This window comes from Nicotiana sylvestris, chromosome 11 (genome assembly GCF_000393655.2).
Source record: "Nicotiana sylvestris chromosome 11, ASM39365v2, whole genome shotgun sequence".
Classification (NCBI taxonomy): Eukaryota; Viridiplantae; Streptophyta; class Magnoliopsida; order Solanales; family Solanaceae; genus Nicotiana; species Nicotiana sylvestris.
The window spans coordinates 22,489,739-22,561,827 of record NC_091067.1 but is presented as its reverse complement, the minus strand read 5'-3'; the positions used below and the strand labels follow the sequence as shown (position 1 = coordinate 22,561,827).

The following is a 72,089-nucleotide window of genomic DNA, read 5'->3' as shown; positions in this document are numbered from 1 at the left end:
GGGATGATTTTTCTTTTCTCTTCCTTCCCCGCTCTGTGTTGTCCGACCATTACAGAACTTGGTCGAGAATCTGTTGGAGTTGTTCCTATATCTCGCAAATCTGCTGGGGATCCTCATAACCTTTTAACTGTTGCTTTTCCTTTTTTCTCCAACTTCCCCTGGAAATATGGTCCTCTTGGGATCTAGACCCATTCATCATTTGGTCTTGCGACCAACTTCTTTTCGCTTTGTCGCCTTATCTTTGGCCTGTCCTATTCGCATTTTGCTTTGCACCATTTTGGATACTGGTAGTAAGCTCTAAAAATCCTTTTCAAAAGCAAATTGCTAGGGAGGTAAAGTCTTTAAACCAAGAAATGAAAAAATGATGATTTCAAAAAAATAGAAAAAGAAGAAGTCTTTCTGAACAAATACTGGGGAAAAAGAAAGAAAAGAACTTATATGAATGATATAACCGATCCAAACGATCATGTCGTGCATTCCGGATTAATCAACCCAGTCTATTCGCATCAATCAATCTTTCGGACGGCCTCATCTTGCTGGGGATAAACAAGCACTCAACTCTTTGCCAAATGCGAACCCTTTCCGCCAATCTTGCCTTGTCGCCTTATAGTGCCCTTCGAGGGGTTTTCACTAATAAGACTCTCTCATTTCTCTCAACTCCCGTCGTCTTATGGTGCCTGTGAAGGTTTTCACCAATAAGGCTCTCTCATTTTGCTTTATTTTTTTCAGCTGGGGATTGGAGTGCTACCAATATGACTCTCTCTGCTACAGATTCTTTCGGCTATCAATTCATTTCCAATTTATGATCCTCTTCTCTGTTGGGGATCAGAGTGTTATTCCCGACTTCCATTTTCAAGCCTTGTCATTTCTCGGAGACTGATCGGGAGGTCTTTTTTGGACATCAATATGGGTTTTCGTGTATGGCTAAAAGGAAAAGGAGTATCAAAAGGTTCAAAATAATTTTGATGGGTAAAACATTACAACTCTTGGAATCAAACTTTCTTTCCCAAAATTATAAACACAACTTCTGCCCCAGTTTCTTGCTTGGGGATTTTTTTATTACACTATGTTACATTATGACCGAGTCATGAGGCGCCTACGTATCCTTCTTTGAGGAATCAGGTCAAACGTAGTTCCCAATTCCTTTGTTTTTCTTGTGACTTTTCTTTTGTTTTTATTATCATTATTTTTTCTCTTCTCTTTTCCTTTCATTTTCATTACTGATTCCAAAAGAGGGGTATGAAAGAATAAATAAGGCTCAAAAGGGGAAGCAAAGGTTAAAGTGTTTTGGATAGAAGAAAGAATTTCCTCCGTCATTTCATTCTCTAATAAATGCCAAGTACAGACAAACAACAATTACAAACAAAAGAAATCATACATAATATCTCTTAACTACGTCAGAATTGATAGCCATGTCGACGCATTTCCCTTCGATATATGTTAAACATAAAGCACCATTGGACAACACTCTGGTTACAATGAATGGCCCTTGCCAATTCGGGGCGAACTTGCCCTTTGCCTCAGCCTGATGTGGGAGGATGCGTTTCAGCACTTGCTGGCCCACTTCAAACTTCCGGGGACGCACCTTTTTGTTGTATGCTCTTGCCATTCTCTTTTGATATAACTGGCCATGACACACAGCTGCCAATCTCTTTTCATCAATCAAGTTCAATTGCTCCAAACGCGTTTTGACCCACTCGTCATCATCAATCTCAGCTTCAGCGATAATTCGAAGGGATGGAATTTCAACTTCCGCCGGTATTACTACTTCAGTTCCGTATACCAACAAATAAGGAGTTGCCCCTACCGAAGTACAGACAGTAGTGCGATAACCCAATAATGCAAATGGTAATTTTTCATGCCATTGCCTCGAACCTTCTACCATTTTCCGAAGTATCTTTTTTATGTTTTTGTTGGCCGCTTCAACTGCTCCATTCGCCTTGGGACGATATGGGGTGGAATTGCGGTGTGTAATCTTAAACTATTGACATACCTCTTTCATCAAATTGCTGTTAAGATTAGCACCATTATCCGTGATGATCACTTTTGGGATCCCAAATCTACAGATGATATGGGAATGAACAAAATCTATCACTGCCTTCTTAGTTACCGACTTGAAGGTTTTAGCTTCAACCCACTTAGTGAAGTAATCAATGGTCACCAGAATGAACCTATGGCCATTGGTAGCTACCGGCTCAATAGGTCCAATGACATCCATGCCCCAGGCAACAAATGGCCATGGTGCTGACATTGTATGCAATTTTGTCGGCGGAGAATGAATCAGATCTCTGTGTATCTGACACTGATGGCATTTCCGTACGAAACTGATACAATCACGCTCCATAGTAAGCCAATAGTACCCTGCTCGAAGAATCTTCTTCGCCATACATATCCGCTCATATGTGGACCACAAACTCCAGCATGTACCTCTGTCATAACTGTTGTGGCTTGACTAGCATATATGCATCTCAACAATCCCAAATCTAGTGTTCTTTTGTACAACATTCCTCCACTGAGGAAGAAACCATTTGCCAATCGCCGAATGGCTCTCTTTTGATCTCCGGTGGCCTGCTCCGGGTATATCCCCATCCTGAGGTACTCCTTGACATCATAAAACCATGGCTCGCCATCCATTTCTTCCTCTATCATGTTGCAATAAGCATGCTGATCACGAACCTGGATATGCAACGGGTCAACATGAATTTTGTCTGGGTGGTGCAACATCGATGCTAAAGTGGCCAAAGCATCGACAACCTCATTGTGAACTCTTGGGATGTGTCTGAACTCCACTGATCGAAATTGCTTGCTCAGATCGTGCAAACATTGTCGATATGGTATGAGCTTCAAATCCCTTATTTCCCATTCACCCTGAATCTGATGCACCAGGAGGTCCGAGTCTCCCAAGACCAAAACATTCTGGACATCCATGTCCGCGGTTAACCTTAAACCCAAAATTCATGCCTCATATTCAGCCATGTTATTAGTACAATAAAAACGTAGCTGTGCCGTAACAGGATAATGATGTCCTGTTTTAGAGATAAGTACCGCTCCTATTCCAACTCCTTTCGCATTTGCGGCTCCATCAAAGAAGAGTTTCCAACCTGGTTCCTCAGATAATTCCAACTCATCTACATGCATTACTTCTTCATCAGGAAAATACGTCCTCAAGGGCTCGTATTCTTCATCAACTGGATTCTCAGCCAAGTGATCGGCCAGTGCTTGGGCTTTCATTGCCGTCCTTGTCACATAGACGATGTCGAACTCCGTGAGTAATATTTGCCATTTCGCTAACCTCCCTGTGGGCATAGGCTTCTGGAAAATATACTTCAGTGGATTCAACTGTGAAATGAGATAAGTAGTATATGATGACAGATAATGCTTCAATTTCTGGGCCACCCAAGTTAGGGCGCAACATGTCTTCTCGAATTGAGTGTACTTAACCTCATATACTGTAAACTTCTTGCTGAGATAATAGATAGCTTGATCCTTCCTTCCTGTAATGTCGTGTTGTCCCAGTACGGAGCCAAGCGAATTCTCCAGGATCGTTAGATAAAGAATTAACGGTCTTCCTGACTCAAGTGGAACAAACACAGGTGGATTTGATAAGTATCCCTTGATTTTGTCAAATGCTTCCTGACATTCTGCCGTCCATTCTACCGTAGCATCTTTCTTCAGTAGCCGAAAAATGGGCTCACAGGTTGCCGTGAGTTGCGCAATAAACCTGCTGATATAATTCAACCTTCCCAACAGACTCATTACTTCAGTCTTGTTCTTTGGCGGTGCCAAATCTTGGATGGATTTGATCTTTGACGGGTCCAACTCAATGCCTCGCCGACTGACGATGAATCCCAACAACTTTCCAGATGGAACACCAAATGCACATTTGGCTGGGTTGAGCTTAATATCGTACCTTCGAAGTCTTTGAAAAAACTTCCTTAGGTCTGCTACGTGGCTTTCCTGATGCTTGGATTGTATGATCACATCGTCCACGTATACCTCAATCTCTTTGTGTATCATGTCATGAAACACAGTAGTCATTGCTCTCATGTACATTGCCCCAACGTTCTTCAAACCAAATGGCATTACCCGGTAACAATAAGTCCTCATGGCGTAATGAATGCCGTTTTTTCCGCATCTTTTTCATCCATCAGAATCTGATGATACCCAACATAGCAATCTACAAAAGACCCGATCTCACGTCCGACACAATTATCGATCAAGATATGGATGTTGGGTAATGGGAAGTTGTCCTTAGGACTTCAAATTGCGGTAATCGACGCACACTCTGATCTTCCCATCTTTCTTCGGCACTGACACCACATTAGCCAACCAATCAGGATATCGAGTGACCCGAATAACCTTTGCTTGCAGCTGCTTGTTACTTCCTCTTTAATCTTCACACTCATATCTGTCTTGAACTTCCTCAATTTCTGCTTGACGGGAGGGCATGCCGGGTCAGTGGGCAATTTGTGAACCACTAAATCCGTGCTCAAACCTGGCATGTCGTCGTACGACCATGCAAAAATATCTTTGAACTCAATAAGTGCTTTGATTAGTTCTTCCCTGATATTTGGTGTAATGTGGATGCTTATTTTAGTTTCTCGGATATCATCTGAGTCCCCTAAATTGATGGCTTCTGTGTCATTTAAGTTGGGCTTGGATTTCTCTTCAAACTGGCTTAACTCTCTGTTTATCTCTTCGAAGGCTTCATCCTCATCGTATTCTGATTTATCATCATAATCGACCTCTTGTACAATTAGTTCGGAATTAGATTGATTTTTTAGACCGAGTTGAAGATCTGTTGTGCATGCCATGTCATTAGAACCAGTATGAAAAGAACTGTTCAGAAAGAGAAAAGAAGAAAACAGAATTAAAACAAAAAATAAAGAGAGAAAACTCTCACTTTATTAAACTGCGGGATAACAGAGTTTCACACTTTTTGCTGAATACAAAAAAAATAAAACAAAAACTGGATTACAAATCTGGAATAATCCAGCAAACAAGAGAGAAAAATCCAGAACCTACTACCAAGACTCCCTCCGGGTAGGAAGAGGAGTAGCTGTCCAATTGTTGACATTGGCCCTAGGCCCCACAAACTGTATGTCTGCTTTCCTGGAACCCTCTCCAGCTTCTATCATGTTGACATCAGCGAACAACCTTTCAAATCCCTCATTCAAATCTCCATCTGGCCCGATCAGTGGTCCGAGAACTTTCGGGACCAATAACGTTCTGAAACCTACTTTGACAAATGATCTGGATAGGCGCAGGATTGGTTTAGGAAGGACCCAGACTCTTTTCTTCAACTTGCGGGCCCGTTTTACATCCGCTGCGATAGGCTTGAATCCTAGACCAAAAGTATCCAGGTTCTTGGGCAAGGAAACTGGCTGGACAATACCCTGCAGATCAACTCCCAAACCCTTTCCTGGTACAAACCCGCTGTTTAACATTTTCGAGGCTATCATGAAGGTTGCAGCTGCGATTCTGGGAAATGGAAAGCCCCCACCCTCAGGAATTTTGTCTACTAAGACTGCGTCAAAAAGCTGATAGACCCATGGGCCCTTGTCATCATCGGTTTCTATGAAGGGCACAATGGCATCACTAACGGCATGTGTACCGTCATCCCCGTGTACCACAATCTCTTGTCTATCCCATTTAAATTTGACCATCTGATGCAGTGTAGAAGGTACTGCTTTGGCTGCATGGATCTAGGGTCGCCCTAACAGAAGATTATACGACACCGCCACATCTATCACTTGAAATTCCATGGTGAACTCGACCGGACCAATTGTCAATTCTAGTATGATATCGCCCACTACGTCAGTACCACCCCCATCAAAACCTCGGATGCAGACGTTGTTCTTGTGAATCCTATCATCATCGACTTTCAATTTGTTCAGAGTGGCTAAAGGACAGATATTGGCACTGGACCCATTATCAATCAGTACTCGAGTGACCACCGAGTCTTCACATTTCGCAGTCAAATAGAGTGGTTTGTTGTGTTCTGTACCCTCTATTGGCAGCTCATCATCAGAGAATGTCACTCGGTTTACCTCGAAGATTTTGTGCACTATCTTCTCCAAATGGTTCATGAGAGCTTGTCCGGAACATGGGCTTCGTTCAGAATCTTCATTAATGCCCGACAATGATTGCTTAATGGATCAACAAGGATAGCAACAAAATCTGGGCCGGGGTCTTCCTCAACTGCTCTACAATGGAGTAGTCCTGTGCCTTCATCTTCTTCAAAAACTCCTCTGCTTCTTCCTCCGTCACCGGCTTCTTTATTGTTATAGGATGGGTCCTTCTCAATTCTGTAGGAGCAAAACACCTTCCCGAACGAGTTAACCCCTGGGCCTCGCATACTTCTTCCACAACCTCCTTCCCCTTATGCATCACCGTCACTTGACTGTAGCTCCATGGCACAACTTTCTCACTTGTTATCGGCAACTGCATTACTGGTCTGATAACAACTGGTTCTACGCGGGCTGCCTTCACAACTAACACTGGTACTCTTGGTACTCCCTGCAGCACTACCTTGACTGGCTCTGGCTTCTTTTCAACAACAGACGAACCTTTCCCCATTACCACAACTGGCTTGTCATCTACCCTTCCCAACTGTACCACTGCCTTTCCACTGGTCGGCTTTTCGCTTGGACTGGCACAAATTATCATTACCGTTTGTGAGGGTTTCTTGGGCTTCCCTTCTTTGTGCAGTAGTTCGATCATGTGGGCCTCATGGTGCACCGGTAACGGGTTCTCATTGATGTTGGGTGCCTCTGGTGCCTGAACCTCGATCCTATTTGTGTCAATAAGATCTTGTACGGCAGTCTTCAATTTCCAACACTTCTCAGTATCATACCCGGGAGCCCCCGAACAATATTCATAGCTTACTGAGTGGTCCAGATTTTTGGGAAGGGGATTTGGCAATTTGGGCTCAACAAGACTCCATAGGCCTAATTGCCTCAATTTGTGGAACAGAGTAGTATAGGTTTCTCCCAACGGAGTGAATGTTCTATGCCTGTGCACCCTGTCATTCCTAAAAGCCTGATTTCCGCGGAAGCCTGGCCCTGAAGGATTCCTGTAGGCCCTTGGTGGTGGATATGTGCTTTGCGGAGGTGGATATGTATTATGGGGAAACGGCGCATGCCATTGTGGGCGAGCCGGAGGCTGGGTGTAAGTTTGGGCGTGATGGACGGAGAAATGTGGCTCTTGCGGTGGATAATAGGGCTGTGGAGGGTTGTATGGAGTGTGTGGGTAATTTGGGTGATGGGGTCTGGGTTGGTAGCGAGGGGCAGGACCTATGGATCTGGACCAAGTACCTGCTTCGACTGTTGCGACCTCCTCACTCTTCTTTTTCCTGAGCGCACCTCCCGTTCTGCTTTGGATAGCCTGAGTTGTGGCCTTGATTGCTGAATAACTCATTATCTTGTTGGACCTGAGTCCCTTTTTAACCATACCGCCCATTTTTACTACTTCATTGAATGATTTACCAACTGACGTCACCGGGTGACCAAAGTAAGTCGGCTCCAAAGTTTGTAAGAAGTAGTCCACCATTTCACCTTCTCTCATTGGTGGATTGACTCTTGCTGCTTGTTCTCTCCAACGAAATCCGAATTCCCTGAAGCTCTCTCCAGGCGTTTTCTCAAGTTTCAACAGTGTGAGACGATCAGGGACGATCTCAAGGTTATACTGGAAGTGACCTGCAAATGCTTGTGCTAGATCGTCCCAGGTATACCACCTGCTAGGATCCTGCCTCGTGTACCATTCCAGTGCGGACCCGCTTAAGATTTGACCAAAATAAGCTATCAGCAGCTCATCCTTTCCACCTGCCCCTCTCATCTTACTACAGAAACCTCGTAGATGTACCATGGGATCACCATGTCCCTCATATATATCAAACTTTGGCATCTTAAAACCTGCCGGCAACTGAACATCGGGGAATGGACACGGATCTTTATAGGTCACACTAACTTGGCTGCCCAATCCATGCATATTCCTGAAAGATTGCTCCAGGCTTTTCACTTTATGAAGCACTTCGTCTTGCTCCGTATTCTTAGCCGGCCTCTCAGGTTCTGCTGGGAGATGAAGGTGAGGGGTGTAAGTGTATGGCTTGGGTGCTTTGAAGGTGAGTTCGGGAGGATAGTATTGGTTGTCGTGAACCTGAAACACTGGTTCATCGGATGATTTTTGCAATGTGGCGGGTGGAGGTGCTATGAAAACAGGAACAGTTGGTGGAAGAGGGTTTTGTTTAGGTGGTGGAGTTTAGGGATTATAGGAAGTTTCCCCCTGATAGTATTGAGCAATGGGGAAGCTTGTTGATGGACCAGAGGGAGGGTGTTCCGGAGTCCGAGCCGGTGAGAGGGTAGGAGTAGGGGGAAGTATTGGTGATGTTTGTCCCCTAGCCCAGGCTAGGTGCATCCCAGCTATCTCTTGTCTCAACCTGTCTACTTCCTCATTCATCATTTGCATCTCCGTTTTTTCATCCTCAACACTTTTGTCCGAACCAGACATACTTTCCGGACTGGGCCCTTTAGATCTTGTGTGGTAATGGTAATCTGCCAGAACGTTCTAACGAGCTAACTGTTTCGAAATCTCTTTCTCTGAATAAACAACAAACTTGTTACCGTTAGAGTTTAACACATATTGCAATTTCACGTTGGGGATGCAATGTTCCTAAGCAGTATAACCATTTCTATCATGTCTTTGCTTTGACTGCATGCGTCATTCCGACTCCTTTTAAGTGCCTCCAAACTTTCCTTTTTTAGTGGTGGTCGAATCTTATGTGGATTGCCTACGTATCATGTCCCTGCATGAATCAGACCGTGCGTAGTTCTGCCACAAGTGCGGAAAATAAAGACACCATTTTGGAGTTTTCAACCTTTACTAGCAAAACATTTTATTACAAGACAAAATATTTTGAAAGGAAAATGACAGACTTGATACAGGCTACAGACTTTTATGCCAAAAAGGGGAATATAAACTCAGACGGACAACAGGCTATGAATACAAGGAAAATACAGACTCAAACTATGAATGTTTCAGAGTTTTGAATTTTGGCGCCCGCGGGGCGTCGTTCGGCCTTGCCGCGGGTTTTGGTGCAAGGACCCTTTGCAGATCTTTCAAATCTTCCTTGATCTGGTGGACATAAATCATTATTGAAGACAGAAAGGTGGTGCGGGACATATACTCACAAGCTAGGCACTTTACGGTGATGTAGTGCCCGATATCGTCGATTCTTCCCTTAATTCTGTCCCTTTCTATAAGCAATCGTTCTATTTGTTGATTCCGCGTCCCCAGCATCTGAGCGTTGTAAAGGAGTTGATCCTGAAACTCATTCATCTGTTTCTCCATTCGGTCCATTAGATCATAGTGGCGCTTCCTATCTGCTCTGGCATCTCGGGCTTGTCTGAAGATCCGTTCTTCGAGAGTGGATATTGTTTCTCTCAATAGAGCGATGCTCCTTTCGTAGTCCCTCTTCATTTGTTGCATAGACCGCGCTCGCTCTTCTGCCCTCTTTATCCATTTTACCTGGATTCTCGCTAGACCAGCTTTAGATTTTCCCAGGTCTTCTTGATACTCGAGGACTTTCTTCTTCAGACCGTTTACGAGCTTTTCATCAGCCCGACTTCTCTTCGGGTTTCTGGAAGCTATTTTCATTTCCCGGATTTGAGCTTTGAGGATCTTGCTTTCCCGAGCTAATTTGTTCTTCTCTCCTTCATCGACAGCAACTTGCACCTTGTTCTCAAATTTCAGATCCTTAATCTATTGTTTCAGCTTGCCTATTTCGGCCCGGTATTTGCGCTCTTTGGCCAACCAGTCCCATGGTTCTTGTGATGCCTCAACGAACTCTTGAATGTGAGGTTTTTTGGTTGGCCGTTCTGGCTCGTCCCTTACAACGTCTGTCTTCCTGTACCAGGCGATATAAGCAGGTGAGACTTCGCTTCTGGATAGGTCGCGCACTCGAGTGTTTACCGTTAAATACTGGCATTCATTCCATATAGAACGAACGGTTTCTTCAGGGAATTGGCCGTTGGTGCTAACCTCGATTGCATAAGCACTGAGATCTTCATCTGGGTGTACCACATGACACCTCCCTAACTGTCTCATCACCCGGTAAGGCGCATAAGGCTGAATGCCTCGGAGTCCCATTAAGAGGAAGTAAGGACCCGTGGCGGGCATGTACACAATTTCTTCAACAGGAAGCCAACCCAATGTCCACCCTATTTGTGCTGCAGTGATAGCGCGAAGGCAAGATACCCAGTCTTCAGACCCTTCTGGAAGTTCGAACCCTGAAACCCTTGTGTTATATCCTTCAATACAACCTTCGTTTGTAGACCTATAGCTCATATACTGAGGATGATGACACAAGTGCTCGATCATCCACATCTGCAATAACAAATTGCCTCCTTCGAAAAAATTTGCCCCAACTTTACAGGTTGTGAGAGCTCGGTATATCTCGGACACTATCATAGGGGCAAGCGTGCTTTTGTTGTTGGTAATCAGGACCTTGACGACTCCAGCCACCTTCAAATCAATATTTCTGTCTTTCCGAGGAAACACCACAATGCCCAAGAACGTACCATGAAGGCGAACCGCCTATGTTCATCCCATTTTGTCCGATTCCCTCTGCTGCAAACCCCGCTTTCCAGATCGTCGAACCCTCCTATATGCCCATACCTCTGGTATATGAACTGCAAAGTAGAAAAACCCCTATCCAATTCAGAGTACGGGACTCCCTTGCTTATCTTCAGCAGATCCATGAACTTGTGCGAATTGACGGCTCTTGGAGCAATCAGATATTTGTGCCTTAGCCCCTCAGTAATGTCCATATAACCTGCTACCTCTTCTAAGGTTGGGGTGAGTTCAAAATCCGAGAAGTGGAGTTCGTTGTGGGCCAGGTCCCAAAATGTAACCAAAGCTTTTATGATGTCACATCTGGGTCTGACGTTCAACAAACTGGTGAGGCCTCCCAGATGTGATTTGATCTTATCTCGCTCTGACTTTTCCAAATCCTCCCACCACAAGCGCAACTCCAAAGGGATCTTGCTCCTAACTGTTACCGGTAAACTTGGACCCGGGCTCATTTTGCATGTTTGTTTGTGGTGATTGCCACTCATTGGACTCAAAGCAAGAATAAACTAAAATTGACACATATTTAAATAAAACTCCAGTCTTGTCAATACGGCCTTTCAGCACTTTGAAGAAGATTTAAAGGTTGTGTATTACCAACCGGACAAAACCTTGAAAATGACCAAAAGTGGCTATTTTCGCAAAAACAGCCTTCCGATGTCTTTTTAGGGACATTCGGCTATTTTTACAAGAATGAAATTACCCGACTTATTTATAACGAAAAATTAAAATTTTTGACATTTTTTGTCTATTTTTGCAAAAGGGGATGTCGGACCCGATGAGGGTTGCCTACGTATCTCACATCCTGTGAGAATCAAACCGGCGTAGTTTGGGCCACGACAATAAACTAATTCTGACAACAAGACTTGTTTAAACAAATTATCCTAATTTTTTTTTCATTTTCACAAAATTTTGGCAAAGTATGCCGGTAACTCAGAATTATCTCTCTACACCGCTATTTTTCCTTTTTTTCTTTCAATATTCCAGTATTTTTAGAAGCCGGTCAGTTTGCAAGTCTGCGGCAAATAATTGCATAAAACAAACAGGATGCAGCAGGATGGTCTTTTCATTTCAGGTTGCTTGTCCTAGACGGACCCAACTCTTGTGTTGAGACCCCTAAGTTAAGTGCACATGATGCAAATAAGCGTTCCTACTAGGGATCCGACATGAGGTTTTGTTATACTAGGTTTATCCAGGGTGTTTGTTCTAGACCTGGCTTACCCGAGCGGACAACTCGAGCCGAGGATGGGAACTGCGTACCGATAACCAAAAGATCATCCGATTTTGCTACTCCTCCGAATCCTCGTTCTATTTTGGGATATGACACTAACAAAAAGAAGTCACGACCAGTTTGCAATCCTCAAGAAAGAGAAGAGAGGGATTTCGTAGCAGTTTATATATACAGTTCAGATAATATCAAAGCGGTAAGAGCAACATTTTGCACATTTAGGCTAAAACATGTAATAAAATCAGATAATAAATAAAGCCAAATAATAACAATTATTCTAAGCTCAAATTTTTGAACCCTGAACCAAAGATTCTGGGTTAGGTCCCCAGCAAAGTCGCCAGATCTGTCACACCTCCTTTTTCAGCCGCGCTATCGCAAAGGGGCACAGAGGGAGTTTTTCCAATTAAAGGACAATCGAAACGGGATTTTATTTAAAGATTCAGAGTTGCCACTTGGGAGATTTATAGTGTCCCAAGTCACCGGTTGAATCCCGAATCGAGGAAAATATTGACTCTGTATTACAGTCCGCGAACCAAAAATCTGAGTAAGGAATTCTGTTAACCCGGGAGAAGGTGTTAGGCACTCCCGAGTTCCGTGGTTCTAGCACGGTCGTGAAAATACATCTCGAACCACGTCACATCAATGCACCGGTGGTTATTGACACATTTCAACTCTGTTGAGATTTAGATTTGGGTCACATAAATATGCACCCGAGTTTAAGAAGATAACATTATTAAATACGCGCCTAAAGCGACTAGCGTATCATTATTATGGGTAGGGCCGCGAAATTTTGCTAAACGGCCCATCCCGAAGTCTAAGTAATTTTACCAACACGTATAGAGGGCCCCGCAACTTGTGTATTTTTTGTTTGTCGAGACTCGTTTCATTCATTATTTTTAAAAAAAAATTTGAAACATCGTGGAAATACATCTCGAACCACGTCACAATCAATGTACCCGTGATTAGCGACACATTTCGACTTTGTTGAGGTTTGGATTCGGGTCACATAAATGTGCACCCAAGTTTATGAAAATAACTTTATTAAAATATCGCCCTTAAAAGCCACTACGCGTTTATAACTTTGCGCAGCCGTGGAAAATTCACTAAATGGTACACCTTGATTTCTAAAGGATTAAAGTTAATTAAGGGAGGGCCATAATTGTTGGCCTGGCTAATATGGCACATCTCAAACCAATTGAAAGAGTTTGATTAATTAAGGTGAGTTTAAAGGAATTCTAATTATTTTTAGGCTAATGTTCAAACTAACTTAATAACTATTGGGTTTGTGTTAAATTGAAGCTAAGCGTTCAGCTGAAATGGCATTGGGCTGGCAGCTGGCCCAAATGAGTTGCAAGGCTATACAGTCCTTATTTCATAATGGCCTTGTGGCTTAAACAATTATCGAAACGGCTCATTAACAGAATAATTCAGAACCAATATCAGCACAACCAAACAAATATTATATGACATCATTCAAAATCTCAAGTTCGTTCGCCTCTGTTTTCATCGCTTTAGACATAAGCTTTTTTGGTAATAATAATCAACTAGTATTCAAGCATGAAGAAATGGGTTGTTATATTTCCTTTTAATGGATTTTGTTGCCTGGACTCCTGAAAAGAACATGTTATAGACATAAAAAATAATAATAGAGTGTACCCTTTGTCAATTAGCAGTAAACAATAAATCACAAACATATTTCAATCAGTCACCAAGATGGAGCCATAATAGGAATCAAACTTCCAACTAATCCAGAAGGCCAACAAAACCTTATAACAATTGAGTTCTACCTTAAGATCACCAACAAACAGATATGCTAACCAATGGCTGAATACGTTCTAATGCCAACAATCACAAAATCATCCTTTAAGTAAGCTCACTCCTAAAATACCGGTGCAGCAGTTATAACCACAAACTCTAGCTCAAATCATGTTTAGGTAAGGCATACTGACAACCTAGTAGCTCAAAGTTGTAAACTAATAGCATGTCAACATGAGCCTAGCAGTTCAAATTTATAAATTAAAAACATGTCAACATGAACATAGCAGTTTAGTTAGCTCTTAATTACAATCCGTATGTCTCCACTGTTCATATAATACAAAACACATAGCCAATATTGACTAGTTATAAGTGACTAACAATTCATCCAATTATAAACAACAGACAACCTACTAATGAATAGAAATCTGTGAATATTTCCATTTTTTGTGAACTTCAAGGAACTACATCAAAGGAGTTCGAAATATGCACCTGGTATTGACAACACAAGAAGAAGAAGAAGAAGAAGAAGAAGAGAGTTAGCAGTAGCAGTAGTAGCAAACAGAAGTGGCAACAGCAGTGCAGCAACAAATAACCAGCAACTATAAACTTCCCCGAGTATAGAGCATAAGCAAAAGGAAGAAGGTTCTAGCTATTTCAGATTCTAAACCAGGCAATAAAAAATAGCTATTCTTTTTCAACTTTTTCAGCTTTCAGAATTCAATTCCCCCCTTCTACAGACCTCCCTCTGCCTTCTTATACTTATTGCCTTACCCCCCTTTTCTCACTAAAAATCTGAATTTTTCCACTTTAAAACCCACTAAGGAAAACTTTTCCTTATTTTCAGCCCCCATTCCCTTTTGTTCCCCATTACCATATTAATTTAAAGACACTAATATCCCACTAACAAAAACACTAACATTAAAATATTATCCTAACTGTTTCATTCCCAAATCACCCCTGAAACCCCTTAATATTACTGCCCCTAATACAATTATTCAACTGTATTAAAACTTTTAATTTTGAAATCTTTTCAAGCTAACAAAGATTTAAAAACTAAATCTGACTAACAGCTATAACCAAACTTATTGACAGTTAAATGACTAAGGTCGAATCCCAATTGAAACAAAAATGAACTGAATTTAAATTACCATACAGAACTCAACAAAATCATTTAAACTGAAATTGAAAATTGAATCAATATGCACATGAATGCAGGTAACATGAATGCAGGTTCATTGTCAGCCTATTGACAATGCCCTGAAGCTAAGTGTCCATAGATCAAGCATACACAACAACCATTTGACGAGCTTATTGGTTTACAAACAAGAATGAGCTAATCGACGAAACTATTTATAACCTATGTTATTAATCGACAGAACATAAACTGATGGAGAAGAGAGAAAATAACGGACAATAGACGAATTACAATGAACCTAATCTAGGTAAACCAAGAGTTAATTGAACTACTCAAACAACATTGGAATATTTAATTTAACCAAAATCAGAAAAAAAGAAACAAAATATATAGACTGGATTAACTTAAACTAAAAACCCTAAAGAAACGACTAATCACACAGACAAACAAACACATAGAAAAAAGAAAAGAAGTTTAAGAAGAACTCACTGTTCTTTTCTCGGATTTCAACCATATGCGCTTTCGAACTTGATTTCTAGTTAGTATTATACATCTATTTCATCAGAAATAGACTTATAATACTAACCAGAAACCGTTCGACCCTGACAGCTTCGAAACAATCTCGAACTGTTGAGCCCTAGATCCTCCATTCGATGAGTTTTTTACTCGGATTTGAACCAATCTGGTTAGGGATTAGCAACGAGGAGGTCAAGGGGATTATTGGGTGTGATTTTGGGGTTAAGTGGACCAGCTAGGGTTTGGGACGGGGTCTTTGATCGAAGATTCGAGAAGCTGGGATATGATTCGAGGACAACAGAGTGGGGATTCAAGTTGAGGGTAGTTAGAAGGCTCAAGGGTGTTAATTTCATGGCCATCGGAGCTGGCGCCGCCGGGTTTACGATGAAGGGATAAGGTGGCGGCTACTAGGGTTCCTCGTCTCTGAAAGAGACGAGGTTTGGGAGAGAATGAGGGGGGGGCTTGGTTTGGGGGGCGGGGTTCGTTTTGAGGTCTTATATACGTACGTGGGGATTGGATCCAAGCCATTCGATCAGATGAGATCAACGACTTGGATTGCTTCATTTAAGAGGAACGACGTCGCTTCGTCTACCCTTGAGACCGGATCGGTCTTGGATGGGAACGGGTCGGGTGACGGAGGAATTGATCTGGACCGTCAATCAGCTAAGATCAACGACCCCGATTTTTCATGCCCAAACGGCGTCGTTCCATTCGTTCCCTAGGCTGGCTGGGTTGGACCGGACACGAGGGTGTTTGGACTGGTCCTGGACTCTCTTTTACAATTGGCCCAGTCCGATTTTCTCTTATTTTCCTCTTTTTCTTCTATTTTCTTAATTCAAAATTCCTAAATTGAATTGAAAAACCAAGATTATTTAAAAAGATATTAATTAACCCTTAATAACAATTAACACACAAGATCGAAAAAAATAAAATCGCACAATTAAACAATAAAATGACAAACTACCGGAATTCATATTTTTTCACGATTTTCATTCTTTAAAATAGGACGTGGTTTAATTAATTCCAAAATACATAATTAAACCCTAAATGCACATGCAACACATATTTTTTGTACTTTTTCATTTAAAGTAGAAACAAACATGTGCAGACAAAATACAAATAAATCGCAAACAACACAAAACCATTTTATTTTGAATTTTAAGGAGTAGTTCTCATAGAGCAAAAATCGCGTGCTCACAGTGATGATCACCTTCGGGATTCCAAATCGACAGATGATATGTGAGTGAACAAAATCGACCACTGCTTTCTTGGTCACATATTTGAAGGTTTTGGCCTCAACCCATTTGGTGAAATAATCAATGGCTACCAGACCTATGCCCGTTGGATGCCGCTGCTCAATTGGTCCAATAATATCCATGCCCCAAGCAACAAATGGCCATGGTGCTGACATTGTATGCAATTCTGTCGGCGGAGAATGAATCAGATCTCTGTGTATCTGACACTGATGGCACTTCCGTACGAAACTGATACAATCACGCTCCATAGTGAGCCAATAGTACCCTGCTCGAAGAATCTTCTTTGCCAATACATATCCGCTCATATGTGGCCCACAAACTCCAGCATGTACCTCTGTCATAACTGTCATGGCTTGACCAGCATCTATACATCTCAGCAATCCTAAATCTGGTGTTCTTTTGTACAACACTCCTCCACTGAGGAAAAATCCATTTGCCAATCGCCGAATGACTCTCTTTTGATATCTGGTGGCCTGCTACGGGTATATCCCCATCCTGATGTATTCCTTGACATCATAAAACCATGGCTCGCCATCCATTTCTTCCTCTATCATGTTGCAATAAGCATGCTGATCATGAACCTGGATATGCAATGGGTCAACATAAATTTTGTCTGGGTGGTGCAACATCGATGCTAAAGTGGCCAAAGCATCAGCGACCTCATTATGAACTCTTGGGATGTGTCTGAACTCCACTGATAGAAATAGTTTACTCAGATCAAGCAAGCATTATCGATATGGTATGAGCTTCAAATCCCTTGTTTCCCATTCACCCTAAATCTGATGCACCAGGAGGTCCGAGTCTCCCAAGACCAAGACGTCCTAGACATCCATGTCCGCAGCTAACCTTAAACCCAAAATGCATACTTCGTACTCAGCCATATTGTTGGTACAATAAAAACAAAGCTGAGCCGTAACAGGATAGTGATGCCCTATTTCAGAAATAAGCACAGCTCCTATTCCGACTCCTTTCATTTTAGCAGCCCCATCAAAGAAAAGTTTCCAGCTTGGTTTTTTGGCTTGTTCTAGTTCATCAATATGTATCACCTCTTCATCAGGAAAATAAGTCCTCAGTGGCTCATACTCTTCATCGACCGAGTTCTCGGCCAAATGATCGGTCAATGCCTGGGCCTTCATCGCAGTCCGAGTCACATAGATTATGTCAAACTATGTGAGCAGAATCTGCCATTTTGCAAGTCTTCCTGTCGGCATAGGCTTTTGAAAGATATACTTCAATGGATCCAAGCGTGAAATAAGGTAAGTAGTGTAGGATGACAAATAATGTTTCAACTTCTGTGCCACCCAAGTTAAGGCGCAATATATCCTTTCCAGGTGAGTGTACTTAACCTCATAGGCTGTGAACTTCTTGCTAAGATAATAGATGGCTTGCTCCTTCCTGCCGGTGACATCATGCTGCCCCAGTACACATCCAAATGAATTTTCCAAGACTATCAAGTAAAGAATCAAAGGTCTCCCCGGTTCTGGCGGAACCAGCACAAGTGGGTTTGTCAAGTAACCTTTTATCTTGTCAAACGCTTCTTGACACTCATTAGTCCACTTGATTGCAGCGTCCTTCCTCAACAACTTGAAAATAGGCTCACAAGTCGTCGTGAGCTGAGTGATAAACCTGCTGATATAGTTCAACCTTCCTAACAGACTCATCACTTCAGTCTTGCTCCTTGGAGGGGGCAATTCTTGTATGTCTTTGATCTTTGATGGGTCCAACTCGATGCCTCGCCAACTGACTATGAATCCCAACAGTTTTTCGGATGGAACACCAAATGCACACTTGGCGAGGTTTAGCTTGAGGTTGTACCTGCGAAGCCTCTGGAAGAATTTCCTCAAATCCCTAACGTGGTCGGCCTGATGCTTTGATTTTATGATCACATCATCTACATATACCTCAATCTCCTTGTGTATCATGTCATGAAACACAGTAGTCATTGCCATCATATAGGTTGCCCTAGCATTCTTTAAACCAAATGGCATTACCCGGTAGCAATAAGTTCCCCAGGGTGTGATGAATGCCGTCTTTTCTACATCTTCTTCATCCATTAGAATTTGATGATACCCGGCATAGCAATCCACAAAAGATCCGATCTCACGCTTGGCACAATTATCGATCAAAATGTGGATATTGGGCAGTGGGAAGTTATCCTTCGAACTTGCTTTGTTGATATTGCGGTAATCGACGCATACTCTGATCTTGCCATCCTTCTTCGGAATAGGCACGACATTAGCCAACCAAACAGGATATCGGGTGACCCGGATAACCTTTGCATCCAACTGTTTGGTAACTTCTTCTTTAATCTTCACACTCATATCAGTTTTGAATTTCCTCAACTTTTGCTTGACGGGAGGGAACGTTGGATCAGTGGGCAATTTGTGGACCACTAAATCAGTGCTTAACCTTGGCATGTCGTCATATGACCACACAAAAACATCTTTGTACTCAATGAGTGCTTTGATTAGTTCTTCTCTAATATTTGGTACAATGTGGATACTTATTTTAGTTTCCCTGATATCATCTGCATCCCCTAAATTGATGTCTTCTGTGTCATTTAAGTTGGGCTTGGATTTCTCTTCAAACTGGCTTAACTCTCTGTTTATCTCTTCGAAGGCTTCATCCTCATCGTATTCCAATTCATTATCATAATCGACCTCCCGTACAATTAGTTAGGAATCAGATTGATTTTTTAGACTGGGTTGAAGATCCGTTGTGCATGCCATGTCATTAGAACCAATATAAAGAGAACAAGACTCCCTCCGGGTAGGAAGGGGAGTAGCCGTCCAATTGTTGATATTGGCCCTAGGCCCCACAAACTGTATATCTAACCTACTGGACCCTTCTCCAGTTTCTATCATGTTGACATCACTGAACAGCCTTTCCAAGCCCTCATTCAAATCTCCATCTGGCCCAATCAGTGGTCCGAGAATTTTCGGGACCGACAACTTTCTGATACCTACTCTGACAAATGATCTGGATAGGCGCGGGATTGGCTTGGGAAGGACCCAGACTCTTTTCTTCAACTTGCGGGCCCGCCTTACGTCTGCTACCATAGGCTTGAACGCCAACCCAAAGGTATCCAGATTTTTGGGCAAAGAAACCGGCTGAACAATACCCTGAAGATCAGCCCCTAAACCTTTGCCTAGCACAAACCCGTTCTTCAACATCTCCGAGGCTACCATGACAGCTGCAGCTGCGATCCTGTGAAGTGGAAGGTCCTCGCCTTCAGAAATTTTATCCACTGAAACCGTATCGAAAACCTGGTAAACCCACGGTCCCTTATCATCATCAGTCTCTATGAAGGGCACGATGGCATCACTTACGGCGCTTGCATTGTCTTCCCCATGTACTACGGTCTCTTGACTATCCCACTCGAATTTGACCATCTGATGTAAGGTATAAGGCACTGCTTTGGTGGTGTGGATCCAGGGTCGCCCCAACAGAAGATTATATGACTCTGCCATGTCTAACACTTGAAACTCCATGGTGAACTCGACTGGACCAATTGTTAATTCAAGTATGATGTCACCCACTGTGTCTGTACCACCACCATCAAACCCTCGAACATAGATGTTGTTCTTGTGAATCCTGTCACCATCGACCTTCAGTTTGTTCAATGTGGCCAAAGGACAGATATTGGCACTGGACCCATTATCAATCAGTACTCGAGTGACTACCGAGTCTTCGCACTTCACGGTCAAATAAAGGGCTCTATTATGTTCTGTCCCCTCCATAGGCAACTCATCGTCTGAAAAAGTGGCCCTGTTGACCTCGAAAATCTTGTTTGCTACTTTCTCCAGATGGTTCACAGAGATCTTATCCGGAACATGGGCTTCGTTCAGAATTTTCATCAATACCTGGCGATGATCATCTGAATGGATCAACAAGGATAACAATGAGATCTGTGTCGAGGTCTTCCTCAACTGCTCCACAATGGAGTAATCTTGCGCCTTCATTTTCTTTAAAAATTCTTCCGCCTCTTCCTCGGTAACTGAATTCTTTGTTGCTATAGGATTGGCCCTTCTTAACTCTGAGGGAGCAAAACACCTTCCCGAATGAGTTAGACCCTAGGCTTTACACACTTCTCATTTGACTTCTTTCCCTTTGTAAATCACCGTCACCCGTTCATAATTCCAAGGAACAGCCTTGTTGTTGATCACTGGAAGCTGAGTTACCGGTTTTATAATGACCGGCTCTGTGCGAGCACCCTTCACGATCATAACAGGTTTACTTGCAACCCATGGCACTACCACTTTAGCTTTCTCGGTTTTCACTGCAACAATGCTTGACGACCCTCTCTCGGCTACCACAGCTAACTTATCATCTACCCCTCTCAACTGGGCCACTGATTTCCCACAGGTTACTTTTTCCTTTGAGTTGGTTTCGCTGGAACGGATCATCATTACCGTTTGTGAGGGCTTCATGGGCTCCCCCTCTTTGTGTATCAACTCAATCATGTGTGTCTCATGGTGAGCTGGCAGTGGATTCTGATTAATATTTGGTGCTTCTGGCGCTTGAACCTCGATCCGATGAGTATCGATAAGCTCTTGCACAGCTGTTTTCAGCTTCCAACATTTCTCTGTATCGTGCCCTGGTCCCCCTGAACAATACTCACAACTCACCGAATGGTCAAGATTTCTAGGGGGAGGATTTGGCATTTTAGGCTCAATTGGATTCAACATGCCCAACTGTCTTACTCTGTGAAAAAGACTGGTGTATAATTCCCCCAGTGGAGTGAAAGTCTTTTGCTTCTGTGACCTCTCATTCTTGAGGGCTGGGTTTGGTCGGAAACCTATCCCGGGGGGATTTCTGTAGGCCCTTGGGGGTGAATATGTGTTTTGTGGAGCTGGGTAGGGATTTTGTGGAGATGGTGCACGCCATTGTGCGTGTGCCGGAGTTTGGGTATAGGTTTGTGCGTGATGGACGGAAAAATGGGGATCTGGCGGTGGGTGGTATGGTTGTGGATGGATATATGGAGTATGGGGGTAATTTTGGTGGTAGGGTCGTGGTTGGCTATAGTAGGGCGACGGGCCTCTAGATCCGAACCAGGCTTCGGACTCAACAGTCGTGACATCTTCTTTCTTCTTCTTCCCAAGTATACCCCCAGTGTTGCTTTGGATGGCCTGAGTGGTCGCCTTGATCGCTGAATAGCTCATGATTTTGTTGGACTTAAGCCCCTCCTCGACCATGTCCCCCATTTTTACAACCTCGTTAAAAGACTTGCCAATTGCGGATACCAAATGACCAAAGTAAGTTGGCTCCAAAGCCTGCAAAAAGTAATCAACGATCTCGCTTTCCTTCATTGGGGGATCTACCCTTGCTGCTTGCTCCCTCCACCGAAACCCATACTCTCTAAAACTTTCACTATGCTTCTTTTCCAGTTTGGTCAGGGACAGTCGGTCTGGAATAATCTCAAGATTATATTGAAAGTGACAAGCGAATACTTGGGCAAAATCGTCCCAGGTGTACCACCTGTTATGATCTTGCCTGGTGTACCATTCTAGCGCCGATCCACTCAAACTTTGGCTGAAATATGCCATTAGTAATTCATCTCTTCCGCCCGCTCCCCTCATCTTGCTACAAAAACCTCTCAGATGAGCCACCGGATCGCCGTGTCCATTGTACAAGTCGAACTTGGGCATTTTGAACCCTGCGGGTAGTTGTACATTTGGGAATAAACACAGGTCTTTGTAAGCCACGCTTACTTGACCTCCTAGACCTCTCATATCCCTGAAGGATTGCTCTATGCTTTTCATTTTTCTGAACATCTCTTCCTGTTCAGGATTTTTGGTAAGTTTTTCTGCTTCTCCGGTAGGTCAGGATGTGGATCATATGGATAGGCTTCGGGTGCTTTGAAGGTGAGCTCCGGGGGACAATACTGGTTGTCCTGAGCTTGGAACACAGGTTCACTCGGGGATTTATGGAGTGCAGCTGGTGGAGATGCCACAAAAACAGGGGTGATTGGCGAAGGAAGGTATGGAATTGATTTTGATGGTGGAGCTTGCGGCGTATGAGAAGTAGTGCCATGGTAGTGTTGATAAATGGGAAAACCCGGATCGGTGGCGGGATGATCCTGAGACTGAGCTAATGGTGGGTAAAAGCAGGGTTAGCAGGGTAAGCTGGCAATAATTGCCCTTTGGACCAGGCTTGGTACATTTCGGCCATCTGTTGCTTAAGCTTGAGCATCTCCTCTTTCATTTTGTAGACGTCCAACTCTTCTACCTCAACACTAGTGTCGACATCTGGAATAGACATGATTTCCGGTATTGGTCCCTTCGATCTGGTTTGGTAATGGTAATGTGCCAGTATCCTCTAAATAAACTAACTGCTTGAATTCTCTGGAAATCAACAAACTTGTTAGTTTTTAGAGTTCAACATATATGCAATTACATGTTGGGATGCAATGCACCTAGGCAATTAACCATTTCTATCATGCATTTGCTTCGGTTGCGTGCGTCATTTCGACCTCTCATAATTGTGCCCCTTTTTTAAGCTTCCTTTATTCTATCCTTCTTTATTTATTTTTCATTTTCCCTTATTTTTCTTTTTAGTGGTGGTCGAATCCTATAGAGATTGCCTACGTATCATGTCTCCGCATGAATCAGACCAGGCGTAGTTCTGTCCTATAAGTGTGAAAAGCAAAGAGATAAATTTTTGGAAATTTTCGATTTTTCTTTAATAAACATTCTATTACAAACCATACGCTTTTTGGAAAGGAAAATAATAGACTCGAAACCAAACCAAGTACGAATTCGATAACTACTGACAGACTCTGATGGGAAAGAAAGACAGACTCTAATAGACAACAGACTCTAGGAAAGAAAGAAAAATGCAGATTCAAACTATGAACACATTAAAGTCTTAAATTTGGGTTCCCGCGGGGCGTCATTCGGCCTCGCTGCGGGTTTAGGTGTGAGGTTCCTTTCCAGCCGTTCCAATTCACACATGATTTGCTTCACAAATATCATCACCGCCGAGAAGAAGCTAGTGCGCTTCATGTTTTCACACTCCCGACATCTCCTGGTAATAGCACGAGCAATAGTCAGAATCTTGTTCCTGGTTCGGTCTTTCTCTAGGAGTAAGCGTCCTATCTGATCTCCTCTAGCCTTCAAAACCCGAGAATCATGTAGACGTTGTTTCCGTAACTGCTGTATTTCTTCTTCCATTGAGGCCATCAGATTATGGCAGTGTTTACTCTTGGTTTCAAAATCCTTGGCTTGTTTAGCCGCCTCGCTCTCTAGGGTGGTCACCTTCCATTTTAGACTGACAAGGGTCTTTTCATGATCTTTCCTTGCCTGCTATAAGTACTGTGCGCACTCTGTCGTTCTTTTTGCCCATTGTGTTCGGAGTTGAGCTATGGTATCCTTATATCTCTTCAAATCATCCCGGCACTCACCGATTTCCTTTTTCAAACCTTTTAGTAACCGCTCATCCAACCGACTTCTTTGTTGTTCGCCAGCATCTCTTCTCATCTGTCGGATTTGGGCTTTCAGCACCTTGTTTTCTTGGGCCAATTTGCTCTTTTCTCCCCAGTCAGCATCGACCTGCAGACTATTTTCAAATTCCAGGTCTCTAATCTGTTGCCTCAGCTTGCGTATTTCTGCCCTGTAACTCTCTTCTTTAGCCAACCAATCCCACTGTTCTTGCGAAGCCTGAACAAACTCCTGGAGATGGGGCCTTTTGGCCGGTCTCCCAAACTCGATTTCTTTCATAAACCAAGCAAGGTATCTCAGCGAAACTTCACCCTTGGACTGATCGCGTACACATGTATTGGCTGTTAAGTATTGACACTCGCTCCAAATTTATCGGACTGCCGCTTCAGGAAACTATCCGTTGGGCCCGATCTCGACTACTTGACCACTAAGATCTTCATCTTTCGGAACTATTTGGCATCTCCCCAACTGTCTCAAGACTCGATACGGGGCATAGGGCTGAATACTCCGGAGTCCCATCAAAAGGAAATGGGGTCCAGTGGCTGGCATATATATGATTTCATCCACGGGCAACCATCCTAGTGTCCACTGCATTTGGCTGGCGGTGAGGGTTCGAAAGAATGATGTCCACGCCGTAACTCCCTCGGGCAGACTGACCCCCTTGATTTTTGTGTAGAACTCTTCTATGCAAGTTTTCTTCGAGGAACCATAACTCAAGAGCTGGGAACGGTGGCAGAGATGCTCAGTCATCCATATTTGTAGCAACAAGTTACACCCCTCGAAAAAGTTCTCTCCGGCTTTGCAGGCTGTGAGAGCTCAGAAGATATCAAATACTATCATAGGCGCAAGAGTGCTTTTATCTTGAGTGAGCAATGTACTAAGACCCCGACTATTTTCAGATCAATGTTTCCGTCTTTCCTTGGAAATACCAAAAGGCCCAAAAAGGTTATCATAAAAGCCACTCGTCTATGCTCGTCCTATTTCTGACGGTTACTTTTGCTGCATAACTTGTTACCCGGGTTGTTGAATCCTCCGACATGACCGTATCTGTCGTATATGAAGCGCGGATTACAAAAACCTGCGGCCAAATCTGGGTTATGGATCGTCCTGGGTATCTTTAACGAATCTAAAAACCGATACACAGTGACAGCTCTTAGAGCAACCAGGTACTTTTGCCTCAACGGAACTTCAGCATTTCCGATGTACCCGGCTATTTCCTCCAAAGTCGGAGTGAGTTCGAAATCGGAGAAGTGGAAGACATTGTGTGTCGGGTCCTAGCAGGTGATCAAAGCTCTTATGATATCCCCCCGAGGCTGGATTTCCAATAAACCCGTAAGACCTTTTAGATATTTCTTGACCTCATATTGCCCTTCGCCACCTAAATCATCCCACCATAGCCGCAACTTGGAAGGGATTTTAGTCATTATTGAAAAAGGTTCATTTTGCATCGTGCTCATCCTGCACATTTATTAAGGTGATTTAAGAATTAAAATTTATTTGACTCAACAAATTGACTATTTTTAATTTTCACAGCTTAAAAGGAAGATCCGGTTTTGCACACGGCTTTTCAGCACTTCGGGAACGAAGATTTTAAAGCTGGGTGAGTCAACCGGTCAAAAAATCAAAAAATGACTAAAAGTGGCCGTTTATGCAAAGTCAGCTTTCCGGCGTCCCTTTCGAGAACATTCGAATATTCTTGCCAAAAACGGTATCACCCGACTTATTTATGCTGCCAATTAAAATTTGACATTTTTTGGCTATTTTTGTAAAAGGGGAGGTTGGACCCGATGAGGGTTGCCTACGTATCCCGCACCTTGTGAGAATCAAACCGGCGTAGTTTGGGCAGATAAAACGAACTTCTTTTGAAAACAAGACTCTTTTTAACGGCAAATAAAACCATTTTCATAAACAAAACCCCCTTTCTTTTCTTTTTTCATTTTCTCAAAAATTCGACAGAGTTTCGACACTATTGATTTTTCAAAATAGGCGATTAACCATCTCTATCTCTCTTTCCTCAAAGTATTCAAAAGCCTGTCAGCATGCAAGTCCGAAGCAAATAAATGCACAGGTAGAAGCAAGTAAGATGCATCAGGATGGTCATTTTCATTTTTTGGTACACCTGTCCTAGACAGACCCAACCCCTGTGTTGAGCCTCCAAAGTCAAATGCACGTGATGCAAACAAACGTTCCTACTAGGGATCCGGCATGAAGCTGAGTTATTCTAAGTGAAAAAAAACCTGAGGCATATTGTTCTAGCCCTGGCTTACCCAAGTGGACAGCTTGAGCCGAAATGGGGGCAACGTACCGGGAGCACGAAAGTCTGCCCGGCCTAGTTACTTGTCCCAACTTCGTCTTATTTGGTATGACTTCTAACAGAAAGGTGGGTCACGCGCACGTGTACACCATAAATTTAGAAGACTCAGAAAGAAGAAGAGTTTCGTAGCAGTTTTATACACAATTCAGATAATATTAAAGCGGTAAAAGCATCATTTAGCATATTAAGCATAAACATGTAAAAATCAGATAATAAATAAAGCCAACTATAACAGTTATTTTAAGCTCGAATTTCTAACCCTGAACCAGTGGTTCTGGGCCAAGTCCCCCCCAGCAGAGTCGCCAGAGCTGTCACACCTCCTTTTTCCCGCGCCCCCGCAAAGGGGCGTAGAGGGAGTTTTTCCAATTAAGGGACAATCGAAACGAGATTTATTATTTAATTCTGAGTCGCCACTTAGGAGATTTATGGTGTCCCAAGTCACCGGTTGAATCCCGAATCGAGGAAAAGATTGACTCTGTATTACAGTCCGCAAACCAGAAATCCGGATAAGGAATTCTGTTAACCCGGGAGAAGGTGTTAGGCATTCCCAAGTTCCGTGGTTCTAGCACGGTCGCACAACTGTCATATTCGGCTTAATTATCTGATTTTTATACAATTATGAACCTATGTGCAAATTTTAACTTTTAACCGCTTTTATTATTATCATCATTACTTTAACAGAGAATTGCAACGTTGTGAAAACGTATCTCGAACCACGTCACATCAATGTACCCGTGGTTATCGACACATTTCGACTCCGTTGAGATTTGGATTTGGGTCACATAAATGTGCACCCGAGTTTAAGAAAGTAAATTATTAAAGGCGCGCCTAAAGCGACTAGCGTATTATCATTTTGGGAAAGGCCGTGAACTTTTGCTAAACGGCCCCACCCAAAGTCTAAGGAATTTTGCAAACTCTTATAGAGGGCCCCGCAGCTTATGTATTTTGTTTGTCGAGGCTCGTCTCATTCATTATTAAAAGGAATTGCAACGTCATGGAAATGCATCTCGAACCACGTCACAATCAATGTACCCGTGATTATCGACAGATTTCGACTTCGTTGGGATTTGTATTTGGGTCACATAAATGTACACCCAGGTTTAAGAAGGTAATATTATTTAAAGTACGCGCCTAAAGAGACTAACGCGTTTTTATTTTGGGAAATAGCCGTGAAACTCGCTAAACGGCCTGTCCCGAAGTCTAAGTATTTTAATATATACAATTGTCGAGGGCCCCGCAATCTAGGTGCTTTATTTGGCGAGGCTCGTCTCATTTCATTTATAGGTCATCCTCAAGCGAACTAAGATTTTCTAATTAATTTGTCTCTAAAACATGGAAAAATCCTAATCGATTTTGTCAAGGGCCTAAAACAGTACTTGCAAACCAAAATGTCTCAGGGCTCAAGGATAAGCCCGAAGAAATGTTAATTGGCACACCCAAAAGCTGGCCTGACGTAGTCTTCAGCCGAGGCCCATGCGAGTATACAAATAAGGTAAAACCCGGGCCATTTATTAAAGCACTAAGCTCAGGTGGCCTGGAATTAGGCTGACCACTAGACCGACGCAGCTTCAGCGGAATCAAATCGAGTACCCATCGGAATTACTGCGTCCTTTTACTCGAATGAACAGAACATGGTTTGAAGATTAAATTATTTCAACTACTTAACTACTGGTCCGTTTTTTACTAAAGGTGAAAGAGCAAATTAAGAGGTAGCTTTGAGTTCGACAACAAGATTGCGTATCAAGCCTTCAAGAATTAGCCTATTGGTCATACACTTCTACCAACGCTAGTTAACACCTATATAGTATGAACTAATTTGCATGATATGAGTTACTGCAATACAATACATGCTCAACTGGACATCAAACTCGATTTCAAATCCAACTGTTTCCAACTTTTCTTTTTGAACATAAATGAACACTAAACTACACATACACCAATTGTACTGAATTGCAGTAGATAATCACAAATTTGAATGGGTTCGAAGCAGTTCAAAGGCAGTTTATTACAAGCTGTAGATTCAGCCGTTCCAAATTACTTAAACAAACAGTCCTAATTACAATGCAAACCATTACATTCAATTATAAGGAAGATATAGTAGCTACTGAAGTTTTCCAATGAAGTTAGGTTTCCATTTCATTTTTATTTCAACCAAACTTTACATGATGTGGAGATTCAGCATGTACCTGGATTAGAAAACAGGACAAGAAGAAGGAGAAGTTAGCAGCAGGCAAGCAGCAGACAATACAACAGCAATGGGATTCAGAACAACTCCAAAACTAGTTTTTAAAAAAAAAACAGAACAACACTCAACCACAACCCAGAATGAGTTTGTCAACCAACAGCAATACAAACACCCAAGACAGAACAAACTGAGCTCAGATAAGTTCAGAAGCAGAATCAATAGACTGCCAAATAGATTCAACAATCAAAAGGGGCAAGAACCAGTGCTTGGAATCTGAATTCTGCCTAGAACTCAATGGAACAGTATCTTTTTCTTAAACTCTCTCTTAGAACTAATTCAAGACTCAAAAATATTCCTCTCAGATTCACTTTTTCCTCTCTTCAAGTCCCTCTCCAGATTTTCCAAAGATCCCCCTCCCTTCAGATTTTCAGCCCCCTTTCTTTGTCTAAAAATGACTCTATATATATCCAAAAACTGACCCCCAGCCCTCAAGGGCACTTAGGCAGAATTTTTTAAGCTAATTCTGCCCATGATCTCTTTTCAATTCCACTAGAATATGTTTTGTTCCCCACTAAACTTCTTTTTATTTGTTAATCTCACGCGGGTATGGGCAGCCTATTTTTCTATTCAAATTCCTTAAACCTTGTGAAATGGTGCCCATGCTCCCTTACACAGCCTTCAACCCCCCCACTAATGTTTTAAACTATTTCATTAGTTTAATGGTATTTTAGTACCCTACTGTTAGCCCATTTATCTTAAACCTTTTCCAAACCTCTTCATTCCCAAAATACCCCCTTAACCCTTGTGTATTATCCTACCTCAGCCCCTTTCAATTAAATTCATCAGCTATAACCAATTCAACTAAGTTAGAAATCCTAACAATTGACTAATTAAACAAATGAAACTAACTCCTAATCAACAACAATAGAACAGTTCAACAACCAGATTCATATCAGAATACACTTAACAAAACTAAAGAGTAGATCCGAGTCATTGAACTTAATCAGCATTTTAAGCTTGAAACTCAATTCAGACCAAATGCGATAAAAATAAAGATTCAGTGATTAAACTAACACACTTCTAGATTAAACCTAAACAACAATAAATGAACATTGTCAACATACTGAATGAACCAAAAATTAAACTATTATCATGCTAATCTAACACTCAAGCATACCAGACTAATCGACGACACTTATTCAAATCGATTATATAGTTTTATCACACTCATTAACCATGCCAGAAATAGTTTGACCAAATAAAGGGTCATTGAAGACGGGCAGAATCAATCAACAAAAGAAAATGAAAAATCAATAAAAGTAAACTAAAGTAAACAGAATAAACAAACACAAACTGGAACAAACAGGAAGGGAAAATACCTCAAGAACTCGGGACCTGGACGACCCTGATTCGAACTCAAACTCGAACTATTCGAGGTCGAACGGACCTTAATCGAGTGTTCTCAACTGAGAACGCTTCGACTAAAGTTGATTAGACCCCAAATCATCCTTTAGTTGGCACGGATTTCAACCTCTCGCTTTCTAGGGTTCTTGGGGGTTTGATTTGGGGTTCGAGTGGTTCTGGTCTGATTCGAATGGAACCAAGCGTGTTTTGGGCATGAGGGAGGTCAGGGGGTGCCAAGGTGTGAGTTCAGTGCGGATTGGGGTAGGTCCAGGTTTTGCTCGAATCTTCGAATGAAGATTCGAGAAGTTTGAGGATGATTCGAAGCAAACGGGTATTGGATTTGGATTGGGGGTGGTTAGATGTTCTAGGGGTCTTAATTTGGGGATCATTGGACGAACTAGGGTTCTAGACTGATTCTTCGATCTGATATTCGAAGTAGACGGTGATGATTCGAGGACAACGGAGGGTAGATTTGGAAAAGGGAGGGTGTGGTGGTTCAGGGGTGTGAATATGGGGGTCATTGGACCACCGGAACCCCCGTGAGGCGATTTCCGGTAGGCGATGCACGGTGGCAAGAGGCGGGGGGTATGTTTGGTCTCTGAAACTCAGAGACGAAGAGGTGAGGGGGGTTGGTTTAGGGGCGTGGGGGTAAGGAATCAAGGTTATATACAGGGGGAGGGGTGTTTTAATCCTAGCCGTTGGATCAAGCACGACCAACGGCTAGGATCAAGAAGCTAATCAAATACGGTGTCGTTTGGTTTAGTGTTGGGGTCGGGGTCGATCCGGGTAACGGGTCAGGTAATGGGGTTACGGGTTAGGGCGGAGTGATCTGGACCGTTGATCCCGTGAGATCAACGGCCCTGATCAGGGCTTCCCCAAAACGATGCCGTTTGGGTGTCTTTGAAACGGGCTGGTCCGGGTAAAAGGATATTTGGACTGGGCCTGAACTTTCTTTTAAAATTGGCCCAGTCCGATTTTTCTCTTGTTTTCTTCTTTTTCTTCTATTTTCTTTTTAATTCCTAAAACCAAAATTCCTAAATTGAATTGTAAAACCAAGATTATTTTAAAAAGATATTAATTAACCCTTAACAACAATTAACACACAAGATCGAAAAAAAATCGCACAATTAAACAATAAAAATGACAAAACTACCAAAATTCAAATTTTTTGTGATTTTCATTCTTTAAAATAGGACATGGTTCAATTAATTCCAAAATGCATAATTAAATCCTAAATGCACATGCGACACATATTTTTGTATTTTTCTCATTTAAAACATGCGCAGATAAAATACACATAAATTACAAACAACACAAAACTATTTTATTTTGAATTTTTAGGAGTAGTTCTCATAGGGCAAAAATCACGTGCTCACATATAGTGCCAACTTTTTGGGCGCTATATATATATAAAAAAAATCCCGGCTAGCCATTCCCTATATAAAGAGGTTAGGATTGTATAGAAATTCATTCAAAAAAAATTTTAACTCTTGTTGAAACGTTTATTGTTGTTAAATTCTCCATTTTTTTCATTATGTTTGAAGAGCGTAGAATAAAAGTTTCATTATATTGGGGAGGGGTGAGGTTGTGATGGAGAATAACTACGTGGGCTACAGTTTACCTCCTCAGTGTCATGTTAAATTGCCACTTACAATGGAGTACGATAAATTGATATCTTTGTTATGCAAAAAAATGAGTGTGAGGAAACGTTCAGTGATACTTAAAGTAACCGGAAGATATCCGTATTCCGTCACTCCACAAGGGGTTGCTTTTTACTCGGAGTTTAACATCGACGATGATGAAACTTTGAGTAATTTTCTGAGGACTCCGGATGAATGCCGGGAATTTCTTGTAATCACAATATTGGAGATGTACGCGAAGGTCGAAGACGTTCCAAAAAACGAGGTTGTGCATAGTAGAGATAACTCCCAGTCATCGGGTGGTTATTTTGGAGCAGTTTTTGCTAGACAGGTTCTGGATGAAAGAGTTTTCCTTGATTTAAACTTATCACCGCTGGCAAATGAGCAGCGAGAAAATAATTTATACCCTGCTTTCCATAATTCACAAGACGAGTGGTAAACTTCAATTTTTATTTGTGTTAATTATGTATATTTTTGGCCTATTGAATTTGTATTAACGCTCATATATTTAATAGGGGATACCGGCCGGATATGAATTTTACAAGTGCCCCATCCGGTAGTCATCACCTAATTGAAAACGTCCATCATGGAATTTCATCACATTACGACTTGTAAGTGAAGCGATATAGCCATATGGAAAGCATTTATTAATTCAGTAGCTTATATTTTTGTTGGTTGTGTAGTGAAAACGAGCAAGTTGAACCACCCGTACTCACTCAATTGACCGAAAATGACGCATTACATCGGGATTTGGAAGATGCACAGAATGAGGAACAGAACAGTGATTACGATAACAATGCCTATGAATCCGGAGACGAGACACCCTTTCCTCGTGAGGATGGTGATGAGCAGGATGAGGAGGAAGGACCTGATTTGAAGAGAGACCCCCCTAGACGAAGAGTGTACGAGTCTGAAGTGCCGTTTCATTCAAAGGAGATTCCTTACATTGATAACTTGCCAACCGTGCCGGATGTGGAAGCTCTCACAAGGGATTTTGATGAAATCCGGACAGCAATGTGGGATGAGTCTAGACCAACGGTGCTTGCAAAGTGGATGCTTTTTCCTGATAAAGCGCGCTTAAGTAGGGCTTGTAAAATGCACAATGTAAAAGAGTGTCGTGAAATGCAAGTATGGGAGTCAAGTCCGATGGTATACAAGGTTGTTTGCCGCAAGTGGTTTTGGCCATGTAATTGGATGTTGCGTGCGACCAAGAAGAAGACAAGTATGTGGAACGTGGGTAAATACATTCCCACCCACACATGCGAAATGGACACATTCAACGGGAATCACTTCAACTTGGATATTTACTTGATTTCTCTTGTACTTATTCCGCACCTCGAAGCATCCACAAGGTATGCAATCAAAGAGTTCATTACATCAGTCTACCAGGAATATGGACATACCATTACGAAAAAGGCATTTCTCGGGCGCAAACGAGCGTTTGAAATTGTCTACGGTAATTGGGATAAGTCATTTGCATCTCTGCCAAAGTACATGGCTGCACTGCAACACTTTAACCCCGGGACAGTTGTTGAATAGAAGCTTGAGCAGAGTCCGGGAACACCAGAATACATATTCAATTACGTGTTCTGGGCGTTTAAGCCAGCAATTGATGGTTTTTCGCATTGCCGGCCCGTAATATCCATAGGCGGAACTCATGTCTATAGAAAGTACGATATCAAGCTATTGATAGCCGTGGCAGTGGATGCTAATGGACAGATATTTCCTCTAGCTTTTGCTGTTTGTGCCAATGAAAGCACAGAGACGTGGACGCTATTTTTGAACCACATGAAAGAGCACGTTGTCAAATAGTGTTCAGTTATTTGTCTAATATCTGATCGGCACGGTGGTATATTAAGTTCTGTGGAGAACTTGCCTACATGGCAAGAACCTTATGCATACCACCGTTACTGTGTGAGGCACTTGAAGGCCAATTTCTAGAAGGAACATCCCAATAAGGATCTACATGATTTGATGTGGATGGCAGCAATAGACCACCAACAACATAAATTCCCGAGGCATATGGATTCTATCAGGCAAGAAGACAAGGCAGCCTATCATTGGTTAATGCGACACGACCCTGAAAAGTGGACGTTGCATGCAGATGGCGGCAGACGATGAGGAATTCTTACTACAAACGTGTCAGAGTCCTTCAACGGGTTATTGAAGTTGGCAAGAGGATTGTCCGTTATAGCCATGGTGCGGATGTCGTTCAAGCAGATGGCGGAAAGGTTTGTTGAACGGTCTGCAACTGCAACAGAATTGATGGAGAGGGGTGTTGAATTTATGTCAGTGCCTATAAAGAGATTTGAGAAATACAGACGGCGAGCACATTGACATTCATTTTTGCAGTATGATAACGAAAGAGGTGTTTTTGAAGTTCGCACTGCTATCCATAATAATCGGGGTAATAATGTACATACTGTATATGAATTTGCAAGGTTATGCTCCTGTGGGAAATGGTCCATCTACCACATGCCTTGTTCGCATGCCATCAAGTGTTTTCAACGTGTTGGTTATGCGGAGACCAACTATGTTGATCAACAATATAGTGTTTCCAAGTACCTAAACACATATAGTGGTCAGTTGCAGCCAGTGGGTGCTGAGCATTATTGACCTTCGAAACCATTTAAAATGGTGTGTAACAAGTCCTATTTGCGTAAAAGACAGTTGCAGAAGAGAACGCGTATACGAAACCAAATGGATGTTAGTGACACCGTTTATGCACGCAAATGTGGTATGTGCTCGCAAACAGGACACGACCATAGAAAATGTCCTTTGGGTGGCAACAGTAATCAAGCTCGGGGTGGGTGTTCTTCTAGTGTACCTAACTACCCATGAGTTGATGTTGTAATAATTAGTTGTTATGTCTATGTTGCAAGATTTATGAAATAAAATTATGCTTGTTAATTATGATTTGTACTTTCCCATTTTACCTATTTAAATAATAATTTAATAAAATTATCTGTATTATTATGTGTGTGTTGTCTTGTCGAACTGAAAAAGCTGACCAGCTGACATAAAGTTGTCTTGTCAACATCATGATATTTAACACGCAAAACATAGCGCCATTAGATAGTACGTTATGTGTATGTTGTCTTGTCGAACTGAAAAAGTTGACCAGCTGGCATAAAGTTGTCTTGTCAATATCATGATATTTAACACGCAAAATATAGCGCCATTAGATAGTACATTATATGTGTGTTGTCTCACCTATAAATAACGGGCTCATTGTAGTTATTTTGTGTGCTCAAAATTTACTAAAAACCAATATTTCATTAAAAGTAAGGTTTTTTTTTACTAAAAGCAAATATTTCACAAATGGCTCAACCTCTTCGTCCACCAAAGTGCAACTGTGGAAAAGCATGCTTGATGCAAAATTGTTGGGACGGTGGTGAAGTTGGACGCCGCTACTGGCACTGTATGAACCAGTTTTACAAGGTTCCCGGCGAACCTATTTGTGATTTTGAGGAATGGGTTGATGAACCATGTTATCAGGAATGTTACAGAGAACAACTGCAGATTCTTCATAATATGTGTTTAAGACAACAGGAACATGAAAAAGAAAGCAATAGAATTATTGCAGACTTGAGGGCGAAACTGAAGGAGGTGGGAGAAGAAAAATGAAAAACACAATGGAATTGTGAAGCACAAAAGGAACGTAAAAAAAATATAAACTGGAACTTGCGGAGGTGAAGGCGAAACTGAAAGAGGTAGAAGAAGAAAAAGAACAACTGGAAGAACGATTTAAGTGGTTGGAGCGGAGATTAAATGGCAACCGGGGCTAAACATTGGCATGTATGTGTTTAGTGTATTTTTCATATTTCATGTATTTTTATTATGTTGGCCTGCTATGTTTGTGTTTGTGCTTGTGTTTGTGTTGTAGTAATGTTTTCCTTGTTTGTTGTACTAAATTTTATTTTAATTGAAGTGAAAGTTAAGTTTAAGTGCTTGTGTTAAGTTTAAGTTTAAGTGCTTGTGTTGTACTAAATTTTATTTTAATTGAAGTGGAAGTTAAGTTTAAGTGCTTGTGTTGTTATATGAAACTATCAAACGAATGGAGAACTAAATAAAGTAATGGGCATATTCGATTAAATATTATTTTTAATGTATACAAAAATATTATTTACAACAAATAAAAAAAAGGAAGGCCGAATCAATGTGTCCCGCATCCGGTGTGTCTCAATGCAGCCGCTGGCCTGAGGCACATCCCCTCCCGCCCAGGTACGCTATCAGGATCATCATCATTAAGTCGTCTCTTTATCGCCGGATGCGGCGCAGGATGACATGCATTGGTGGCGCTGTCAGGTCCAGTAGAAGGCTACATAATAATATGAAACTTAGTATAGAAAAATAGATAACAATTCACAACAATTTATATTGTCTTACCATAATCGGTTTGGATCCTGAATGTAGTCATCTGTTGCAGCATCGCATGAAGCCTTAAAAAGGAAATTAATAAAGTTAAAAAAAATAAATAAGTTACAGTTAAAACAAATTCAAATTCAATACTAATAAACTTATATCTGCGCATGTGATGAGGAGCCATAACTCAATCGGCGCCCACCGGTAAAATCTCGGGTCGGTCGATCCTCATCAGTGGTATACGAGCCTGGGAAGTATCTACCCAATGCGCTCCTTGAATATCCGAGCCCGTGATCAATAATTGACCCGATAGGGTCACCTGCGAAGGCACTGGAGGAGGATAAATTCCAAGGCTGTAAGACGGCATGTTGGTCTCATGCATGCCACCTGCCATATCAGCAGCAACATCATCAGCAGGAGCCTCAACGTCCCGTTGCTGGGGACCACCTCCTCTCCGCCCACAACTACGTCGTCCGGCAGTACCAGCTCGTCGGGCACCGCCAGCTCGTCGGGCACCACCAGCTCGTGGGATACCACGACCTCGCTGGTACGTGGTTGGGTCCATATAATCAGCCTCGTGTGCCAAACACTGATCCGATCGGGCTCGCTGCAGTGTCTGGGCAGCCACATCCATGAATCGACGACTATACTCCTGCATGACCACAGGATCGTGGACATAACTCTGCATCTGCTGCCCCATACGATAGATAGTATGCAATCCAATCGCCTGCACAAAGTAAAAAATATAAACTACGTATTTGGCACTAAATTACAGGTATATAATTAATAATAACAGAAAATATACCAGGGCCTCGTGTCTCCCGACGTATGGTACGTATCAACCGTGTGCCTAATGAACTGGGTTCTCGATAAAAAGTTGGGAAACAGTGCAGTACCATGCCATATAGAGTTCAATAGGAAAGTGTTGCGGAGGTGGGGTCAAGTCCCCTCGCCTGTCCCAAATACCCAACTGGTCATTAAGCCATGTCATAAATGTGTCGTCCGCCTTGGACTGGTCATCCCTCTCATAATGTAAAGCATGCCATGCAGGCGGATCAGGTATAAGGGTAGGCCAAACTGACGAAATACCTGCTCGAAGGCATGATGCTCGACAATATTGAGGCATGTGAGCGGGACAGAAGCTCTCCAAATATGTCGGCCGAACGTGCAGTACGCTGGCAGGGTACCTATCACCTCATCGTTGTACGACGTCCAGATGAACTATCAAATAAGAACACAAACCGTTAGAATGCGCAACACTAAGTTAATCAACAACAGGTAAGTTTAGTTAGATATTCACTTGTGCGTCCTCCAGCAAATCCAACACATCCCTGCAGAGGGGGAGATTATGATGGGCATCATACTCTCGTGCAAGTCTACGACGCATAACCCACCTATGTGCTAGAGGGAGATTCGGAATTTCTACATTAGCCGGTAGCTGTGGTAGAGGTGGTCGAAACTGTAGAAATCGCTCCCAGACCCAAATCTAACATATAAAGTTGACATAAAGTATAAGATTAACTATAACTTGGTAGAATTGTAACTAATGGACATATTATTTGAATATGTTGTCAGTGTAGAAGCGGCAGAAAGCCACCAACGTCTCTCTGTGTGCCGATGCAAGCCCGACACATCTGCTTGTACAAAAATGAGATGACAGCACCACCCCAGCTGTAGCTGGCTGTATCCTCGAACCGGGTAATATGATGCAGAAAACGGAGGCTCACTAGGTTCCCCGAAGTGTTCGGGAAAAAGACTCCCCCAAATAGAAGGAGCAACAGCATCCTCGTATATTGTTGTACATCCACCTTCGCTGACTCGTCGGTGATAGTATGGTGGATCTGCACCAGGTGGTCTCTAGTGGGGACCAACTGCATACGACTGGCCCCAGATGCTACCTCCTCGTCCTCCGGCATGAAATCCGTGAGCATGTGCAGCATACTCCAATATGCCTGGCACGAATAATATCTCATCGTCGCAGGCAATAAAACTGACAAGCCATCAGCGGACAGGCCGTATAAAATCTCAGCGTCCTGGAGTGTGATGGTGGCCTCGCCGATGGGCAGATGGAAAGTGTGCGTCTCCGGTCGCCACCGCTCAATCAAGGTCGTGATCAAAACATAGTCGAGTTGTATGCGGCCAATCCTAATAATCTTGTATAATCTCATCTCCTCCAGGTAATGGACCACGCGGGGAGGACTCAAAAACTCCCACAATAGATCCACTCTCCTACCCTGGAAAGTCTGCAGAAGCAACTGTCCGTCCCATATATACTCGGATATATGTTGGGGCTGTAGGGCTAATAAATTCGACGTCCGAGGGCCGGGATGTATAGTAGCGTCCATATTTGTCAACTGTAAATTCATATTTTTAATAACTTAATTGTATAAATTATATATATATATATATACCTATGGGTTCCGGGCTCGATATTTTGATGCCCAATGACACCAAACTATCATTAATAATTATGTGTTTTTTTATAATTTAAATTCATATTTTTAATAACTTAATTGTATAAATTATATATATATACCTATAGGTTCCGGGCTCGATATTTTGAGGCCCAATGGCACCAAACTATCATTAATAATTATGTGTCTTTTTATAGTTTAAATTCATATTTTTAATAACTTAATTGTACAAAGTTTGCATTTTCAACAACCAGTATAAGATACTTAAACAAAAGGAATTCTAAGCTAAAATACTACACATTACTACGCTAAAAGGCTCTAAATTTTACTACGCTAAAAGGGTCTACGTTTTACTACGCTAAAAAGGTCTAGATTTTACTACGCTAAAAAATAATCTAAACTAAACATAAACAACAAATAAATTTAATTGCAAATAAAACACAAAACGGCATGAAAACACATATATATAAATCAGGATATTAACAGACAAATTTATTTTACAAATTTATATTTTTTTAGAAAACACTAATATTAAATCCAGATAAATTGAACATGCTAGTTTCGAAAAAAAAACACAAACTGAAATAGAACACATACAAATCAAATAATATGCATTATTATAAATATTTCAACTTAAAATAAATCGAAATACCTTGATTTAGAATTTTCGGAAAGCAAAAAGATTGAAATTTTGACTCCGAAAGTGTGAATCAACAATAACACGAAGCTCTACTCGAATGTGGGACCTACGTTCTTCAAATTTTATGTGCCGGGAGGACCCAAAATTTTATTTTTAATTTAAATGGAGGGCAGCAACGGGTGTAAGGGGGACCAAAAAAAGAAGAGGGGTTAAATAATGGAGGAAGAAACGATGAAGAAGATGGATGAAATTTTAAAAAAGGGGTATAGCGCCAGTTATTGTGGCGCTATACCTGCGCCATGTCAGCTTTTGCAGTATAGCGCCACAATATCTGGCACTATACATTAACGGTGCGGTTACCGTTAATGTATAGCGCTAGGTATTGTGACACTATACATAAAAATGTAACATTTTTTTTTTACCACCTATTTGTGTACTTTGAGCCCAAAAGAACCACATTTTGGTTTCCTACTCAAAAATACCAGCAGTCATTAAGATTGTACGACATACATTATCCATCATGGAAAACGATGTTGTACTTAAACGTGTCTCGGTTTTGAACGTCAATTAGAAAATATTCTGACATATAAATCTTACTAATTAATAGATTATAGATGAATTTAATTCATCATGTGTGGAAGAAGAGAGGATTTTGTAGATTTACCTTGTCGTTGTCTCATGGATTACGTAGTACAAAAATCGTTCACCATTTGAATTCCAATTTCCGTAACCCTAACACGAAAACGATGATGATGATCAAACAAAGAAGAAAGCGGGTGGAAGTAATATTTTTTCTTATAATTGTGGCGACAGGATCACCTTGTGCCCATATGGATTATTTACTAAGTACTAACTTTCACTAGCACATGTGTCAAGTAATTTTTTTCACCAAAATTTAGGCATATGATAATAAATCACGCATTGTTTTTTGTCCTTAGTTGATGTTGCCCCTTAATTTTTCACGTTTACCCATGTTATTAGCACAGTCTGTTATGCCATGCCCTTGAACGTGGGAGCAACAACAATAACAACAACATACCCAATATGATTCACAAGTAGGGTTTAGGGAGAGTTGAGACTTGAGTGTAAGCAGATCTTATCCCAACTTTGTGGGATATTGAAAGACTGTTTTCAATAGAGCACCGACTCACAAAAAAAAAAAGAAAAAATAAATAAATAAATAAATATATATATATAGAGAGAGAGAGAGTAAAACAAGGCTATTATGAAAATACTAAAGAAAAGAAAGGTATTGACAACAAAAAAAATAAAAATAACCAAAGTAAAAGAAACAACAGTAGTAATAAAACTGAATGATGATGATGAGGAGGAGGAGTTGGAGGAAAGGGAGGTAACAACTACGATGCTCTAAACTAGAATCATGCTCACCCACAGAAAAGAAAAAACACTCGACTATAATCCTCGACCTTCATACTCTCCTATCTATGGTTATGTCCTCGGTGAGCTGGAGATGTGTCATGTCATGTCTAATCAGCTCTCCCTAATTCTTCCTCGGTCTACCTCTACCTCTCCTTAGACCTATTACTACCAACCTCTCGCACCTCCTCACTAGTATATGTGCTCATCCTCTTTATAGGCCCGAACCATCTCAGCCTCGCTTGCCGCATCTTGTCCACCATGAAGGTACTTCCACCTTGCCCCGTATATCTTTGTTTCTAATCATATCTCTCCTAAATGCAGGACTAAAATAATAACATCACATACTAGTTCGAAAGTGCCTTGGACGGAAGTCTCATTCTCAAATGAGACATCAATCCAAATTTGTGGAATGATACCCGAGAGGCAGCTAAGAGTTCAATCGACAACAGTGTTCAAGGCGCTTTAAGTTTCATGATTGGCGCATTATGCTCTGATATGTTGGATCATTTTCACTTTTGGCAGTCACCTTTTAAAATTGTCCTATGACCCATGCCTGTGTTCTTCCATGTGTTTTTCCCTTCTTCCAAGATCATTATACCACGGATAAATCTTTAGTTCGTATTGTGGGAAGCAGTACTCTTCAAGATTTTGAGCTGGCATCTAAGAATTATTTGTATCTGCCAGAGAAGAACTATGACCTACATGTGTGCTTGTGGGACTAAATATTTGAACATCCTTCATCAATAATGAGGAGCGACACGTATACTTTGATATTTTTTATTACCGTGGTATGATCAGCTTGCATGTACCGCAACTAATTCCACGAAATACTTGTTATCTCCCACCAGCACAAATACTGAATAATTCTATACTAAGGCTTGGATAGATGGAAAGAACCTAGTGTTTTTGCCTCAGCTGAAATTTGAACCTACGACCTCCTAATACTCTGTGCGATCTCTTTGCATAGTTGGGGAAAAACACTTTTCCTGCTGAACGTTCCATCAACTCAACTTTTCTGGTGGAATAATCGCAAATATAAGTTGGACCATTAAAGTAGCAAGGTATCTATCTTCTCTTGTATCAAGTATTTACATCAAAAATAAAAATATTCTGTTAACTAAGAGAGAAAATACACCTACAATACTTGTAATTAAATTGGTGTTATTCCCCGAATATATTTTTGAGTGTTATGCCTGGACACCCTTTAACTATTTTTTACACGTGTTTTTGCGACTTGTTATAGAATTAGAAAAAACTAATAATCGATGACATGAGTCACTGCTAGTCACAGTTTTCAAATGTACATGATCCTTACTGTTCACAGTTTTCAGATTACATTCCTAGCACGTCTTAATTGCTAGAATGTCACATTGTTTCCTCACCTTCCAACAATGGTAGTAGGCATTGTAGTTGAGTTTTCTTGTTTCGTGACAAGTCTTAAAAGTGGAAGGTCTTAAAAACAATTAGTAGGATATTGGAGACTAGGAATAGGATAAGAAACTAAAGCAAATACTCAAAATGCTCCATGACTATTTAGCGCTCGCATTTGGTGCCATATTATCCTTAAAATGTGGGAACGAAAACCCCAAATTTATCCAGCAAAAAGGAATTATCATATAACATTGAAAGTCATTTACCTTTTCTTTATGATTCTATGCTTGAATGAGTAATGCACGTCATTAAAGTAATGAGAATAGACAGTTCTAAGTCTATTATCTTTCCATTTACAGAACAAAATATAAAATTAGGAAGGGTTTATGCAATGCACCAAAAAAATTGAACATCAAAATAAAGTAATGAAAGTAAAAAGTTCCCCCTCCTCCCACGGAGGGCTTGCGAAAAGGTAATACCCAGACGAGCTAGCATTTTTTTGAATGGCTTTTAGTGGGGTGAAAGTGGAGCACACAGAAGGGCTTTCAATGTCAGGTAGTACAAAAGAAAGCAAAATATGAATCCACATTGAGGGCCCTCAATTCAATTATCTGATAACATCCAACACACAGTAATCCAAAAGTGAACAATTTTAAATTCCATCATCATTGTTTTAGGAGTAAGACACATGTCTAACCCCACACCCCCAATCTCAACTTTTAAACTATATATTTGAGTACCACTCATTTCCTATTTTATTATACAAAAAATTAACAGAGAGAGGAAGACGAAAAAGTGCAATGATGGATAAAGAATTTAAAACAAGAATGAAGAGAGGATTTTGGAAACCTGAAGAGGACTTGATATTGAAAAATTGTGTGGAGATTCATGGAGAGGGAAACTGGGCCACCATTTCTGAGAAGTCAGGTATACTTGTAATCACTTAGCCTATAGCTAGTTGTAACATTGTAATATTTGGGCAATAGTCTACAAGAATTCCGACATCAAAGAGTTTAACGTTTCGATATCTGTCTTAGGCTTAATGAGGAGTGGTAAGAGCTGCAGACTAAGGTGGAAAAATTACCTGAGGCCAAACATCAAGCGAGGAATGATGTCTGAAGATGAAAAGGACCTCATCATCAGACTCCATAAGCTCCTTGGAAACCGGTCACTGTTTTCCCCTCTGCACCTGATTTCCTGTGATACAATAAGAATGGTGAATTGATTCTTCTAGCTACGCTTACTTACCTCAAATCTTCTTTGGTACAGATGGTCGCTCATTGCAGGTAGGCTTCCTGGAAGAACAGACAATGAAGTAAAGAACTTCTGGAACACACATTTGAGCAAGAGGTCTTGTAGAGGCAAAAAGAAACATGTCAAGTCCAAGGAGGCGAACAGTCGCAGCCCACTGGGGAAAGAGAGTCAAGAATTTCCTGCTGAGACAGTAAGCAATAAAGAAGTGGCGGCCAATTCAGTTTTAGATTCATGGATAGAAGAAATGCAGGATTTCAACTGCAGCTTACTATCACCTCTGTCAATGAATAACGTGCCATTCCTTGAAGACGAGCCTTTTATCCCCATACTGGATGACATTGTCTTGCTTGATACATTTACAAGCACTGGCAAAGAAGTGTGGAATGAGATTCAGCCATTCCTTTAGAAATTTGTGGTAGTTACTCTATTGCATCCTTCACATAAGAGCACAATTTCCAGTAGTGCCAAAACAAGGTAACAACTCCCATGCTAGGGGTTTCGGATCTGAGCTTGTGCTTCATCCTCTAGGAGAAGTGCATGAGCTTGCTTGCGAAACCAATTTATGCATGTATCAAGAGTTCAAAACGATAAATCTCCCTTTTTCTAGGTATCAGCTTCCTCTAGTACTGGCAATTCCAACAAGTGAAAGAAAAGTAATGAACTAGCTATCAGCATTCCTAATTCAAAAGATAGCTATCTGGTTTACAATTCTTATTCGCATTGGTGAAGCAACAAAACTTTTTACAAAAAAATCAATTTAAAAAAACCATGAAATAAGATTTCAATGTAAGGGTCTAAACATGGTGAAAATGTGAGAGGAGCTAGTGAGTGCTAGCAAAAGAAATTTAATTCTGATTATCTGAATCCATATATACTCTGGAAAGAATATCACACTGATAACCAAGGTCATATGTCAATCTAAGAAATTTGAATCCATAAGAAGCGGTTACAATACATCATCATCGTCCTGTTGGTAACACATTGAAGTACCCTCAAATGGAAATGAAGGTGGAGTTCCAGGAGGAATGCAAGCTTCACCATTTTCACCGGCACATATAAACAAAGCCTCAGCTTCCCTGAGGGTAGCATCCAGGTCAATATGACCACTTAACTCATTGATGAATTTCAGCAGTGTGTCGAAATCCATCTCTTCTCCTATTATTTTACTGCGATATCTTCTCAGAATTGCAACACAGACATACAGATGTAGATGCTCACTCAAATAATGTGTCCATAAGACTTCCCACAACCGCATTGTCTTCTCCAAGTCAAATTCCCTGCAAAAGACAAGGTATCAACTAAAATGAAATCGAAGTGTCCGTTTAGTGCAATTTGAAGTAAGACGGTCTAAACAGAAAGTAACACAAGAATTGAGAAAGGATAGCTGCATCAACGACATTCAAATTACTAAAACATGCTAAAACTATAACATTTTTGCCAATGTGCAATCAAGCATTCTTTTCTCTCTGTCTTCTCTTTTCTCCCCATCCACAGAGAGAGGGATGCTGGGAAGAAACGGTGCACATCCATAAAGATTAATGCTTTATGGGACCATATATCGTGCTTTCTTCAGAGAGAAATGTAAATATGGATTTATACAAGTCAACAAAGGAACCTAGCGATGCCATTGTCTTGTAGTTCTGAGAAATATTCACAAATGGAGGCCTTCTTTTTGGGAGGCTTTAAATGAACGGACGATATCTAATAAAGTTAACTTAGTTGAACCTCTAGACATGTTTCTTTAATAATCGTGAAATCCCGGGTCACTAGCGCACGGTTCACAGCTCCGTGGATAATGAGTCTGGCCATCTACCCTTCTTCACTTAAATACCATGGCATTGGCTGCAACAGAGTTTGAACCCATGACGTGAACCTAACATCACATGTTACGCTCTTACCACTAGATCAAAGCTCTAGATAATAATAGGTGCAATAGAACATTCATATGTATGATTAAGGTCCAAGAAGAAGTGATTATCCAGGTGAACAAGAGAAGGGATATTTCACTTCAGCTCCCTAGGTGTCAAGTGGATGGTTGAAGGATCAATGGACAAAAAGAACAAGCGGTCATGTACACACATAAGTTGCTCCGACATGGCAATTTAGGTGCCGCACCCGTGTCGACAAGCCATTAGTATGGGTGTGGGTATGGGATCCGTACCGAATCCGATCAAACAATTTTGGGTACATTAACCATGACGGATAGAAAAATTTGAGATGAGATACAATTTGATTCCCGAAAACAGAACCAAAACTAGGGTAAATTTGAAGAAAAGAGCATACCTTATCTAGGAAATCAATCATTTACTTATTTACAACTTGAGAATAAAAAAAAAATCTACACTTTACAAGCTATACGTAAGCATTCCACAAAATTTCTCATAATTTAGAGATATTTTTCTTATTTTGAATTATTTTTAGCCGGATTCCTGCACCCGTATCCGTACTAGGATCCGTATCCCCGAATCTTAGAATTTATATCTCGAAGGATCCGACCTCTAGATCCGCACCCGTGTCCGAGCAACTTAGGTATACGCTACACCAACACCATAATATACTAGCATGGGAGTAAGCACTCAACAGGGAGACGAGAGCTCATACTTCCCAGCATGAAATAAAAGAGAATTAAGTTGGATTTGGCTTTTATTCCACGTATCTCAAAATATTTCACCAGTATTAATCATATTCATCAGCAAAATCTAACTCTTTTTTTCTTATAAGTGCATTAGCATAGTCTAACAGAAAAATGAAAATAGTACAAGTTTGTTTATAAGTAGGACGCAGAGAAAATCTTTCATACACAAGCGCATCATATGCTGGATGCAATCAGGGCACAAAATTTTCAGGAGTAGAACTGCTTGCCTTTTGAATTGTATAAGAACCCAGCGAAAGCAAAAGAAATAATTCAAGCAGTCCTTCTGTTTGAAGTAATCATGCAAAGGGTTGTCCAATAACTCCACCAACTGCATAGCCCAGTAATTTTGCATTAGACTTTTGACAGCAGACATATGCTTATCAACCAGATACTGTGAAATTTACAAATAAAAAATCTCTTACAACAGAAAAAAGGGTATGAAGGGATGGAAACATCAGAGGTTTTAAGGAAAACATTATGCAGCACTGTCACACATTAGCCATAAAATGATTCATTTCTTAAATAGTCAGGCATGTTTAGGTGGTCACTGGAAGGATAGTATTTGTCCGACACCTAATTCTTCAATACCGAAATTTTTCCTGCCCCAAAAGGAGTCTTACATTGCTTCATGGCCTACCATAGAGGTTATAGCAACAGTATGGATTTCATCAGCAGTTAACGGTGGATCATTTGATGTTCTATTCGCAACAAGAAAGAGCTTTTTCTGTTTAGCATGTATCATGGCATGCTATAGTTGTGTTAATAACCTCAGAATAAGGAAGGAAACAAAAACTAGGATACTTTTATGCAGAAACAACGTCCTCTCTTGCATTGTCCCATTACAAGTGAGTTGTGGTCATGTATTCAATTGAATTCTTATTCTGCATATTTTTGGTGTTCATTTTTTAATTGACTTCTTCGAGCATTTTAAGCCTTGTGTAGCTTTTATTTTTTGAGCACCTTAAGGTAGCTACTAATAGACGGTTTTATCCATGAAACAATAATAAAAGAAAAATATTGAAGAAAGGCAGTGTATTCTATACCCAAGAAGGCAAGAACGAAGCATTGCTGAGGTACACAAAGTACAAAACTGAATAGTGAATACACAAAAGCTGGGGATGCGATGGGAGTTGAGAAAATGGCAAGGGAAACGATGGAACCACACACACACACACACACACAGAGAGAGAACCTTTGACAATGCAAAAAGCTGAGAATGCACTCCGTTCTGGTCACGGTTAAAATTTGGTCCAAGCCGCTCCATCAATACCACAAAGCACCAAAATGATTCTGGTTCATTTTCCATCACATACAATATTGGTGAAAGAAAATCACTCATACCCTACAAGTCAATTGAAAAAAGGTTCATCTAAAGTGAGAAACCAAGAAAGGAAAGGAACTGACACTAAGTTATAAAGAGAACAATGGAGCATAAAGGTAACAAGAACATGGATCAAAAGCGTGTTTCCACCAATATCATCCACCAAAATTTGAATTCTCCATAGAGATATGACAGTCAAATGGGAAACTGAGTAATCTCAGGCTGGTAATATTAGATATTGTGATTTATACTAAATGAGATCATTTGTTCACTGATAGTGTGACAATCCCTTCCAAAAAGATCCAATTGAAGGTAAACTATCAGGACATTGGATAGTAATAACGTTAGGTACCAAAAACGACATGCATAAAAGCAGCATTATTACGTTGCTACCTTTTTTTAAAAATAACTGTGGTGCCCCGACCAACTCTCACGCGCCTCAACTTATCTAGCGGGTATCTACTACCTCCCACCAACATATGTACTGGGTAACTCTGTGCAACATGGCTTAGGCAGATGAGGTGAGATAACCTAGAGTAGAGTTTTTTTTGTCTCTACTGGGATTTGAAGCCTGGTCTTCTAGGGCCTTTCCACTTCCATGACCGCTAGATCACAACCTTGAATGCTTTTATTATCTTGCTACTTTATTATGCCAAAACTCTATCCTGGTTATAGTAAAAGCTTCAGATTGGAGAAAGGTTAAATCTTGAAGCAGATTTTTGCAATGAAGAAAAAAAAGTTTCTCAGTAAGAATGAAGAATCTGTTAAAATATTCAAGCTTCTGAATCTTATTTTTTTATTTCACAAAATTACACTACCAAAAAGTTGGGATTTATTTCTGCAGAAAAGTAACATTAATATTGAACACAGTGCTGCCTAGATATACATTGTTTCAAGTTCAAGTCTCTCTATGGTGAAACAACAGATAATAATTTCAATGTTTAGAAATCTGGAAATCATGCATTTAGCAGATTTGCACGAGCGTATTATTAGAAAAAACACACCAATTAACTTATTGCAGTTACCTGGCAGTAACCCAGGTCAAAGTTGTAGAATGAGTAAGTGAGCAGTATGTCACGCAAACACTTCACATTAGAATTATCATCCCCCTCGTAGAATGGAATCGACCTATCAGTCCTGACCTTCAAGATCAATTCAAAAAAGAATAAGGAAAGAAGAACAATATGAAGAACCAAAATAATACTATGTTATAGCAGTAACACTGGTAGTTAATGGCTCGGATGTGAAGAACTGCATATTGCCTCTCAACCTCTCATATACAAATCATTTGTAGGCCAAAAAGGCTGGACTAATAAAATACTTACCACATCTTTTTCAATAAGACCCTTTCTTTCTCGAAATTTTGTAAATCTTTTAGCCTGCTCTTTAGAGATGCTCTGCATAAAAAGATCCAATATGAACATTAAATTTGAAAGCTTAATTTTACCAAAAAGGATCTCAAAGCCATTGTCTCATCATTGGTCCTCTCTGGAGGAAAGAAATATAGGGGAGTTGATTTCCCTCATAGAACATGAAAAGCATAACGCCCCATCAAAAATGCTTAATTCTTTTAACCCTGAAAATGCTTTTGTCCTCTTTGGAGGAAAGAAAAATAGGAGGTTGACTTCCCTAGTTCATCACAAGTCAAAGTCCCAAAGAGATGTGAATATTTCCTAGCTCCTCAGTGTCCTATTTCATGAAAACAAAAGGAAACACATAAAAAATGACTATTACTATCTCTATGAATATGCATTCCTCCTTTCAATATTTAATTTACCATTGGCATCATTTAATCTAGTAGAGAGAGAGGAATGGAGTAATGACATGAAAATCTGAGATGATATCATACTGGGTCAATTGAAACACAAAGCGTGAGATACTCAAAGAGAAAACAGAGACATCGCAATCCAGCAGCATCATAATGATGGTCACAAGAATCTCACCAGATTGCAAGTGAATTGAACATAAGACGCAGCTTATTCAACGATACTAGTCATGAAAGACATTTTAGCAATTAAACGAAATATACTAACAGGGTTTTAGAAAGAATCAGAAACTCCTCCCCCCCCCCCCCACACACACCCCACACACACACACAAGAAAGGGTCTAGAGAGAGCTAGACAAACCTTCCACTGGTTCTTTAATGTTTCATACTCCGACTTTTTTATAGATGCAATGTATTTCCTCTCAGCATACGTTGAATCATACGAATGATATCCCAGTAGAAATCTCCAGACCTGGAAGCACAATGACCAATGGAAGTACATTATGCCCGCTTAGACAGACAGTGAGAAGGACAAATCTCCACAAGAACATACCTCTTTCCTCAGACCTTTCTCCACTCCTCCATAAAAGATCCTCTTTCTTAGTGCCTGCGAGTCTATGATCCTCCCTTCAGAGTCCAAAAAGGTGGACCACTGAGGAAAAACTTAATGAAGTAAGGAATGAGGAACTTAACTGCGAATGCCAGACACAACATTACACTATATAACCCTAGAATGTTAAATTGGGATAATTATGTACACACACACACGTATGTTACGTGCATGTATTTATGTATGTATACACACACAGACACACTCATAATGTAGGAATTTCTCATCCAAGGCCAACCAGATGTGCAGTATTTTGACAAATAACTTTTTGAACTAAAGTTGTTAAATCTACAAGTTGGATTATGTGGCATACTCAGAATGTCATGCTAATCAAATTACCTTAAACATAATAACAAAATCATATTGGGGCATATAAATGATCTAATAAAAAAAATCTTGGCCATTATAGTCTTCATGGAAATGGTATTTGGTCTTCAGAAACTAATTTAACTCAAAAAAGTAACAATGCGTGAACTATTTGGAAGGATCACAAATCATAGAAAAGAAGACATTGACTCGCCACTAGGCGCTAATTAATTATCTTACTCAACTTTAGTCAAGTACTCCTTATCTACATTTGAAACACAAATGTTGAATATGGAAAACGTTGCCTCATCAGATTTCATCAAGTATAACAGATTACAAACTCACTATTCACTCCACTTATGTTCAAGAGCACAGCCAGTTTTGTGTCTAAATGTGGGAATCACTGTAGGTTGATAAAGAGCGTAAAAATAGTAAAATTATGATAAATCCTTTTAGTAACAATTTCTTGATGCTCTCTCAGGTACATGCTACAATATCACCTCGCTGTAGTATTAAATAGGTAACGGTTTCCCCCATAAAGGAACTTGGGTGAGAGGGACCCTAATAAAGCTGAATGGTACAGAAGATTAATATAGCCAACCCTAATAGACATCATGGTATAGAGGACTCATTAACCAACCCAACTAATCTAGGATTGAGATGCAGTTGGTTGATTAATTTATTGATAAATATTAGGCACTAATGAAACAACAATATTAGGGCTTCCAATGTAGGAATACATTCTCTCAAGAGAAATTTAACTTGAAGAAGTTAATATTCAAATGCAGAGTATTTAACGCCAATTACTTACTAACTCTCACAAAAACAAAATTGAAGTGGTATGCAAAAGCGAGCAAGTCTATGATAATTGGGACAGACAATGTCCCTGAACCTATTCGTGAGACGTTTTATGTTGGGAACTGCAACATTCTTTCTTTCAATTAAATGTCCCTCAAAGAAGTTCCAAAAAGCAACATTTAGTTAAGTTATAGAGCACCTTAAATAAAAATTTCTGGGACATCCATAAACATAGTTGACTTCCACTTAACAAATAATTTCTGATCTGAGACACTTTCACTGCGATAAATAGAAAAAGCTAAACATGGAGTAGCTTGCAACTGATTCAGCAAACCAAATAAAACCTCTTCTAATACAATGATAACAACAACGATGTAGAACTGGAGAATGAGTGGCCTTGAGATTTATTGTATGTTTTGACATGTGCATCAATACTCTTTGACTAAACAAATGAACCCAATGACACATTTAACGAAGTGTACGAAGCCTCTGCTTACCCCTAAACGATTTAGTTGTTTTGACAACAGATACAAATGATAATTATCACAATTACAACTATGAATCATCGGAAAGTTTAAATTTTTTACAGAATGGACATTTTATTTGTATTTAGGTCTGCAATACACCTCCACATGTACAGCCTAATTCTTTTCTTGAGTCAAGTGCGTGGTAATTTGATAATAGGTTGCGGTGAAACTCAAAATCAGGACCCCTGCCTACTATGTTGCCGTGTTGGAATTATGTGACAACCTCATTTCCAAACATAAGTTTTTAAAAAGGAGGCAATTTTATTTAGTTATTTACGTCTGCAACAACAATCGAATGAGACGGACCTGAGCTTCTGGCCGAAAAAACTTACTCTTGACCTAGAACTTGCATGATGCCAATTGCCAAAGTTCAAAAAATGCTACCTTACAATTACACAGATAGACAAGCCTTATACCTCTTTTGATCCCAACGGAGGCTGGCGTGGTTTTCCCCATACTAATGACAATTTGTCATACTGCATCATAAAGAAAAGACGTAGATGAATCACAGAAAAACCACTACATGCACTTATTAACTTCAAGGAGGCGGTAAAGAGAGAGGGGGGGGGGGGTTCCAGAATAACTCATGCTACCAAGCTAGGTATGAATAAGTAGCCTAGATAATAAGTGGTAATTTGAAAAACTTTTCTCAAGCATACTAGTTCATTGATTTTCCTCTAAATTTCAACTGTTAATGAGGACATCTGTCATTACAGCTGCTGAAGGGAAAGTAGCTCTGCAATAAAGATCATTAATCAGTAACCATGTCAAATACTTCATCCACCCATACAATCTGAACTGGGTTTCAATAAAAATTAATTTCTCCGCTTTTACCTTTAAGTAAAAATAAATTAATGTGCAGCTGAAATAATAAGGAAGTGTACTTTGAACTTTATAACAATATAAAGAAAAGATGATACAGTCCAGGTCCAGTCTCCATCTATAGGTAGGATTTGGATAGTGCAACTTTATTCATTGTTTCTCAAATTGATTTGTCTCCAAAAATTTAGTCTTCAGTTGCATGGAGTAACCCCTTTATCTCCTTTCCAACAAAAGAAAAAAATTAACTTTTTGACCAACAAAAAGGGAAAAGAAAAGGTAAAAACTTCAGTTTATCCATGAACTGGAGCAACTAGATAACTATAATCATATTATTGGAGGGATTATTTTATATCACCAGAAAGCTGAAAACTAAAACAGGTTTTTATTTACTAGTAGGTTTTTATTTACATGCTCAGCAAGTCAAACGGCTCCTCAAGTATGTACATACCTCAAAAGTTTCATCACGCAATGCCGCTTCTTCATTGTGACTATGTTTCTCATTAGAACGTTTCTGTTCAAGGATAAAGAAATACATCAGAACAGTCCTGTTTATGGAGTTGATATTATATCTGCCATTTTGCAGGATCATTCTTATAGTTTTCAGTACAGTAGATAATAAACTGAAGCGGTACATTCATTCTTCGGACCCCAGGATAAATCATGTTTACAGCCTTGCCACTTCTCCATCGGAGCATCAGCAGTATTAAACCAAGAAATTGTCCGACTTCTTATTAACTTGTCGTTTTTCGTATATTACTAAATCTTCTTAAGCATAAGTGCAGAATTCTCGTTGTTGACTAACCAAATCAAATTCCCAGTTCCAAAAAAATTAAAAGCACAAATAACAACGGAAGTCATGAACAGCATTCTTGTAAGCAAGGAGCTGTAAAGGCAATGAAACTAAGAAGAGAAGTGGAGTACATGAGAGGTCATGAACAGCATTCTTGTAAGCCAGGAGCTGTAAAGGCAATGAAACTAAGAAGAGAAGTGGAGTACATGAGAGGTTCTTACCTCCAAAGAATCTGCAGGCACAGGAACATCTTCAAGCGGCTCATGAACATCACTAGATTCAACAACAAAAGAATAATTATTTGGCTTTTTGTCATGCTTCCTCCTTGCATTAGAAATGAAACCATCACCATGAGCTTCACGAAGAAGTTGAGATTTTGTTTCACGAGCAAATCTGGTGACAAGAGAAAATTTCTCCAGTACTTGAATAGAAAAATGTCGAGGATCATTATGTTTTTGTCTTTGACTGCCATTTTGCTGAACATATGTGGAGCTCATATCAGGGGCTCCTCCATCTGTCCAACTGGGAGAAGATTCACTGGGTGCAACGGATGAAAGTGGACTGTTTGCAACAGAAACAGCCCCCGGAAGCTCCAAGGAAGAGAGAGTTCTCTTAAAAAATCATATCAAAGTATGAAGTGGAAGTGTGAATTTGTGAAAGAGCAATAGATGAATTGTTAAAAAGTTAAAAAGAACTTTAAATGACATTAGCCGCACCTGGAGCGGATCTTGGAAGTCATTGACAAGAAATATATTTGCATCTTCAGCAGACCTGAAAATACCCTTGACTAGTGAGTGACAGGAAATCCTCCAGTAATCTAGTTACTCTGTCAGTACTAGGTCAATGCACGACAAATTAGATACCAAGATCAACCAATATCCCAACTTTCCAGTACTACAAGTATCTTTGCCTTCTGAAACGTGAAAAAATAGTTCGTAGCTATCCATAAAGAAGGTGAACCAGCCACAACTTCCAGTACAATTAGTTACTATACCAGAATTTCAGCTAGCAAAAACATCATATATCAATTGATAGGTGGAACTCAAACTAGTATTTGCTAGTAACTTACACTCATATCTGCCACTTCCAGAGATCATGTTCTTTCAAATTATCTCCCATCCACCAAAGAACCTCCCTATGTTTTCAAATAATATTACTGATAATTTGTTTATCGTTATTTGTATGTTACACTAGTATCAAACAGCAATCTATGTGTGAGCTGTCTTGTTCTAATTTCTACTTTCTCATTCTTTCCATCTCAAAATAAAAGGTAAAACGGAAACATAAAGGGATTTTGGTCCCAAACTGCAACGAAGAATCAAGAAGAAAGAAAAAGAAAAGGAAAACACATAAATCTGTGATTTTTTTTTTAATATTCCATTTAGCTAGTTATAGAGGAAACAGCCTCTCTACCTCTCCAGGTAGGGGTAAGGTCTGCGTACTCACTACCCTCCCCAAACCCTACCCGTGGAATTATACTGGGTATGTTGTTGTTGTTAGCTAGTTATAGAATCATAAAAAGCCGATGCCCAAAAGAAGATTAAGTAACCAATTTACCTCACAAGAAAGGCATGTTGCTTAATCGTTGCAAGAAATTCCTTGAGACCACCATTGTAAAAATAAAGTGGAGGAAATGCTAGTCCTGCATAAGACATGACAGTTGCACAATCAACAAATTGGTACTGTGGGAAGTATGAAAAAGACCTACCAAAAATGGCACGGAAAATGAAGCCAGAATGTAACTTATCAAAAAAATATACAAACTTTTGATAAGGAGGGATAATTTAGTAAATACAAATTTTTGACAAGGATGTTTTCTTAATAACAAATTTTATGTTTCGGATTCTACTTCTGAGGAGATGCTACAAATTTCTACTTTCTTTCACAGTAGAAAACTGCTTCTCATGATGCTCAATCACGTTTTTCCCCACAGGCTCAGCCAAATAACTTAACTCTCCAAAATAAGAAAAAAGAAAAAGAGCTTTCCAAACAGTTGACCAAATAGGCTATTGATCATGCCAAATGAAGAACATAGATAGATTATCTCAGAAAACAATAGCATTGGACTTTCTACTTCCTAAATTCTCAAGAAATTATATCAAGTGACATCTGAGAAATTGAGTACTGAAGCCACACCAGGCATGCAAGGAATAATAACACTGATAATTTAGAAAGTAAATGTGATCTATTTCCAACAGAGACAAATAGAGTAGCAAGTAAACTAACTTCTCACAACAGAAAAGGTTAAACCATTCTATGGAAACAACAGTTAAAAAATCACTGGTATAGAACAGAAAGGTTTGGGAAACTATAGTACATGACCACGTACCTGACGACAAAACTATAATAGCATACTGCCAACCCAATGTAGGAGTGTGTCTACGGATTGACCTAATATCCGAGAAAGGCACTGCTCTTAGTGTATAGAGACACTTGTCTGAACCAAGATATAGAAAAGATAACATTATGGAACAGCTAACAGAACTTTTTATGTGCATAAAATCACTAATCTTTTTTGAGTCACAATACAGATAACCTAAGTCCAACCTTTTTCAGACAGCCTTGCACTTGAGCTTTGCCCTTTATATGGAATCCAAGTCTGTCACAAAAGCACTTCGATGGCTCAGTTAAATAGGCAGAACCAATTGATATTTGCAACAAAGTGACCCCCCCCCCCCAAAAAAAAAATAAACACACACACACACAACATAAGCATCATCCTTGTTTAATGGGAAGGATAGGGAGAAAACCAAATTTAAGTTAGAAAGAGGAAGGCAAAGGGGGTACTTGGTTAATGTACTAGACTGTGTTAGTTTGAACTTTGAAAGGAAAACTCGTTCACCCATTACTCCAAGAGGTAATCGGTATATACTACAAGCCAAAAATTAAGGGACGCCTCATATATTTAACCCTTATATTTATTGTTTTAATAAATTATATTAAGCCTGTTATGCATACTCGTCTTTCACTCTTTGAACCAACTGTTATATAAAGAAATTTCCAAACAGTAGGAGCTTTTGCAGATCCAGTTACATTTGAACTTTAACACCACCTCACACCTATACTTTGGTACGAAAATTATGGGAGGCAGGGATGTAGCAAACTTCAAAAATCATGTATGCCACAAAAGAGCAAATGATCCAATAGCAATTATGAAAGACTATATTTGAAATTGGTCATACATAAAAATGAGTCTAACGAAGCATGAAATCAACTTACCATTAACAGAGAACTTCCTTGCTTGATCAGCTTCAGCCGACCTCTGATCCTCTCCCATGCATGTTGAGTCGGGTGTATTGCCACATTATCTTTCAAATACACTATTTCAACACCAACTTGTTCACTGGATGAACTCGGTTTACTGCCCCCACTCGTAGTCATGCTTGTCGAACCCTAGTACACGCCACAAACATAAAAAACTTTAAATCCATTTTACCAAATCACAACAAAGCAGGACAATAATCAGCTTCATATACTTCTGGAGAAGTAACTAAAATACTCCCTCTGTCACAATTAATATGACACTTTCCTCTTCAGTCTATCCCAAAAAGAATGATCATTTCTATATTTAAAAACTATTTAACTTTAAACTTCTCATTTTAACCATAATGAGATTATTTATACCCACAGAAATGTCTATGACTGATTTTAGACCACAAACGTCAAACTTCATTCTTCCTTAAGCTCCTTGCTCAGTCAAGCACTTCCACATAAATTGGGAGAAACTCCAAATCGAGTATATTAACAAAATCAACAAGCTCAATGGCTAGAATCAAGCTCCGTAGTAAATCACACATCATAAGCACAAATTAACTTCATCAAAATATACAGTAAATTCTTCTATTTAAGCTCGAGATAATTACGTATAATTCCGAAATTTATAAAAATAAATAGATAATTACTCAATATAGTAGCTATATTTGTGTGTGTGTGTGTTTGTCGTAATTTGTGTATGCTGATAAGATAATTCGCGATAAAATTTGCTCAACAATATACATAAATTCGCGAATCAATAATTAGCATATACTATTAAATAAAAGCAAGGATCACAAAAATTATAATCAAGCATCGAAAAATCATAAAATCAAAAGCACAAATTAAGCTAACCTAATATACATTAACACTCCGCTTTCAAGAGATGAATCAATAAATAAACGGAGAAAATAGGAGCAATTGAATCAAAATGCGAAGAAACGGTGATCATAAAAAATTGTGAAAATGACAAAGAGGTAAATGTGGAGAGGAAATTAATGCTGACTTGATGCATAGAAGCAGCGTAATCGGCGTCGTCGGAGAGATCGTGGAGGTCTATTTCGTGCATCTATGGCGAATGACTGCTGCTGAAGTAGACAAGCTGCTAGTCTTGGTGACTAAGGAAGAAGAAGATTCAATAGACGGAGCAAGTAACGGTCTACGTGTTTCCGTGTGTATTTTGACCCTTTTTGAAACAAATCGTTTGCTCTTTATATTTTTTTTCTTTTTTTATAAATAAAAATATTTACGCCTTGTTTGACTTCGGATGGTTGTTACCTATTGTATTGTATTATTTTAAATGTTAGATTTGTTTGGTATAACGGAAAATATTTTGCGTGGAAAATATTTTCTTGAAAAATAAGTAGTAATTTTATTCATTTTCTGATGTTTGGTACGCAAATTAAGGAAAACAACTTCTCAAGAGAATTCATAAATAATTTAGATACAATAAAAATGAAGCCATAAACTTTCGAATCAACAACCTTCCGAACTCACAAATTTCACAAACTTTCGAACCGCTAAACTTTCAAAACCGCGAACTTTTGAACCCGTAAATTTCCAAACACATAAACCTCTGAACTCATAACTTTGGAACTTGTAAAATTTTGAACCTGTAAACCGAAAGATGAAAAAACTAAAACTGAAAATATATAAAAAAAAATATTTTTTCTCGGAGTAGGGGAGTGTGAGGGGGTTGGGGGGTACAGAAAAACTAAAAAAAAATAGAAATTTGAAATTATAAAAAAAAAAAAAAACGATGCGGGGGGGGGGGGGGGTGGGTGGGGGGCGGTGCAGAAAAACGAAAAAATAAAAATTTGATATTACAGAAAAAAAGTAAAAAAAGATAATTTTTTTTTGTTTGGTGAGGGGTTAGCAGGGTGGGTGGTGATGGAAAAAATTGAAATTGAAGAAAAAAAAACCTTTTTGGAGAAAGGGTGGGGTGGGTAGGTGTGGGGTTGGGTGGGTGGGGGTGGAGGAGGGTTGGTAAGGTTGAGAAGAAGTTTTGGAAAATGTTTTTTCCCTACTCTTGATAAGGAAAATATTTTCCTCCAATTGGAGGAAAATGAGTTCATAAGGAAAATATTTTCCAAAACTTTTACGCCAACCAAACATGGAAAAATTGAAAAATATTTTCCTTCATACCAAAAACACCCATAATCTTTATTTTGATTGTTACTTAAATTTTATTGTATCGTATCGTTAAATCTATCCTTACGTAGCGACGAAAAATGTCACTTTATGGAACGACCGATTTCGTGTGGTCACACTATTACCTTATTTTTTTCTCTCATCTTGTCCATCCTTATAATTAAATAATTCTATTTTATCTTTTACCCTACCTTTTTATATAATAATTTAACTTTGTATTTTACTTTTTTCTTTATAATATTGCAAATTCTTTATATTATTGGTGCATGACGTTATGAAACGACGACAAATGATACAATCTATCCAAACTTTGTATACATTAAAATAACACAGTACAATACAATACAATGGTATACAATACATTATAAAACAATACACAATAACCATCCAAACAAGCTGTTAAATGACCATATTAATCAATCATAGTGTTTCAATTCCAATCCTAAATTAGGTACCAATGCTTATTCTCTATATGATTGGCAGATCTGTAGATAATAATCTATATCTATATTTATATTAAAAGCACGAAGGTCCTTAGCGAAAAGTCGTTCGCCTGTTTTACCCTTCTAAAATAGAGTTCATATTGGACAAAATAGACATTTGATTATCTCCTCAGGAATAGTCATTTAATTATATCCCTACTATTTAGGATAAGTCATGTAATTAATTTCCTACTATTTAGATATAATTATTTAATAATTCTCCTAATATTTAAAACTTTGACATTTTTATTTTTTTAATTATAGAAATATGAGATTTCAGAAGAAAGAAGAACCTATGAAATATAACAAAATATTGAGAAAAAGACCCTATCGAGTAGTTACCCTCCAATTGCTCCAAGAAGAATGCATTAAATTTTTCCGCAGAATTGAGAGTCTCATCATGCAATGGCACTCCTACGGCATCCAAGGCAGCCCCTCCCACATCCTTCCTACGGATTTCTTTTAGTTCTTATTTGGACTAAGTAAGAACTCCTAAATATAACCGTTTTAATTAATAAAACAATGTTACTATATTAGTTTATAGTCACTTTATGGTGTTATGAATTTAGTGATAATAATTGCTTCTTTTCATGTTTACTATATTATTTTTAATAATCTCATAAACTAAAATTAATCGATTAATTTTAGTATATATATATATATATGGCCGGCTATTTGTGCAACAATCCCAAAAAATTATTATTAAAATTAATATTCCAAAATCGGGATGAGCTAATATTACGAATTTGAATTAACAAAAAATATGTTATTTTCTTTAATATTGAGAACAAATAATTAAGTCTTTGAATTAACTAATAGCATAATAATTTAATTTAATTATTTTTCAAATTCGTCATATAAGTAAATTTATTTATCAAGTTGATAAAACTCTTAAGGTACACAAATTAATTTTGGTAAAAAGAACATTAATGGTGAAAAAACTTAAAAATAGGTTATAATAAAAAATTAATGTAACGACCCGACCGGTCGTTTTGAGCTTTTACACTTTGCTCCCCAATTCTCGGGCATGACTAGCCCCGCGTGATGTATTATGACTTATGTAAATCGTTGGCTTTGATTTTCAGGGTAATCGGAATGAATTTGGAAGAACAGTTCTCAATTTGAAACTTAAAATTTGAAAGGTTTGACCAAGTTTTTGACTTGTTAGTAGATGACCTCGGATTGGAATTTATATGATTTGGTTAGCTCCGTTAGGTGATTTGGGACTTAGGAGCGTGATCGGAATGCATTTTGGAAGTCCCTGGAAGGTTTAGGCTTGAATTGGTGAAATTGAGATTTTGGCGTTTTCCGGTTGATATGTGAGATTTTGATATAGGGGTTGGAATGGAATTCCAGAAGTTGCAGTAGCTTCGTTGTGTCATTTATGACGTGTGTGAAAAATTCCAGGTCATTCGGACGTGGTTTGGTTGGGTTTTTTTATCGAAAGCATAATTTGGAAGTTCTTGAAATTCTTAAGCTTGAATCCGATGCAAACTTGGTGTTTTAAGGTTGTTTTGAGCGTTCTAAAGGTTGGAACAAGTTTGAATGATGTGATGGGATATGTTGGCATGTTTGGTTGAGGTCCCGAGGGCCTCAGGTGAGTTTCGGATGATCAATCGGACCATTTCATGTTGTGAAAAATTACAGAATTGTTGTTGTTGGTGTTGTAGGTTTTTGACATTCGCGTTAGCGATGCATGTACCACGTTTGCAAAGGGTTAAGGTGCGAGACTGTGGAGTTGGCCTTCGTGTTCGCGAAGATGGTTCCGCGATCACAAAGGTGTGAGGTCATTGGTCATCACGTTCGCGAGGTTCAGGTCGGGTTCGCATAGAGGAAGAAGGATAGCTAGGTCCTCAGTGCATTTGTTCTACGCGTTCGCGTAGTTGGGGTCGCGATCACGAGGTGTTGAGTGTGTTGTGCATCGCGTTCGCGAGAGCTTTCTCGCGTTCGCGAAAGCTTTCTCGCATTCGCGTAGAAGAGATTCCGTTCAGTGAAGTAGTGTGCTTTGCGAACACGAGGGATATGCCACGTTCGCGATGAAGTAATGTCTGGGCAGACGGTTCATATTTTTAAATCGAGGGTTTAAGTCCAATTTCATAAAAACCATTGGAGAGCTCGGGAGAAGGTGGAATTTGAGGAGATTTTCAGTAGAGCTATTGGGGTAAGCATTCTTCACTAATATTTGGTTTAATTCCATGATTTGGTCTTGAATTTCATCATTTAATTTGAGAAATTAGGATGAAAATTGGAGAAAAATGGAAGAAAAGTTTGAGATTTCTTTTGGGGATTTGAATGGGCAATTGGGATCGGATTTTGACGAATTTGATATGGGTAGACTCGTGAGTGAACGAAGATTTAATTGATATAATTTTTATCGGATTCCGAGACGTGGGCCCAGGGGCCGGGTTTGAGCAATTTCGTGATTTTTATGCAAATTGGATATTTTCGAGTGGGCTTGGTTTTCTTAGCATATTTTAATAGTTATTTACTGATTGTGGCTAGATTTGGAGCATCCGGAGGTCGGTTCGTGAGGAAAAAGGCATCGCGGGCTAGAGTTTAGACCAGATCGAGGTAAGTAATGATTGTAAATACTATCATGAGGGCTTGAAACCCCAGATTTCACATCGTTGTACTACTTTGAGGTGACACATATGCTAGATGACGAGCGTGGAGTCATGCACCGTTGGGGATTGAGACTTGGTCCGTCCCGTACGACTGTTAAGTCGCGTATTTGATTTGAAATCTTATGATATTCCATATTTTAGAGATTGATATTATATTTTGGGTTGTATGTCATGTTTGGGGCCTTATGCCGACCTGTTGAGACTCTTAGGGGGCACTTTCACTATTTTTCCTCACTCTATTTGTTTTGAAAGCATATCCTCAGTCATCTTTACCTAATCTGGTTTTATCACTTTACTTCTTAAAATGTGAAAACTGTTTGGGCTGAGTTCTCTGTTTTACTGATGGTCCGAGTGATCGTGAGGTTGATGGCTGAGATAGACCGAGGATATGATTGTGAGGTTGATGATAGACCTTAATTACTCTTACCTTATGTTTTGATGATCTAACAAACTTACTGATAAGAACCAGATAGGGCACCTAACCTACTTGGATTGCTGCAAATTGCAACGGATCCCAGCTAAGGATGAACTGCTACAGATTCAAGAGCTAGGAACCAAACAAGGACCTGATGCTCCTGTGGTTCCTATGTAGCAGTACAGAGTCATTTGGACACAGCTGGAACTGAAGTGAATGATGGCACTATTTCTGCCGCACTACAATATACTGTCAGCCCACTCACTCTCTAACCAAACAAAGCACTCACATCATTTCAAGTGGTATGATCAAGATGTACCCGATGAAGCCTTATACAAAGAGATCACTGGAAGGTTTCTGTTTTCTCATTCAAGCCTTTTGCAAAAATAGAAAAATCATCCTCTCAAGCTTGAAGAACAAGATTGAACGCCACTACGGACCAGTTCCTAAAAGATTGATTGTTGCTATCTTAGTTGAGTTGTAACCTTGTTATTGTACTTACTATATCTCCTAAATCGCTTACTTAGAAGCATACTAATTAGAAATCCTCTTGTAAATCCTTAAACTTTCTGAGTTTAGGTTGTGAATAGATTTAGTCATAAAGAAAAGTCTTTGTAATTGTAGAATTACAAAATGGCTTGTGGTGATAGCTCCACAAGTTAGAAAAAGCCTTTGTAACTAGGATAGTCACAAAGTAGCTTGTGGTAAAGGTACCACAAGTTAGTTGAGTAAATCCTTTGCAATAGGAAGTATTGTAAAGTGGCTTGTAATAGGTAAGATTACAAGTTAGTAAAATTAAAAGCCTACAGGTGTAGGTCGTGGTTTTTTTATCCCCTTGTGCGGGATTTTTCCACGTAAAAATCCTCTGCCTCATTTACTTACTGCTTTACTAAGCGCTCTCAGCAGAAACTTGTAGAGGACCAGGTACTCTACGATTTGGTGGACCCATATAAGCTAACAATTGGTATCAGAGCAAGTTCCTCCTATCAGGTTAACACTTAGGATGGATCCTCATGACGGCTACACTAAATCTTGAAGAAGGTCAATCCATATACCACCCACCCAAGTTTGATGGAAAATGCTATTGGTGGTGGAAAGCTAGAATGCATGATTTCATCATGGCTAAAGATTGCAAGTTTTGGGATGTTATCTGCGATGGTCCGTTTGTTCCAATCAAGGTACTAAATGAATTTCCATTTTCAATAAAAAAGACTCAGCGGAGAATACACCGAAGTAGACAAGAAAGCAATGGAGAAGAATTTTCGTGCCAAGAAAATTCTGGTATATGGTTTGGAACCTAAAGAGTACGACAGAGTATCTACATGCGACACTGCCAAGGAAATATGGGAGGTTTTGCAAATAGCCTATGAGGGAACTACACAAGTAAAGCAAGATAAATCTAATACTGATGATAGTTCTACAATGGCAGTTGAAGGCGAGGAGATTGGATATGACTCAACACTTGCTTTGATGGCTCAATCATACAATGACAAAGACAATGGCAACGAAGAGGTAAACTTCAGGGATGTTCAAAAAAATCTGAAATCCTATTCTCCAAAAAACTCTTGTGTTTAGCTGATGTTTTAATTATTGTCTTTTGTAGTCTTGCGGAGGATATGGATTCCTTGTTCTTAGAACTAGAAGAATATGAACATATTAGAAAAGACTTAGTGGCTGCAATTACTAATCAAAAGAAGGTCATTGAAATTCTTAGAAAAGAAAAAACTGATCTCTTGGCAGAAACTGCTGACCACAGGAAACTAATAGCAAAGCCCTTGACTGAGTCAAATCCTGAAAGCTCTGAAAGAGGAAAGGAGATAGTAAGTGAGGAATATTCTAGGCTTGAAGATGAGATGAAAGCCTTGAGATGTAGGATGAGTGCTGAAATTGAGAAAAACGAGCTCCTACAAGCCAATCTAGAAAAAGTAATGAATGATCTTGAAAAGTCTCTAAAGTGGACCTGGTCCGTAGAGGCTACCACTACCTTGCTCACTAATAACAGTGAAAAAGGGCGGAGAGCAGGTTTTCCAAGGAAGAAAGATCCTTACAACTGTTACAGTAAGAGCGCCACTGCATCTGACAACTGGCCTCGTACCCAATGTGGGAACACTGGGCACTCCAAGGAAGGTGTCCAGGCTAAGAATCAATCAGTCCCAAATGACAAAGTGGCTACTGAAACTGTGATCACAAAAGAGGGACCAGCTTCCACTCATAGAAAATGCACATTACCTGCTTGGACTAAGAGAGCTCTTATTCATCCTCTTGGTTACTACAAGGGACCCAAACTTGTTTGGGTTACTAAAACTAACTCCCAATTTCTTGTGTAGGGAACAATAAAGGGAAGTGGTCAATAATGGTTCATGGATAGTGGATGTTCGAAACACATGACTGGGAACACCACAAACTTTCTTTCACTAAAAGCCCTGCAATGAGGGAGTGTATTCTTTGGCAATGGCAAAAGGGGTGCATTCTTGGAGTTGGAAAAGTTGGGAAGTCACTCACTCACTCTATTGAAAATGTGTACTGTGTCAATGGACAAAGTACAGTCTCCTGAGTGTCTCTCAAATTTGCGATAAGGGAAACAAAGTGGAGTTCTTGTCCAAAATATGTACAGTCACTGAACTTGTGACTGGTGAAATAGTCCTGGTGGCCAAAAGATACAAGAACATCTATGTTGCTGATTTTGAATCCTTACAGAGTGGTGATCTAAGTTGTCTGAAGGTTGTTAACAATTATGCTGAATTATGGCACAGAAGACTGGGCCATGCAAGCTTCTCCCTTCTGAACAAACTAATTCGAAAGGACCTGGTCCATGGTTTGCCTATGTCACAATTCAAAACTCAAAAGGTCTGTGATGCATGTGCTAGAGGAAAACATGTAAAATCCTCCTTTAAGTCAAAAAGAGATGTGAGCACCTCAAAACCGCTTGAGCTCCTGCATATGGATCTGTGTGGACCTATGAGAGTGCAAAGCAGAGGAGGAAAGAGATACATTTTCGTGATAGTGGATGACTATTCCAAATTCACATGGACTCTGTTTCTCAAAATAAAAGATAAAACGGTTGAAGTATTTGTGGCCTTTGTGAAGAAAATCCAAGTGAAGATGAAGTCTAGAGTTGTATGAATTAGATCAGATCATGGGACAGAATTTGACAATGTCAAATTTGATGATTTCTGCAATGAAAATGGCATCTCTCACAACTTCTCAGCTCCCAAAACTCCACAGCAAAATGGAGTAGTAGAAAGAAAGAACAGAACTCTAGAAGAAATGGCAAGAACAATGCTGATTGACAATGGACTTACAAAGAACTTTTGGGCTGAAGCTGTCAACACTGCCTTCTGCTTAGTGAAAAAGTGCATGATCAGATCAATTCTGAACAAAACCCCGTATGAATTGTTGAATGGAAGAAAACCCAAGATGACTTACCTAAGAACATTTGGATGCAAATGCTATGTTCTCAACAATGGAAAAGATCAGCTTGGTAAGTTCGATGCCAAAAGTGACGAAGGGATATTTCTTGGCTACTCTTTTCAAAGTAAGGCTTACAAGATATATAATAAGAGAACTCAATGTGTTGAAGAAAGCGTCCATGTTATTTTTGATGAATCTCATCCATCATTTGAGAAGAATACTGAGGAAGATTAAGATGGAGAACCCTTACTTGTTCCTGGTGAAGTCATTAACATGACAAACAGAAAAGTAGATATGATGAGTCAAGTGAAGGAGGTAAATGAGGACAACGCTGCCTCATCATCAACAGAAAACACTTCAACTACAACCACTGAAGCTGAAGAAAGAGTGGTTGATGCAGTTTAGGGAACTCCACTGGCATCTGAGAAAAGGATAGAGAAAAATTAGCCAAACATACTCTCTTCCTCTCAAAATGAGCCCCAGACATCTAACTGGAGACATCAAAGTTCTCACCCCATAGACAACATAATCACTCCTCTAGATTCCGGAGTCCAAACCAGGTCAAGAGCTAGAAATTCACTTGCCTTTTCAGCCTTTCTCTCCCAGATAAAACCCAAGAACATCAAGGAATCCTTAAAAGATGCAGATTGGATTACAGCCATGCAAGACGAGCTGCATCAGTTTGAGAGAAATAGTATTTGGCACCTGGTACCCAGACCCCCAGATAGAACCATTATAGGAACCAGGTGGGTATTCAGAAATAAGCTCGATGAGCATGGAATTACCACAAGAAATAAGGCCAGACTAGTAGTTCAAGGTTACAATCAGGAGGAAGGGATTGACTATGATGAAACTTTTGCTCCAGTGGCTCGCATGGAAGCCATCAGAATTCTGATCGCCTTTGCTTCTCATATGGAATTCACTTTGTTCCAAATGGATGTCAAAAGTGCATTCTTCAATGGACTACTTAAGGAAGAAGTCTCTGTGAAGCAACCCCCTTAGGTTTGAATGTCATGAGCACCCTGAATATGTGTTCAAATTGGACAAAGCCTTGTATGGGCTAAAGTAGGCTCCTTGATCATGGTATGAAAGATTGTCAAAATTTCTCTTAGAAATGGCTTTAAGAGAGGGAAAATTGACAACACTTTTTTCTTAAAGAAACGAGGAAGGAACCTGCTCATTGTTCAGGTCTATGTTGATGATATCATTTTTGGAGCAACAACTGACTCTCTGTGTGAAGAATTTGCAAAACTTATGGGAAGTGAATTTGAAATGAGCATGATGGGGGAATTAAACTTCTTCTTGGGTCTTCAAGTAAAACAGTCCCCAAAAGGTACCTCCATGGGGAACTTTTGAAGAGGTTCGACATGGAAGCATCAAAGGTGATAGACACTCCCATTGCAACTACCACTCGACTGGACATGAATGAAACTGGATCTCATGTGAATCAAACAATGTATAGAGGCATCATTGGGTCTCTTCTCTATCTCACTGCCAATCAACATGATATTTTTTTCAGCGTGGGGCTATGTGCGAGGTTTCAATCAAATCCCAATGAATCTCACTTGAAGGCTGCCAAAAGAATACTGAGATATCTCAAAGGCACGCAGGACCTGGTACTATACTATCCATCAGGTGACAATTTTAATCTAATTGGGTATGCTGATGCAGACTATGCAGGTTATCTTGTGGACAAAAAAAGCACTTCTGGGATGGCTCACTTCTTAGGATCATGTCTTATCTCTTGGGGTACAAGGAAGCAAAATTCAGTGGCTCTTTCAACAACTGAAGCTGAATATGTAGCTGCAGCATCCTGCTGTGCTCAACTTCTGTGGATCAAGCAATAACTAGAGGATTTTGGAGTTCTCATTGAGAGTGTGCCCCTTCTATGTGACAATACCAGTGCACTCAACATGGCAAAGAATCCAGTTCAACATAAAAGGACCAAACATATTGATGTGAGGCATCATTTTCTAAGAGATAATGTGGAGAAAGGGTTGATATGCATGAAGTTCTGCAGCACCGAAGATCAAATTGCAGACATTTTTACCAAGGCCCTAAGTAGGGAACAGTATGAAAGAAACAGAGTAAAGTTGGGACTATTGAGGCCAAATTAAGAACCTGATTCCTTTTTGAGTTGGCTCAAGTTATTAAGAAATAATAGGTTCAAAGTGATTTCTGGCCCTGTCTAACTCACTTTAATACCGTTGTAGGTAAACACACATGATGAGCATAGAAGCAGTAGATGTAGTACATGACTGATAAAAGAGGATTAATCCTTTTCAATAAAGGGGCTTAAAGAAAATGTTTTTCAAAGAACCAGGTTCTTGTACTAAAGGTTAGTAGTTCTGTACATCCTTTAACACACGTCTTAAAAGACACAAAATACAACTGCCATGTCATCAACTTTTCAGATCTGACTGTCACATCCTTTCAATTCAAAATGTTACATCTCACTCTGAAATGTCACAATTCTCCACGCCCAACTGCCATTTCAAAACCGGTGGCTATTCTTCTCCCTTCATAATTATCCTCTCCATTTTAAAAACCCCTCTCTTCTACCTTTCCTAACCATAAGACCTATTCTAGATTCACCTAAAAGGAAGGATCATCATACCACCTCTTCCAATGGCTGAGAAAACTTCCGACCCATCTATGGAACCTCTCTCTTTCACTGAGTCTGTGTCACCCTCTATCACTCCTACTGCTACAATCACACCTTCCCTAGTTTCCCAACCTCTTCCCGTCCTCTCTGTCGTCTGCTGCCCACACTAGTCAAGCCCTAAATGGAAAACAAGGTGAAAATACTGACTTCACAAAAGGCTCCGCCATCGTTGTCATTGACTCCATAGTTGTGGAAGCACCTGTTAAAGAAGAAAAGACTGTGTTTGTCGTATCTGCGGATGAAATATTGCATGAAGTTATTTCTCAGAGAAAAGAGTCATAAAGCGTGTGGGTAGAAGGGGCCTTTCTGGTTATTGAATGGGATGCAACAGTATACACTACTAGGGTATCATATGAAGAACCTGATCCCTCTCCGGAGGACCCAGGTCAGGTCTCTCATCCCCAGGATGGTGCTGTACCTGTGTCCGATGATGTGCCCCTGAAAATTTAAGCACCAAAAATGCAATCTAGTGATGAAGAAGACCTGGACAACGTGGCCCTAGATGCATTCATAAGTAAGCGCAGGGTTGTCACCACCCATGAGTCTGAAAGTAAACGGCCTACTACCAGGCTTCAAGTCAAAGTAGCCTACGATTATGCACTCTAAAAATACAAGAAAAGTAGTAAGAAGAAAAGGAGAAAGTTGGTAAAGAATGGTGTCCCTGTGAGTGATGAAGTTATCCCAGTAGTTGTGGTGGAGGAAGGAACTCCTGAGGAACCTAGTTCCCTTGTAAGGTGGTCCTCGAAAAAGGCTGAGTCTGTTTCCATGGAAAAAGGATCTACTTCCAAGTCCAAGACAAAGGAGGGAGTGAGTGATGAAGATATTCTTGTCAAGTCAAAGGGGAAAGGTAAAGTTAGTGGAGAAAAGCATAGGAAATGCAAGTTTGAAACAGTTGAAGAACCCAGTTTTGGGAAGAAAGCCAGAAGTGACGTCTGTCTTGGCTTTGAGCGACTAAGGCATCAAAAGGTTTTGCTGGGTCGTATGTTTGACCCAACAATCTCTGAGATGGCAGGAATGCGTTAACTTCTAGAAATGGTAGAGGTTTAGCAATGGATGCATCTATTCTACATTGACGCTCCTAAAGTGTATGAGGAGGAGGTCAAGAGTTTCTTCGCGAGTCTCTTTCCAGTTGATGCTGACCATGTGTGTGCCTTAGTCACTGGGGTGGATATTCTCTTTGACGTGAAATTGCTTGGGGAAATTCTACAGGTTCCTACAGTTGGGGTGTCTGGTATACGAGATGTCTGTTAATACAACTTCCGCAATGCAGTCGTGAAAGATAATTCTAATCAGAAGGGGGATCAGGTCCATAAGAAAGCACTAATTTCTGTCTACTAGTTGTTGTTTGAGCTGGTTAACAAAGTTCTGTTACCTCGAGCAGAAAGGCGATCTGTCACTTCCAAATCTGATCTATTCTTAATGGAGCAATTGGACTATTTCAACCCTGTGAGTTTGCCTGCCATAATGATTGAGCACATGAAGAAAGTGGTTGATTTCAAGGATGGCAATCACGGGCTTCCCTATCGATTCTTGCTCACACAAGTGTTCAAATACTTTGAGGTTCCACTGGGAACAGGTAAAGTAGGGACCCGTAAGCATACATTCTCACAAACAACCTTGGAAGAGTGCGAGTGTATTGAGAAATATGGGGGTGTAGAAAGCACTTCAACTGTGTCTCAGCTCATCAATTCCCAAAACAGTGTAGTTGAGGAAATACCTCGATTGAAGGCCAGGAATGCTATCCTGGAAGGCCAGCAAGCCCGAGCGGTTCCCATTTCGAATGATGAGCTGATCCGTTTGACCCAAGAAAATGCTAACCTCAGGGCACAAGTTGAGAACCTGAGGGCTGAACTGCTCAACGAGCAAAAGTCGGGAAAAGCCCGAATAGACCTTGTTCTCCAAACACTTGCTGCAGCTTCCAAGACTTTTCCTTTTAGTGCCCCCTAAGTTTCCCCTCAGTGACCAGTTATTTGGATATGTTCCTATTCCTTTTTGTTTCCTTGTTGATGGTTGGTGAATGTTTTTGTTGTTTTTTTGTGGTTGAGATGTACTACTACTACTGCTCCCGTGATCAAGTCCAAATGCTGCCTCTTCCTTTTTCAAAGGAAGATGCATATTTAAAAAAAATTATTAATATAAATCCTCTTTTATTTTATCTAGTACTCTTTTTGTGTTCTATTTTTCCTCATGCTAGTGTGCATATATGTGGCATGAGTTAGCTTGGCTGGACTTCTTTGTGCTTTTATTCTTTTTAATGATGCCAAAAAGAGGGAAAAGTATCGGACTAAGGGGGAACCACATTGGGGAACTAGTTCTTATATATGAATTGAAAAATTGAAAGATTAAGGCATTGTCTCAGGGGGAACTCTTTGACACTGCTCTCTGCTGCCTTAATTCTGAACTTATAACTGTTTAAGTTTGTCATCATCAAAAAGGGGAAAATTGATAGATCTTAAATACTCTTACCTTATGTTTTGATAATCTAACAAACTTACTGATAAGAACCAGATAGGGCACCTAACCTACTTGGATTGCTGCAAACTGGAACGGATCCCAGCTAAGGATGAACTGCTACAGATTCAGGAGCTAGGAACCAAACAAGGACCTGATGCTCCTGTGGTTCCTATGTAGCAGTACAGAGTCATTTGGACACAGCTGGAACTGAAGTGAATGACGGCACTATTTCTGCCGCACTGCAATATACTGTCAGCCCACTCACTCTCTAACCAAACAAAGCACTCACATCACTTCAAGTGATATGATCAAGATGTACCCGATGAAGCCTTATACAAAGAGATCACTGGAAGGTTTCTGTTTTCTCATTCAAGCCTTTTGCAAAAATAGAAAAATCATCCTCTCAAGCTTGAAGAACAAGATTGAACACCACTACGGACCAGTTCCTAAAATATTGATTGTTGCTATCTTAGTTGAGTTGTAACCTTGTTATTGTACTTACTATATCTCCTAGATCGCTAACTTAGAAGCATACTAATTAGGAATCCTCTTGTAAATCCTTAAACTCGCTGAGTTTAGGTTGTGACTAGATTTTGTTAAAAAGAAAAGTCTTTGTAATTATAGAATTACAAAGTGGCTTGTGGTAATAGCTCCACGAGTTAGGAAAAGACTTTGTAACTAGGATAGTCCCAAAGTAGCTTGTGGTAAAGGTACCACAAGTTAGTTGAGTAAATCCTTTGCAATAGGAAGTATTGTAAAGTGGCTTGTAATAAGTAAGATTACAAGTTAGTAAAGTTAAAAGCCTACAGGTGTAGGTCGTGGTTTTTTGATCCTCTTGTACAGGATTTTTCCACGTAAAAATCTTCCGCCTCATTTACTTACTGCTTTACTAAGTGCTCTCAGCAGAAACTTGTAGAGGACCAGGTACTCTACAATTTGGTGGACCCATATAAGCTAGCAGTTGATGACTGAGATAGATCGAGGGTCTGATTGTGAGGTTAATGACTGATAGAGGCCGAGGGCCTGGTTGTGAGGATTATATATCTATGGATCGGGCTGTACGCCGCAACAATATATATATATATATATATATATATATATATATATATATGTATGGATCGGGCTTCACGCCACAGCGATATAGCGCTTGGGCTGTAGGAGCTCCTCCGGTGTTTGCACAACCCTAGTGAGCGCAATCGACTATATATATGGATCGGGCTGCACGCTGCAACGATATATGAATCGGGTTGCACGCCGCAACAATTACTATATGGTACTTATTGAGTGTGAGTGTTGAGTGTGAACGCTGATTGATGAGAGTTGAGTCTCGAGTGACTGAGAGGCTTGACCGAGGAGCTATAGATATACATGTACATGGGTGATGCTTTGCCTGAGGGGCCTATTTATGAGCTTACTGTTTTTCACTCCTCCTTAAAGTGAGTTTCTATCGAATATGTTGACATTACTGCTTTCACTCATCTTTAGACCAAGCCTCCATTGAAAATGTTGAACAAATTCTTTAAACAACTTTCATTCAAACTGAAGTTTTTAAGTTATGAAATGGGTATAAATTTCTGTTTTGCCCGAGGGAGGGGGGGCTGTATACGAACTATGTTTTGCCCGAGGGGCCTATTATGATTTTCATCTCTTTTATTATAAATGGTATTGAACCCCTACTGAAACTGTTGGAAAGCATTTTTAAATAATTTTTACCAAAAGCTGGATTTTAAATGAGACAATTGACTCGTATTCTGATTTGAAAGCCTATTGTGCTTATTGAGTTTATCATAAATGTGGATTCATCATTTCCTACTGCTCAGTCTTTATTTACTCTTATTACTTACTGGGTTGGAGTACTCACATTACTTTCTGCACCTCGTGTGCAGATTCAGGTATTTCGGAACTCGGTAGCGGGTGTTGATTGCTCAGAGGCGGAGTCATCGGAGTTAGCAAGGTGGCTGCACGACGTTCACAGCATTACTTTCGTTCCCCTCATTTTCATTACTGTATTTAGTATATTTTTAGACTCTTGTTGTATTCAGACCGTGGTAGATGCTCATGACTAGTGACACCCCGATGTCGGGCTTGTGTAATTATTCCGCACTTTTCTTTTAAATTTTCATTATGAGATTATT

At 40.0% G+C, this 72,089-nt stretch overlaps 4 protein-coding genes across 6 annotated transcripts; 2 read left to right on the top strand and 2 right to left on the bottom strand.

The window, feature by feature from the left end:
* Nucleotides 1-35,657: 35,657 nt before the first annotated feature.
* Nucleotides 35,658-43,044, bottom strand: LOC104237197 (uncharacterized). Of its 2 annotated transcripts, XM_070162301.1 has the most exons (7): nucleotides 42,756-43,044; nucleotides 39,585-39,652; nucleotides 36,956-37,087; nucleotides 36,672-36,819; nucleotides 36,069-36,593; nucleotides 35,891-35,943; nucleotides 35,658-35,822 (listed from the first exon to the last, which is right to left on the bottom strand). In XM_070162301.1, the coding sequence occupies exons 5-7, from the start codon at nucleotides 36,564-36,566 to the stop codon at nucleotides 35,762-35,764; spliced, it is 612 nt and encodes a 203-aa protein (XP_070018402.1). In that variant the 5' UTR covers nucleotides 36,567-36,593; nucleotides 36,672-36,819; nucleotides 36,956-37,087; nucleotides 39,585-39,652; nucleotides 42,756-43,044; the 3' UTR covers nucleotides 35,658-35,761. The 2 variants fall into 2 exon arrangements, with proteins under 2 accessions (XP_070018402.1, XP_070018403.1); XM_070162302.1 differs by lacking the exon at nucleotides 39,585-39,652.
* Nucleotides 41,484-43,635, top strand: LOC104237198 (transcription factor MYB114-like). The gene is made up of 3 exons (XM_009791305.2): nucleotides 41,484-42,598; nucleotides 42,709-42,838; nucleotides 42,941-43,635. Exons 1-3 carry the CDS (start codon nucleotides 42,472-42,474, stop codon nucleotides 43,329-43,331), a joined length of 648 nt encoding a protein of 215 aa, XP_009789607.1. The 5' UTR covers nucleotides 41,484-42,471; the 3' UTR covers nucleotides 43,332-43,635.
* A 119-nt stretch (nucleotides 43,636-43,754) lies between these two features.
* On the bottom strand, nucleotides 43,755-56,920 carry LOC104237199 (uncharacterized). Of its 2 annotated transcripts, XM_009791306.2 has the most exons (16): nucleotides 56,759-56,920; nucleotides 55,720-55,893; nucleotides 55,048-55,099; nucleotides 54,830-54,937; nucleotides 54,058-54,142; nucleotides 53,217-53,271; nucleotides 52,722-53,111; nucleotides 52,159-52,221; nucleotides 51,305-51,364; nucleotides 49,201-49,299; nucleotides 49,009-49,119; nucleotides 48,207-48,278; nucleotides 47,907-48,023; nucleotides 46,753-46,902; nucleotides 45,788-45,888; nucleotides 43,755-44,202 (listed from the first exon to the last, which is right to left on the bottom strand). In XM_009791306.2, exons 1-16 carry the CDS (start codon nucleotides 56,819-56,821, stop codon nucleotides 43,872-43,874), a joined length of 2,031 nt encoding a protein of 676 aa, XP_009789608.1. In that variant the 5' UTR covers nucleotides 56,822-56,920; the 3' UTR covers nucleotides 43,755-43,871. The 2 variants fall into 2 exon arrangements, with proteins under 2 accessions (XP_009789608.1, XP_009789609.1); XM_009791307.2 differs by lacking the exon at nucleotides 46,753-46,902.
* A 9,282-nt stretch (nucleotides 56,921-66,202) lies between these two features.
* Nucleotides 66,203-66,682, top strand: LOC138880814 (secreted RxLR effector protein 161-like). The gene has a single exon (XM_070160993.1). The coding sequence runs from the start codon at nucleotides 66,203-66,205 to the stop codon at nucleotides 66,680-66,682; it is 480 nt and encodes a 159-aa protein (XP_070017094.1).
* Nucleotides 66,683-72,089: the final 5,407 nt, after the last annotated feature.

Excerpts from the sequence above, each read along its gene's own strand:
- LOC104237197 (XM_070162301.1), bottom strand. The coding sequence starts at position 36,566 with ATGGGGCAGCAGATGCAGAGTTATGTCCACGATCCTGTGGTCATGCAG. Across the intron at positions 35,944-36,068 it reads ACCGACCCGAGATTTTACCG|GCTTCATGCGATGCTGCAAC; the intron begins GTGGGCGCCGAT and ends TTCCTTTTTAAG. Across the intron at positions 35,823-35,890 it reads CAGGATCCAAACCGATTATG|CCTTCTACTGGACCTGACAG; the intron begins GTAAGACAATAT and ends ATTATTATGTAG.
- LOC104237198 (XM_009791305.2), top strand. The coding sequence starts at position 42,472 with ATGATGGATAAAGAATTTAAAACAAGAATGAAGAGAGGATTTTGGAAA. Across the intron at positions 42,599-42,708 it reads CACCATTTCTGAGAAGTCAG|GCTTAATGAGGAGTGGTAAG; the intron begins GTATACTTGTAA and ends TATCTGTCTTAG. Across the intron at positions 42,839-42,940 it reads CATAAGCTCCTTGGAAACCG|ATGGTCGCTCATTGCAGGTA; the intron begins GTCACTGTTTTC and ends TCTTTGGTACAG.
- LOC104237199 (XM_009791306.2), bottom strand. The coding sequence starts at position 56,821 with ATGCACGAAATAGACCTCCACGATCTCTCCGACGACGCCGATTACGCT. Across the intron at positions 54,938-55,047 it reads TGCAAGGCTGTCTGAAAAAG|ACAAGTGTCTCTATACACTA; the intron begins GTTGGACTTAGG and ends ATCTTGGTTCAG. Across the intron at positions 44,203-45,787 it reads GTTCTTATACAATTCAAAAG|GGAATTTGACTTGGAGAAGA; the intron begins GCAAGCAGTTCT and ends TGTCTTTTGCAG.
- LOC138880814 (XM_070160993.1), top strand. The coding sequence starts at position 66,203 with ATGGAAGCATCAAAGGTGATAGACACTCCCATTGCAACTACCACTCGA.